The sequence below is a fragment of the Falco peregrinus genome, chromosome 4 (assembly GCF_023634155.1).
Source record: "Falco peregrinus isolate bFalPer1 chromosome 4, bFalPer1.pri, whole genome shotgun sequence".
In the NCBI taxonomy this organism is placed as follows: Eukaryota; Metazoa; Chordata; class Aves; order Falconiformes; family Falconidae; genus Falco; species Falco peregrinus.
Genome location: NC_073724.1, coordinates 72,856,681 through 72,928,769, shown reverse-complemented (window position 1 = coordinate 72,928,769; position 72,089 = coordinate 72,856,681).

The window sequence follows — 72,089 nt, the reverse complement described above, 5'->3', positions numbered from 1 at the left end:
ATTATAATTTTATCATAATCACAAGATCCTTGCTCAGAATTTTTCGTATGAACATTAAAAAAATAAAAACACTTTGGACACAGTACATACTGTAAAATAGATTCATACTGCACTACTTTATGTGAATAAATTCAGGATTAATTTTCTTGTCCTTTTATTAACGTAATACTTGTCATGTCCTTTTTCTTGGTATTGTTAATTGTGGTATTGTATCTGCTTTTTGGTGTTCCACTGCAGAATCAGTTAAAGTTTGTAATGTTCCATAATGGTACTTATCTGTCAGCAGGAAAATCATTCAAGTTATTTTTATTTAGTATTTATGTTTTGAATTTTCTCTCCTTTTGTGTATATGAAAGTGTGTATGTCTTTCATCTATCTTCAGGGAGAGATTTTTGAAAGTACCTTACAAAATATGCAGGCCTGCCTAATAACACAAAAGAACAATATCGTAGACAATAAGCTGGAGGTCAGATGCGTAATTTCACATGCTTTCTGTGTGCCAATGCTTTGGTTGCTTGGTGGTAGCTGGTTATCAAGAGTCCAATATTGTCTCTGTTGAAATCAGGGATAAAACTGGATTGATCCTTTCAATTGAATTAGCCTTTCTGATAACCAGATATGAACAAACGTATGTATTTTTCATTATATATGCACACGTTTATATAACACTTTCCTGTTTCTGAGGATATGCTAACAAAAGTCTATTCTTGCTGAACTCCAGAAGGGACAGGAGAATTGGCTCCTGTGCAAAGTGCATTAAGTTTTGTTTCGATTTTTACATATTCATGAATTAGACTAATTTTACCAGATATCTAAAAATGGGTATTTTAATTATTTCACTAGGTTTGCAGCTCTCACTTTCAAACCTGCTTCATCATTCTGAAAAATCTTCCAGTATACAATTCCTCTGAATAATTATTTTCATTATTTAAGATAATTACTTCAAAAGAAAGGAAGCATGCTGTTTCTCACTAACTCTTAGCAAGAGGCAAACTGTTTTATATTGCAGCAGTCACACTATCATTGCCTTCTTCCCCATTCTTTCTTTTGTTTATATCTGTGCCAAGTCTTTGCAGTGCTCTCTGGTGCCTTTTTCAAATATTTCTGTGGACATCTGATAATCCATTTTCTATAGATTTTTTTTCTTTTTTTATTTCCTTTTTCCCCTTCTTTGCTAACAAGATATTCACATTATAATGCTGCAATTAAAGTAGAAATGTCTGTGCTTCCATGGATTTGAATCTCACCAGTGTTTGTTGGAACTGTTCAACCATTATTGTTTTACTACCTAATGCTTCTTTCTTTTCTACAGAAACAGAATTGCTGCTGAATTGTCCTTTAATTTTATTCTTTTTTTTTTTTTTTTCCCCCCAGCTATTGAGCTCCTTTAAAAGCATCCAGTTGCTTAGGGCAATATCAAAGAAGACTGTGTGTATGCTCAGAAGCTTCCTTCACATAACAGAAGAGAATCAAAATACAAAGTTACTAACAACATATTAAAGAAATAATGCAACACAACCTACTGGGAAAAAGTATCTTCTGGAAGGTTTGTAACTATACATATGAAAACAAGGAGTTAAAGACTTAAAGTAACAAGATTTGGTGGGTTTTTTTTCATTGCTTTGTTTGTTTGTTTGTTTGTTTTTTTGGTGAACAAATCTTATTTCTAACATATCTCACGAATATAACAAGTATAAAAGTAGAACACTAGCAGAAACAATGTCAAGGTCATTATACTCTAAGGCAAGCACAACCGGAATCCACTCTACAAAAAAAGGAAAAAAAAACCCACCACAAAAAAAAGTAGCCTAGAATCAGCTATGTCTGTAAATCCGTTTATCTCTTGACTAAAAAATATACAAAAGTTATATAAATAAACAAATACCAATAAAATATGCCAATACCTTTGAAAATTTTCTTCTGGTTCCCATTATACAAAATTATGTTAAAAACTCTGAAAATAATTTGATTGTGCATGTATTTTTCGTAAGAAAATTATGCTCATTAATCTTCCAGAGATACTATTAGTAATCAGTGCAGATCTTTGGTTTTCTTATGATAACAGAGCAGTGACTTCATTATTTTATTGCTTGTGTATTAGGTATTTTTAGAAACTTTCTTGCTACTGCAGTTAATGAGTGTCATCTAAGAAATGGGGAGGGTGTCTTTTAGATTCTTTTTTCGTCTTGCCTATTCCATTGTATTTTCTTAGTGAGGATGTTATGAAAAGCTAGGTAAGGAGAAAAAAAGGAAATTAAATGTTAGGGAAAACACTGCTGAAATTACATGTTACTCATTCTGGTGCAAATAAGTGCAAAGGAGAGGCAAACATGGTGAGAAAGAAAAGTGGTGAAAATTCCCAGAATACTGATTTTAAATTAAAAAAAAAAAAAAACAAAAAACAAAACAACAAACAGCCAAACAACAAAACAAACCAAAACAAAAGGTTTCTGGGAAAAACTGAGGGGGAAAAATTAAGTGGCAGTTTTTGATTAAACTCCTGCACAAAGTTCAAATGGAAAACAGTAAAGCTTTAATAGATATGATCTCTTTAACCCCTAATCACAGTCACATGTCCAGTAGTTCTACTACATTTAACTGCTGGTTTGAGGTAAATTTATGATCTCTGATAATGTGTTATCCTTTTTACTGATGTTTATATTTATGAAGAAGAGAGCAAGAATATCAATAGAAATAAAAACCTATGATAAATAATTTTTTTAAAGTAGCCAATAGTAATATAAAGGCAAAAAGTGAACAAATTACAAGTAACAGAAAATAAAATGAACTGGTTGAGATCAGATGGGTAATAAGAGCAAGAGTGACATCATGCTATAGAAATGCTTATTAATAATTCAGCACTGTCCAAGTTGATAGATTTCAAAGTTAACATAAAGCCATAAACCAAAAATATATTTTGTATTAGATGTTTTGAGGTAGTGTAAGTTTTGCCCTCACTATACCAGCTAATGCTTTTTTTTTATTAAGGGTTGAAAAGGGCTGTTTTGTTCACACTGTCACTAGAACTAACATTAGCTGTGGAAAAGGTCGAAAGACAAATAACAGCTACAGGGTCTCGTTTTTAAAAATGGATAACAAAATAAGGTTTCCTCTGCTGCGACGGAGACGGGACGGGATGCAGTTTGATGCAAGCAAATGTCAATTTATTGTACAGAAGCACGAGTTTATATATACTTTCAGAAGCTGTGCGTTTTAAACAGATTGGTTCTTGAAGCTAAGCACTGCATACTAGGCAATCCCCGATTGGTGGTTAACTACCATCAATTAACAGCAAGGTGTTACCTCTCCTTGGTGCCATCCTTGGCGCCATCCATCCCCCACTCCCCTATGCTCTCTCAGCATGACTCATCATGTTAATGGTTGTGTCTATACACACTCCTTGTCCTCCCAGGGTTCGTGACCTACAAGCTCGAGCACATTCCCTTCAGCTAACTGATTGCCACGCATGGTCCTAATTTCCAGCCCGCTCCTGCATTCTTCTACTTTTTCAATATTTTTCTGGCAACAGACAATGATCTGTGTTTACTGGCAGGCAGAGGTTTATTGAGGAATGAATGACACAGAACTTCTTGATTATGACCGTCTTGTAAACAATACTGTTTCTTGTAAGCTTTCTTTCCTTTTTTTTTTTTTCCCCAGTTGTAAGAGGGTGAATTGCGGACTCTGAGCTCAGATATGTTATTAGGACAGAACTGAGCTAATCCAAAAAGGATTTTATATTAAGATTGGACATTTATAAATAAAACCTGGTTTAATCTTATAGGATAAGACCTTCAAAATAAAAACATATACAAATCTTGTACTGTACCTGCCTACTGCAGGTTTTTTTCTGACTTCCTAGATAGTATCTGATACAAAACATCTTCAGAAAGACAGTACATGAATTTAAATGGGCAAATCCCTGATCCAATACAATGATTTAAATACCTAGCACATTACTGGTTTTGTTCCTTTCTTGTTATCAGTAGTTACTACTAAGGGGTTGTTTGCCTTAATTATTCTCCTAAATATTGTCTTGTTCTTTAATCAAACTTTGAAGAATTCTACAGTATCGATTTCAAGTGGTCTTCACCTCCTTGTTTGCCATAGCAAAATGGAAGTGGCTTTGAGATGTTAGCATTCATAACAGAAAGGAATCTGCAATCACCTGGTTTGATGACCATTTGCAGCAGTATTAATGGTAAGGTTCTTGGTAGATAACTCATGTGCAAAACTGCTTGCTATTAATATGACCACTTTTATCCTCTGTTCTATGAGTTCTGATTTTAACAGAAAGATTCTGTCTTCAGATGATTTGCTAGTACTTCTTTCTTTGGTTGTTTGGTTTGGTTTTGTTTTGTTTTTGTTTTTGTTTTTAACTTTTTAAACTAAGTAGCTGAATTTCAACTGCTGGAGAAACAACTCATTGTGTACGGTGTCATACTGCTTGCTTAAAAACTGTTCCTTAGTTCTACTGTATTAGGACCAGGAAAAAAAGATGATTCTATGAAATGCAGACTTGTTACATGCTCATTACACATTTATCTGATTGTACCCTATATTCAAAGTCAGAACTTTATATTCTGAAATAGTTTTCTTCCTTCTTATCCTCCCTGTTTATCCACTTCTTTCCTTCCTTAGGTACTACCACATAGTAATGTTTCCTTTTTGGGTGTAGTAAGGACTAAAACTAATATATTTCATTTAGAAATGTCAGCAAATACTTTATAGCTGTGACAAATAACTGCAAAACATGTTCCTCCCAAACGCTACCCTGCCCTCACATTGAAAAGCAACAGGAAAGTTGCCATAACCAAATGTCTTGGGATTCCACCATTGCCAAGAACATAGCTAGTGTAATTCCATCAGGTTATCCTTGGACATAAAACTGACTGGTTTGGAGACTGCAAATCTTACGAGATGCAACCAACAGCATACTCCAGTGGATAGGAACTCCAAGAGCAACTGGCCTGCATGCTTCATTCAGGGTCTGGTAGACACTCTGGAATTCTGTCAAGAATAACATGTTATTTGGTTATCTTGAAATTGCTGGTCTGATGACTTTCTAGCCTCATACTAGGAGCAGAAAAGTTCTCCAACTTTGGCTGTAAGCAAAAGTGAAGTATTTGAAGATGTAAGGGAAAAAAAACAACATCTTATAGATTGTGTTTGTGAGTCATGAGAGGGCAAAGAGCATTGTGGTGTCTTCATGATGTAACTGCTGTACAGGACACTGTCAGAACATGGAAGGCCTGGGTCATTTTGCTCTCTGTGTATTAGGATCCCTGAATTTACAAATCTGTTACAAATCCTCTCAGTTGGGTATTTTATTATGGGATTTATAAAACCAGTTTGATGGTCTAGTTAGTAGATTACTTGACTGAATGATTGCATCTCGCTTGATACATTGCCTCAATTTTAAATTAACATGCTATTGTTTACTCCATAGTTAGCTGAAAATCACCAGCTTAATCTAGTTGATGTCATATGTTAGTTTTTAATTAGTCCATTAGGAACAATGCAGGCATCTGCCAAGTACATAAGTAAGAAATCCAGTTCTGTGTATATTTGTATTAGAACTAAGGCCAGCTATGTTTTTATGAATCAACCAAGTGCAGATAAATCAGAGAAAATAATAAACACCTTTCTATGACTCTGAAGCTAAGATCTTCCTCAATTTTAAAGCCTTTCACCCCACAGCTCATTGCAGTGAGCAGAGCCGCAGCTGGTAATAGGTCCTCCCAGTGCTTTTGGCAAGGGAAGGGCTGGGCCTGATGGGCTCATCCAGGAGATGAACTCCTCACAATACTGTCTGAGGCCAGCCAGAGGCAGGACCAGAAATGGGGATGTGCACACATATCACCACCTCATCACTGGGGCCAGGCTGGGGTTCTGCAAAGCCAGAATGGGGTCCTGGCCTTGGGCAGCAGGGGTGTTCAAGGCTCATCAGGGAGACTGAGGTTGAGTGGTGTCCTTAGCAACCCAACAATCAGGTGACATAACTTCCTTTTGGATCCTAACTTAGATGTTTAAGTTACATCTATAAATGTTCTTGCTTTTGCTGCCTTTCCATCTACCTTAATGATGATAACGAATAATAAATACTGCACATAATTGGCATTCAATGTGTTATCAGGTATTTCTTCTCCACATAAATGGCACTATTTGCAAAGTTATCTAAAAGCAGCCTAGCATTATTTTGTATCTGCTCTGACCAACAACTATTAACTGTTTTTCTCCTCTCTTAATAAGTTCTGTTGAGCATTATTAGGGTTTTATTTTGTCATTTAATGTCAAAGGCAGAAGTGCTTGTACATTCATGCACTTCTCAATGTTTTTAATGGTCCACCACAAGCATTTAAAGAAAACTGCTGCTGTTTTGGTTTTTTCTTCTTATTTTTGAGGGGCCTTGTACATCTCTAATAAAGCTTCGTTCAGCCTTATTATTATCTCTAGCAGATACAGAATCTTTGGTTCGGGACTTTATCACATAGAGTATTTACTATTGTAATCCTTTGTCAACGAGACTTTTTTTTATCAAGCCTTGTAAGACTTCAGGCTATATAGAAATGCTGCTGCTTGAAATTAGACTAGCACAGGATTAAATCAGAGAAAGATTACATCTCAGTAGCATGATTTTGTTTGATATCCATGAATACATATCAAGTTTTATACTAATGTAAAACCTTTTCTGCAAAAATGTAAAACTCTGGGTAAGCCCTATCTTTAAAAACTATAAAGTGGAAAAAAAATTAAACCCTGAAATAAATATTAATTCAATTTTCTGCTTCAAAACATAGCAAAAAAGTCCCAAATATTGTGTTTCAGTTATTAATAGTGAAATGCATGATTCTGATTTTTTTGGTTTTGCCTAGTGCCCTTTTCAATTCATTTTTGTGTCTTAATTTTTCTTTCACTTTTCTAAGTGTCGAGACAGTCTAATTCATGTTCATACAAAAATAATCAGCAAACGGTCAAATATATGCTGTGGAATTTCATTTGAAAAAGACTTGAAAACAATTTTTTTTCTTTTTTCTTTTGTCATGATTTGGAGGGGGGCGCAAGCAAATAAATAAGACATAAAACGTCCATAACTTTATTAATTTAAAATACTTGGAAAAAAATACCCAGGAAAAAATACAGCCTGTGCAGATACATTCTTCTCTTTTACAAAGCAAATCAATGTTAAAGTTCAATGTTCTTTTCATACTAAACCATATGGAAGACAAACCTACTCAAAAAACAAGGAAAGTTTGGCGTTGGTTTTTCCCTACTTTGTTCATCAGTAGTAACAGGCTTGTTGCCTAAACTCCCAAATTAACTATGTATTAAACAAGTATTGTGCATAAAGTTTAGGTGAAGCTGACCCACCCTCTCAAGTCGCCAAAACCGATGAATGGAAGGACTTCTAATCAAGGGAGGCAATCTTGGGAAACAAAGAACAGATCAGTTAAGAGCACCTTTATGTAAATCATGCAGAAAGTCTCCAAGTGAGAAAGTTTGACAAGCTGATAAGGTGTTGCAACCCACAGAAAATTAGTTGAAAGTAGGACAAAGGTAACCGTGGTAATGGAAGATCATGACCTCTAACTCCAATAGCCCCACCCCCCCAACCCCCGAGAAACCCCCACTTCGGGGGCATGTGGAGCTGGTCAAAACTTCAGTAGCGCTCTCTGAGGATGCGCGCTCATTTGCACTAGAAGCAAGAAATTGTAACCGATCCTGTGAGTGAATGAAATTGAACATGCAATGTGCTGTGAATGTGCAAGTACTCTACTGTATATAATGTGTACCCCCGAGTAACTTGGTGTGCATGTAAGGAGGAAAGGTCCCCCATGCACCCAGTGCTTCAAGAAAACGATGTTGGCTTTCTAAACTACCCTTTGGTTTGCAGTTTTCCTGGTTACAATTTTCGGTAGCAGGTTCACTATAATTACCCTTGATGTGATGGGAAAGGATACAAGAAATTATTTAGCAGGTTGTTTTTCAGTGAAAAGAAATATTACCACAAAGTTATTCCCTTAATTTTTATAAGTAGTATTTATCCTATAACATCCAGACTCCAGTGCTACATGAGTAGTATTACAACGTGTATTCCGTGCATCATCCTTCACCATCTGACAAGACTGCTTTCACAGCGCAGGCAAGCTTGGTTGAAAAATAATTTAGTTCACAAAACCAAGAGATGGAAAATTAATCATAAAACTAACGGTTTACTCTCTTCATGAGGGGGACATCTTAAGACTCAGCAGGCTTATCGGAACAGTTCTGTGTGTGATGTGCCCTCCCCTCCACAAGGCAGTATTTCTCAAACTTCTCAAATAAATTTCTTTCATTATGAAAGGCTAGGAAAACACCTAGTGAGGAACAAAATCTTTTTTTTCCATTCAGAAGACTTGTTAATGATGAAGTGTAGAAGACTTGTTAAGTGAATGTGAACAATCAAGAAGGCACAGAGGAGATGGGCACAACAGATATACTCATGCAGCTTAGGGAAGAAGTAGTGAGTGACTGTTACAAAGAAAGCTGAATTCATCTCAACATAAAGGACACCAGAAGGTAGTGTTTATTTTAGATAATGCCTGTATCAGCTGAGTAAATTGACTGCATGTGTAAGTGGCCTTCCCTAAGTTAACGAAAAACATGTGAATGTCTTCCTGAGCTAGCTATACTGGAATGGGGAAAAAGTATATGTGGCTCAGCCCAACACAGAGTATCAAAACAGCAAAACCAAAATGAACTTTGAAAAAAACCAAAGGGCTTGAGCTGGCTTCAACTGGCTTCAACCTACAGATTCCTTCCTCATAACTGGGCATGCACAGCATGGTGAACATATAAAAACTAGTAAAAAGGCAGCAATGAAAAGCTAGAAGCAGGGGCAGGTGACTTGGGAGAAATACAGAGACAGTCTCCATGCACACAAGGATGAGGTTAGGAAAGCTAAAACCCATGTGAAGTTGAATCTGACAAGGGATCTGAAAAGCAACAAGAAGGGCTTTGACAGGTAAATCGGTAGCAAAAGGAAGACTAGGAAAAATATGGACCTGTTGCTGCATTGGATGAGGGATCTGATGACAAATGAGATGGAAAATGCGAAGGTACTCAACCTCCTTTGTCGTCTTCTTCACTGGTAAGACACATCTCTGCTATAGGAAAGTCTGGAGTAATGAAAACAACCTCAGTGGAGAAGGATCCATTCAGGGTACATTTCATACATGTACAGCTAGGGTACATTTCAATAGGCTGGATGTTCACAAGTCCATGAGACCTGCTATTGTGCACCCACAGGTGCTGAGGGAGCTGGACAATGTAATTGACCATGCTCTGTAAGGGTATGTGGAAGGTGAGACTGCTTCACAGAGATTATCTAATCAAGGACATTTTCAATGCAAAAGGCATAATAAGTAAAGGGGGAAGCAAAACCACAGAGGCAGAAAGCTGAAAGACAAGTGATAATGTAGACAATATAAAAGGCCAAAAGCCTCCAGTCACTAATTGATGGGCCACTAAGAAACTGCAGACACAGCTTTGAAGAGGGCAAAGGTGACTTTATAACTGATAAGAAGGAAGGAAAAAAGAGGAACATGAGGATATTTGATGCGGGAAGTTGAGGGAGTATGCAAAACTTAAAGAAGAATATTTAGAGGAATTGGACTGGGGAGAAACAAAGTGGGGAATAGACAAAAGAGGTATAAAAGATGCCAGTCACACTGTGGCCAGTCAGCACATTTATCTGCTAGCTTTCCACCTGATCACTGCAGTCTTTCCTGTCTTCTTATTAAATCCTTTCTCAGCTCTCTGTCTAATCTCACTCTCTACACAGTATGTATGTGAGTGCTTCAAGGACTAAGTGCTAGCTACTTGGAGGCCCACTGTAAGTCTATGAGGACCACCTACAGGAGTCAGACAGGGAATGTAGGTGCCCCGAGGCCTGTGGTGCTAGCAACTGGAGCAAGTGGATTCTTAGCATCAGTAGCCGGAGATGCCATAGCTGTCCTGAACATGTCATAGAATCATAGAAACATAGAATCATAGAATGGTTTGGGTTGGAAAGGACCTTGAAGATCATCAGGTTCCAACTCCCCTGCCATGGGCAGGGACAGCTTCTATTAGATCAAGTTGCTCAAAGCCCCATCCAACCTGGCCTTGAACACTGCCAGGGTGGAGACACCCACACCTCCTCTGGATAACCTCTTCCAGTGTCTCACCACCCTCACAGTAAAGATTTTCTTCCTAATATCTACTTGAAATCTACCTTCTTTCAGTTTAAAACCATTGCCCCTCATCCTGTCGCTACATTCCTTGACAAAGAGTCCCTCTCCATCTTTCCTTATAGGGCCTCTTTAAGTACTGGAAGGACTCTATTCAAGACCTCCCCAGACAAGAGGTCCTCATACAGAAGGTGCTCCATCCCCCTGAGTCCTGTCCTACAGGTTTTGTGCCCAGAATACCATCTATTGGCGGGGGCAGTGTGAGTGGATCGGGTGCCAGCACGTAGGTGCCCCTGGACCATAATGTCAGCTCCTGGAGAGAATGGGGGTCTCAGGTTCAGCTACTGGGAAGGATCAGCATGTGTAAGGCGAGTGAGGGGCTCAGCGCTGGCATCTGGAGCATGACTGTGGATCACAGCCTGTGGACCTTGGTGATGATTAAGTGGGGGGGGGGGGGGGCAACTGTCTGTATCATCCCCACACCCGGTGTATGTGGGGTGTATGTATCTGCCAGCAAACTTCAAGCTGGACCAGTTGGCAAGTAGTGGGAGGGCCTGGGTCCACCATAGGGTATCAGATGGGCAAGGTTCTATGCTGGTGTGCCCAGGGGAACTTGCAAATGCAGAGTGCATGTGGACAAGTGTGTGAGTGCTGCGTATTTGCAGAAAGCATCAAGCTGGACCAGCTGTCAGGAGGGGACCTGTGCAATGGTTAAGACACCCCAGGATCAAGGCAGGGGTGCCAAGCAGGCAGAGGGTGTGCTGGTACTTGCCAGATCTGTGAATGTGCATGTGCTTGTAATCCTGGAGGGTGTCCTGTGTGTGCCTGCACTAGTGACCTTCAATCCTGACCAACTGAAGAGGAGGAAGGGGACTTGGATGTACATACTCATACTTTGCAGGAGTCCAATATTTACCCAGCCATGTTATCGTCCTTTGTGTGTGTGCACGTGTGCACATATGTGTGTCTCGGATACATGTTCAGCTTCACTACTGATTGAACCTGCAAGTGGGAAGGCCATGTTTGATGCCTGGGCCCCCAGGTGCACCAGTCAGGGTTCCAGCTTCCTTCCTCCAGAAGGAAGTCCTAGGCCTGGAGCTGCTAAAGATGGTGGCTGCTTCTGATATCCCTTAATACAATGGTTGTGCTGCCATGTAAAAGAAACTTGATGAGCTGAAGAACTTGTCCAAGAGGAATCTTATAAATTTCAATAAAGGGAAATGAAAAGTCTTGCATCTGGGGAGGAATTACTTCATGCATCAGTAAAGACTCGGGGCCAACAGGCTGGAAAGCAGCTTGGGCGAGGAGGATTTGGGGTCCTGGTGGACAATAGACTGACAATGAACCAGCAATGCACCTTTGTGGCAAAGGTGGCCAACAGCCTCCTGGGTTGCATTAGGAAGAACAAAACCGCCAGGTCACAGGAGGTGATCCTTTTTCTCTACTCAGCACTGGTAATGCCACATGTGGAGTGATGTTTCCAGGTCTGAGCTCTCTAGTACAAGTAAGGCCTGGACATACTGTAGTGAGTCCAGAGAAAAGCCACGTAGATGGTCAAGGGAATGGAGCACCTATGATACAAGGAGAGGCTGAGAGAGTTGGATGTTTTTAGCCAGAAGAAAAGACTCAGGGAGGAATCTTATTAGTGTGTATAAATACTTGAAAGGAGGGTGTAAAGAAGATGGAGTCCAGTAACAGGACGAATGGCAATGGCTACACATTGACCTACAGGAAATTCTGTTTCAACATCAGAAAAAATTGTTTTTTCTGTGACAGTGACCAAATTCTAGAACAGGTTGCCCAGTGAAGTTGTGGTGAAGTCTCCATTCCTGGAGATATTCAAACCTGACTGGACGAAGACATGAGTAACCTGCAGTAGTTGACCCTGCTCTGAGCAGGAGGTTGAATAGATGATCTTCAGAGGTCCCTGCTGATTCTAACTATTCTGTGACTCTGTTATTTTATGAAGATATCTAAACCAGTAATTTTCCTCTGTATTACAAACTATTTATTTTTTATTTTTCACATTAATTAGTGAGAATGGATTTCTTAAAAAACATAGCAGTGAAACTATGCCAAAAGGAAATATGTGAAAGAGGGTACAATATGCAACAGAAAACACTGGTTATGTCATGAGAAGAACCCTAAAAGCAATCTCAAAGTCAAAATAACTTAGCTGCTTTGAAGTATAATGCAAGTTGAGCATTGGTTAAGACTTTGCCTTTTCTAATTTGAAAAAATTTCCAAAGTATATTTGTATTGAACATTATAATTAGCTGATGGCTTTATGTTTGTTAAAATGTTTGAGTTATTGTGCTCTGTTCTACTATTAGTAAGTGTCAGTGCCAAATTGCCAGCTATTACACTAAATAATGTAATGTATGCAACTATACACACATATATAGGAGATTTATATGAAGACAATCAGAAACCAATCAGCAGGAAATAAGATTACTGACCCTGAGAGAAGAGTTATATGAAACTTATTTGAGGTATTTAAAATTATGTTATGTGGAATGGAAACCCCCAGAAATTTATTTTTATTTTCATTCATGTACAATCATAATGATATTTAGAAATGTGCATATAAAGTCAAAAACAAATCTGAAGGTTTTGTTAGACCTCATGGAGTATATATGTTTTGTTACAGACTCGGAATTTTTCCCAGAATGGAATTTTTTGATGGTCATTTAATTTATGAATATTTGTGTTAAAGAATACTAACATCTTCTTTTTTTTTTATTTTATTAAAAATTCAGCTGGAGTTCTCTGAAAGTTTGTCAGTATACAAGTCAATATATCTTGTCAAAAACTCAGATGCTTTTTAACTTCAGTATGTCATTTGGATCCTCCTGGATAAATACAGCTCCTATGATTTTCTGTGTTTGATCTCAGATATAAATGAAGCTTGATAAACTCCTTGACTAGAAATTAAAGTGAGCACTTGAACAGAAATTTGACTTTCTGGCAGCTAGCTGTGAATCTTCTTTGATACAGACTAAGAAGACAAGCTAGTTAATCAACTATGCTTAGTGAGGGTAATGAAAACTCAGAGACCTCACCCTGGTGATTAGGCTGCAGATCACTGAGTAAAAGTGGAGATGTTATTGTGTCCAACTTACTGAAGTAGATTTTTCTTTCAGTGATCAACGTTTTTTTCTTGTCTTCATTTTATGTTGAGCTAGCTTCTCTTCACCTCTGTAGGCTTAGCTGAATGTAGCAATTATCATTTGGAAGCAGAACCAGTAGCTGGATCTCACTGCTGTTCTGCTTTCTTTCAAGCCCATCATAGCTTATTCCTAGCCATCACAGTATAATGAAGGTGAATGATGATAACACAGGACACTGCATATGAGAATAGGAGAGAAGTGATTAGTCTTCCACTGCTTCAGCTCTGCTAGAAAAATGTTATTTTAAAAAGAACTTCACTTTGTTTTTCCTTCTGAAACTTTGAAATAGCTTTATTTTTCAACTTTATTTTCAATAAAAAAGTTTCTTGCACTACATTTACATAAGTTTTTTTCTGGGATTTGGGAGTTTTTGATCCCCCATTTCTGGATAATTCCCACAAAACTACAGGCACCTCTAGTATAAAGTCTCTATTTTTGACTAGATATTCCTTCCAAAATTAGACCATTTTAATTAAAACACTATAATGATAAATAAATTTCTTAAGAAGTTTAAGTTCCCTGATATGAAGAGTTAGAATTACAAGAGTTTATTTTAGTGAGAGAAAGAGATATTTCTGGTTCCTGACTGAAAGACAAATAAGATAATGTGCCTTGCAGCAAAAAAGACGAAGGGCATCCTGGGCTGCATCAGGCAAAGTACTGGCAGCAGGTCAAGGTGGGTGATCTTTGAATTTTATTAAGCACTAGTGAGACCACATCTGGAGTCCTGTATCCATTTCTGTGCTCCTCAGTACAACACAGACATGAACTTACTAGAGAGTTCAACGAGGGGTCACAAAGATGGTAAAGGGAGTGGAACATCTCTTCAGTGAGGAAAGGCTGAAACACCTGGTACTTTTCAGCCTGGAGAAGACTCAGGGGGAATCTCAACAATGTGTATAAATACCTAAAAAGAGTCAATGGGCACAAACTGAAACACAGGAGGTTCCATCTTGGCCTCAGGAAACATTTTTTTCTGTGAGGCTGAACTGAGCACTAGCATAGGTTTCCCAGAGAGGTTGTGAAGTTTCCCACCTTGGACATATCCAAAAGCATTCTGGACATGTTCCTCAACAGCTACATCTAGATGGCCCTGCTTCAGCTGTGTGGTTGGACCAAATGATCTCCAGAGGTCTCTTCCAACATCAACCATAGTGTGATTCCAAAAACTTTGGTTTTGAGCATATTACAAAACAAATAAAAATAAATCACATATATAAATATTTTATATAAGAATAAAGGTATAGCACAATTCCAATACAGATTATACTGTCGTATAAAAAAATCTAAAGACACAGCTCTTTTCCTGCTTTTTTAAAATCATAGAATCATAGAATCATTTAGGTTGGAAAAGACCTTTGAGATTATCAAGTCCAACTGTTAACCCAGGACTGACTGACATGTCCACCACTAAACCATGTCCCTAAGCACTGCACCTACACATTTTTTGATACCTCCAGGGATGGTGATTCCACCACTTCCCTGGGCAGCCTCTTCCAATGCTTGACCACCCTTCCCATGAAGAAATTTTTCTTAATATCCAATCTAAACCTCCCCTGGCATAACAAGGCTGTTTCCTGTTCTGTTGCTTGTTATCTGGGAGAAGAGACCTACTCTCAACTGCTTATAACCTCCTTTCAGATAGTTGTAAAAAGCAAAAAGATCCCCCCTGAGTCTCCTCTTCTCCAGACTAAACAACCCCAGTTCCTTCAGCTGCTCCTCATAAGACTTGTGCTCCAGGCCCTTCATCAGCTTCGTTGCCCTTCTTTGGACATGCTCCAGCACCTCAATGTTGGAGTGAGGGGCCCAAAAATTTTATTGATCAACATCTATTGGTAAAGCCAGAAGCAACTGCAATACTTCAAAAACTGTATGTGATGAAGTAACTCAGCCTTTTATGTCAACATCTAGGAAGCAGACCTTATTATACCTAAGCATTTTAAAGGAATTTGGATTTACTCTTGCATAAGTCTGAACACATCAACCACAATCTTGGAACAGTTCTCAGTTCTACCACCTTCTCAAGTTAACAGCTTCAAGCTGAGGATGTTATAGTGGGTTTCTGAGGGTGTTCGTGCAATCCAAGATAAGCAATCTGACATTTAAGTTCAGAGGATATATATGAAAAAAAAAATTAATGTAAAATAAACGATCTTCATTTACTCTATACTAAATATTCATGTTTTCACAATAAGACAGTATTGCTCTTTCATTGAAAGGAAAGCTACCCCCAAAAAATCCAGTACTTTTAAAGGGAAGAGGATATATTAACTGCATTAAAAGATTTGTTTACCTGGTTTTTTGCAACACAGTAAATTGTTCTTACTTATATGTAGCAAAGTGGGTGGCTGTCACCATAACTAGTATGTTACTGGTAATTAATCTCCATTGGTTTTACTGACTCCATAGTCCTACATTTATTAACAGGTTTAGTATTTTTTTCTTTAAGTTAATAGGTAATTGTTTCAGCCAATTCCAAATCTCTAAATAAATAAAAAATTCAAAGCTGGATTGTATGACTGTTGCTTCTGTTGTTTCCATTGTCTCTTTATTCAATGCTATAAAAACAATTTCATGCATGTTTGTGCTCCTGCTAGGTTACTGCTTCTCAGCAATTTTAACTGATTTGGAAGGAAGATTGTTTTTTCAATATAAATGCTGAATAAAATTTATACTTGTATTCTGAATATTAGTGCAAAACTTGAATATTATTAGCCAGATGTTTATGCTTCAAAGTAAAACTGAAGGGGGAAAAAAAAAGGAAATGAGGAGAAAGGATACTTTCTGAATCTGAAATATCTTCAAGATAAGTGAGCTGGAGTAGAATTTGCACACACACAACAATAGCATTTATAAAACACAGCTAAACTGTGTGTTTGAAATATATAAATAACTACAAAATAAATAATTTAAATTTTGAAGTGAAGTTCCATTCTGGAAAATCATAGATACTGCTTCATTCCAGGTCTACTGTTGATGAAGCAATTGACTTCTTTTTAAGTCTGAATCTGATTGCAGTTTTAGGTAGTATTTTCTCCTTCAACCACTCTGTACACTTCATCAGTCAGGATTGACTGACTCTGGCTTTCACAGCCCTCCACAACACTGCACACTCAGACTTTGGACCACTGAGCTAGCACCACTGACACACTACTGTGTCAAGCACTGTGGCATGAATACATAACTTTGGCATCAAACTGTAAAATCACTAGTCTGATAAGCTCAGACATGATTCACAGTAAATTTTAGGCTCTTTGGATTGAAAAATTAAAACTCTTAGAGAAGATCTAAACAGAATGGTACTCAGTGTGGACAATCTACTGTAAAAATTTGGCCTGGTGACCAAGAGTATCTTCTTGATACAGGTTTCTTTAGGAGTATGAGTGTAGCCTCTTCTGCTGTCTCTGTACTACACTCCTCTTCACAGCCAAAATATGTGCTACTTCTGACCAAGTAATCCTTTTTAAGCATGTGACCCCACTCTTTTCTTAACATTTTTCTCTCTCCTGATTTATTCAGTATTTCCACAGGTTTGATTTGTTGCTCATTCCATACTGTTTGTTTTTGAGAGATGTTTCTTAATCCACCAGTCTGGCTTTGATGACTCCAGAAAGTAGTGGTGTACAGTGGAGGCAGGCACTTAAAGGTCAGCGTTGCCTCACTTTACCTCTTGGAAGATTTAGTTTTGCATTCCTACTAATGTTCAGCATTATGAAATATTGAAATTTTGACCTTCCAGTGGACATCTGCAGCAAGGCTTGTTGATATTAAATAGTCAATGAAGAATTACTCAAAGGTCAACTTCTTCCCACATATCTACAGTTTTAAGAAGTACTTGTAGCTTTCAATACTGTTGCTCAGTATCAGCCTTCCTTCTTAAATCTTTTTTTTCCTGTTATTCTTATCATTTATTTTTATAACAGTAATCACTGTTTTTACTATAATTCCTGACTTTTATTTATTTGCAAAAATTCTGCAGTAATAGCATCTTCTCAAAAGATTTTCCTTGTGACTTTATTGCACCTTACATAGGTAAGATGTCTACTGAAGACTCATGTCTGATTGACATTGGGATAAACTACAGAAGAAAGAGGATAGGATAAATGCTTGGATTGTCCTATTTAATCTTGGTAAGAAAAGCCAAAGGCCTTTCTTCCCCAAAATAGTACTTCTTTGAGCCGTATTCACAGAAGGATTTTCTTTTTTTCCTTTTCCAGAAATAAGTATTTATAAATGATTGTATTACACACAAATCTGAAATCTTATGTAGCAAAACCTGTGATTCATTTAATTCTCAAGCTAAAGAGGAACAGAAAGGTTTCTGTAAGATGTGAGGTGAATGAATCATTAAGAAAAGAATGTGTCATTTGGCCCATTTAAAAGTAACTTATGTTGTTACATAGAATGTCTCATCTTTAGATCATAATGTCACAATATTTTTTTACAGTAATTTTAATGGACACTTCAAAATCTGTTTAAAAAATTGTTTTACTCACAGTCAGCTGAAATGTGAACAGCTTGACTAGAAACCTGAAAGTATTTTAGAATAACACATTAAATCAGAAAAAAAAAGTAGATTTAGCATATTGTGATGAGAAAACTTCCACTGCAATCAAAGTTGCATTAAAAAGTAGCTAAAACTGTAAGTCAAATAGCTATGATAAAAAGGAATTTTAAAAAACAAAGCTATAATACTTCTTTATATTCTATTGAAATCCATATCAAGATTTCCTTTGACTTGCATTTATGCTGCATCAGGGATATTCTTCTCTCTTTTTAAATACAGACTGTCTTTACCATTAGTTTTACTTGCCATTTGCTGGATCCCCCTAGAAATGACTGAATATATTTTCAGTATAACCCATCTATCACTGAACTCAAACAACATTTTCTTCTTTAAGATTCTGAACAGTGTCTCTCCTATATATTTCACATTACTGACACCTTTTGTTTTCAGGTTACCAGAACACTTTTATTAAACATAATCTTGCTATAGCCAAAGTATTTGCTGGATAGAAACAAGACTTTGCTTACACTTGAACTGTGCCACAAAGGAGCATTTCCCATCTTTTTAGTCCAGTTGCTCGTTTTGACTGTTTCCAAATTTTGTGATAGTCATAAAGCCATGTGCAGTTTCTTATTGTACATAAAGTGTTTCAGAAGAGAAACTAGACCAAGGAAAAAGAGGCAACGGGTGCACTACAAGAGATTTTTTGATCTGGATGATCATGAGACCAGGACTATGGGTCATAGCACAGAGTGTACTTATCTAGCAGTTTAGATATAACCTCACTAAAATTGCTTTAAGTGTTTAGATTAAAAAATAGGCAGTTAATTTTTTTGCACAAAGGTCTTTCATTTCAGAGTTTTTTCATCTCACCTTGTTGGTCAAATGTTTTTCTTGCCTGAAATGTACACATAAAGTCTCAAAGAAAGAAGTAATCGTCTCACAGTTTATTTTTTCGTCTATTAGGAAAGAAACTTACTGCAACATTCCAAATAAAAAATACATGAATAAATTATGGAGAATGATATTTCTGAAGAACTGACATGACTACTTAATTTCTTTGTAATGTAAGAAATACAGTTTCAAAGGCAAGATGTGTGTATTTGATTTGTCATCTGAATTGTTCCACCACAGTGTGTGCAGCTATGTAGTAGCTTTGTCTCCTTATTAATTTATTGGTATTGGCTTATGATAGTCTGCATTGAGAACATAAATAAGATATACAATGTAGAAATTATAAGCTAAAAAAGAGTTAAGACATATTAGGCCCCTTGAATTTATACCATAGATGCTAAATGCTCTATGAGTATAAAAGGGTTATTCTTCCTCTTGCCCTTCCTCTCCCCATCCCACTCTGCTTCAGTTATTATGATGCACTGCTTAGATTCATAGAAGATATTAAGAGATGCTAACTTGATCCTAAACTCTCCAGACACCTTCATATTCACTGAAGAGCTACTGACAGTTAAAAGGAACACCATGCAAAAGATTGGGAAGTAGAACAACTAAGTTAGGCTTCTGCTTGAATTCTTTCTTAGTGATTTCTTTCATCAGTGACAATAAAGAACATAAGAAAACTGGTGTCCCTAGTCTGTAGTACTTTTTCACCAGCACGTACTCCTTGCTAGTAGTGAGAAGCAGCTACTAAATATTTCCATCATTATGACTGAAAAAAATTATGACATGAAACAAGAGAATGCAAATTAGAAGACAACCTTTTTTAAAGAAAACTGAAACATATCCAAAATTTTCATTAACAATAAGGATTTACAATGGAAAACATTTTCATTTTTGATGCCATTAAAAACAAATAATAATATTGTTTTTATTTATCTATTTATTTATTAACCAGCTTTCTTCAGAAAACTAGTTTTCTTCCAAAATAATTTTGAAAAGATTAAAATGCATAGCATTATTATGCCTGTTAAAACTATGCATTGATCCTAATTATAACTGTTTTCAGTAAATTTAATTAGTGGAATTTTATCTGGTATCTATAATAGCTATGTTCATTTTAATCACATTAATACCTATGTTAGCTGGTGCATGTTCCAAAGCACAAGTTACTGGTATTAATTTTTTTTTATGTAGTAAGTTTCAGATTAAATCTGTGCTGATCTATGCCTCTTTTTTTTTTTTCATTTTTTGAAGTCCATTATTTTAATTCTCATTGACAATGGAAAAACAATCACAGCAAAAAGTTTCTCCATTATCAAATGCAATTAATAAATTGGGGGGGGGGGGGGGGTTATTACACTAATTAGTAGAGGTTTTATCCCAAACTTTAAATCTTTCTTCTATCTGAAATATTTTGGGTGTGATATCTCTGCACAGAGTTTTGCAACTTTATATGTTTGTGTAACATTCAACCAGCTAGCATCTCAGTCCCAAATGAGGCTTGTAAATGCAAAGGTAGTGTAAATATTTACAGTTATATTATCTCAGTCAGAATAATGGAATACACACACACACACACATCTGAGGAATATACACAGTTGGAAAAAAGGATTCATATCTATTGATATTAAAATTCATGTCCTGTTCTTCATTCATCTATTTACAGAAATGAAAGAGCAGTAGTGTAAAGTAAGCTTTTCTAGTAAGAAATATTTAAAACTTCTGATTTGGGGTCCACAGTTCTTTTATTTTACTATGTTAAGTAGTGACTTCTAAAGGTTAATATTTTTGGCAATGAGTATTGCCATCATGAGATTTTGACTTGCCTACATTCTGACTTTTTTAATCTTTCCTGGTCCTCACTGCTAATGTTTTAATTGGCTTTAACAAATATTTTATGTGAATTCTAATTATATTACTTCTATAAACAGTGTATGACTAATGATTTTTACCACATTCTTCCATTTATCGTCAAGCTGATATTGTACCACTAGTGCTCACTCTCAAATTGTGTGGATTACCCTGGGAATACTACACCTTTTTTATATAATTCTGTGACTGATTTATCTATTATTTTAACTTTAGGAAGAAGTAAAAGCATTTAATCATTGTGCTTCTTAAAAGCATTCAATTTACATTTGGATCTATTTTCTAATTCTCTTGGGGTTTGTAGGTGGTGTTCTTAGTCAAAGGCAATGAATTACCTGCCAGTGAATACTTCTTACTGTCAGAATTCCTTCTCAAGATAAAAAACATCACATGCTTCCAGTGTGATTTTTACACAATTCATAAGAGAAGCTGGCAGGCATCCTTGACAGACTGGCTCTGGATATCACCTTTAGATCAGTATCAAAAAAAAAAAAAAAAAAAAAAAAAAAGAAAAAAGAAAAAGGTGAACCTGGGCAATGATTTTCAATGGACTCGAGAGCCTTTAGGTCACTGTACTTATAGTTGACAGAAAGACTTACACATTGGCTTTTAATTCAAATTTAAAATGTGCCTGCAGCATTGAGACATTTTTAGAGTCAGTGTAAATGGGAAAAGGAAGACAAGGGCAGCTGTACAAAAACTTACTGTCAGAAGGTGTTCTGCAACCTTAAGAAGTTCAGTGCATAAAAGGGACTTGTCTGTTCAGTTGAATAAAGTAGTAAGAGCTTTGGATTTCTAACAGCTTTAGAACCGTACAGTTAAGAGCAGATAACTTTGCTATAAATGTGAACATCAAAACATGCCTTTCAGCCCATTAGTGTCAAAAGAAAATTTGAAAAGACTAATTTCAGCAATTTTTGTGCATTAAACAATTTAAAATAATACAGAAAAGACAGTGGGCTGTGATACAAACAGGGTTACTCTATATAGCTGTGGGTTTCTAAAGCACACTTCATCACTCTTTTGTAGGTTGCATTAGCTGCCCAGTTTGAGTTAAGTAATATTATAGACTTACAAAAATTAGATTACAGGACCCTTTGTATGGCTTAGGAAGCCAACCACTTACAAATGTTTACAAAGCTACAGTTAAGGTTTTGTCTGTGACCTTAATTTGGTCCTTCCATGTACATGTGGACTTTAATTAGATGCTCTCACATTATCTTTCCAGAAGCTGCCAGCATCACTGAGTATACGAAACAGGCCATGATTACTTGGCAAGCAGCAGCTCAATAATTTACTTTCTTTTCCCTGATAAACATATGCCTTATTTATGACACAATATTCAAAGCAGATTCAGAATACAGGAACAATTCCTCATGGAATTTTTCCACATTCCCCTTTACTATAATATACAACATTACATTAAACACTAGTGAGTGCATGTTAATGACATCCTTGTGAGATAAGTATGCATTGTTCTCTCAACTGTACATATGAGGAACAAAGACACAGAGACATTATCCTCTGTTTCAGAATTTGAGAGACATGATCCAATTTTTCATATTAAAAAAAATCCAAAACACTAAACTGTAGTTCAGCTTTTCAGAGTACAGAAAAGAAGTGATATCACTACCAGCTCTGATTGTATGTTTTGGCAATTGGACTTGGAAAGGATGACTACTCTCAGGAACCTGGAATAGAACTAATTTCATCTTAAGGTGGGGTTCTGACCCACAGTCTAGACCTACTATTAGATAATATTAAATTTAATATTATAGATAATATTAAATTTATCTAAGTTAAATTTAGGTAAATTAAGATATATGAGAGTTAAAGGTCTGAGTTCCTACTGTCATCTGTGGAGTTCTGGGGACTAACTGGTTCCTAAACACAGGTCTTAAGTGCCATTTGAAATATCTTAGCCTATATGAAACCTCAGCTCATGACAGATTCATGGAAGACCTATGCCCGTCTGCATTGGCAGGTCAGATCTGCAAAAGCATCTCAGTGATATCAAACACTTCTGCATAGACAAGGCTGAATCCTGCCCCCCGTCATTGTAATTATGCCAAGCTGGACAGCTGTAGATCATCCTAAAAATTAAATAGGGAATGTCTTCAGTAGGTTCCAGCTAACTGAAAATGTAGGTGTCAACTGCTGGATGAGTGAAGGTGAGGTATCCCATTTGGTCTACAGCTGCTGTTCCAGAAGACAAGTCCCCTGTAGGTCCTTTGTCATATCTGCCAGCCACATGTAAGACTGTCAAATACTCTTCAGATTTTCAGATTGCACAGATAACTGTATATAGATAGCTGAGTTGAGAACCACAGAGAATTACTGACTTTGTCTTGAGATGGACAACAAGCATATGTCATCTGAATTTATACCTGAAGTGGTTTTTGTGGACATTTAAAGATGGAGGAGATATTTTCTACAATATGCTTTGGAAGAATATGCTACATTGAAGTAACAGCTTTTCTTTTTTCCCTTTCTTTTTTTTCCTGAGGTGAAAAATATCGCTTTGTTTAGTTGATATTTCTCTCAGTCAAATTCCTTCCTGATTCCAGCTACCCAAATTGCTTCTATTCTACACACACGCTGATGCACTTTTTCAGTTTTTTATCCTTGTGCGCACTCCAGTAAAATCTACTTGAGACCATACTGACCTGTTCACAGCACATACTTTGGCTTCTTTGCCCATCTAATTCTTGTTTCACTCAACTGTTCTGCCTTTTTGTTTCAAGCTTTTTGCCTCGGGATGCTCCCTTCATCTCTTTAGCCCTGGTTCCTCATCAGACTCCTGTCCCTTATTCTCTCTTCCTTTCTATCTTCTTCTGGTTCTTCCTGAAGACTGAAACACAGTTTCTGTCTTTAGCATTTTCTGCCTTCATTATTGTGTTATCTCTTGTTCCCCACTATGAGAAACTATAGAAAAGTTAATGAAATAAAAAGCTAAATTTAGCTCAAAGCTATGGTACCTGAATCCACTCTGGGCCAGAAAGAGTAAATCAGTCATGAACAGGGAAGTCCTTTCCTTGCTCTTATTCCTAGATTCATGTAGTCTGGTATTTTCAAAGTATAGATGTGACATGGAGCTTCCCAGACAGAATGGTTAAAATTTGTTAGTTCTAAACATCTCATGTTATTCTCAAATGAAGTGTTAATTATTTGATACTGTCAGTCTTGCCAGTATATATTTTCACAATCTGAAGGATACTTTGATCAATACATTTCAAAATGTTAACATGCCTGCACAGAATGTTTTCTTTCATATAAAAATAATAACAAAACAAAACAAAAAAAAATCGTCTGAGAGAAAAAATGGTTCTTTTTGCTGTTGTTGTTCTGAATAGGTAGTGGCCTAATTACAGACCTATTTACACTTTTATTTTTGATCTTTTATCTGCGTCTATCCTCTTACATAAAACAAAGCAAGAAATTGATGACTGCGTATCCACAGTTTTTGAGACTATTGCCTTATAACCAAATTTGTCTTGGATAGAATGCTTTGGAGCTGTTCAAAACACATCCATGGAGTAAACTACCACCTGAACAATGTGATCTATCAGGAGCCCAACTTTTGATCTTGTTCTCTGGCCTTCAGTCATCTATCACTATATATGTATCTTCCAGAGTCACCTCTTAATTCTCTCTCTTATGCTGAAAAGGTATTCTGACACCAGTTCATAGCTAGATTACATTAAAAGATTCTTGTAGGGAAGAAGAAAAAACAAACAAACAAACAAAACCAAAACCAAAACAAAAACAAGCAAACAAAAAAAAAGGGAGTTGGGTTTCTGTATGCCAAAATTTGCAGGTTAATCCAGTTGCCAAAACACGGAAATCTATTGAGATAACAAATGATTTTGTGCATGACTTCAAGATGTTGGTCCAGAAATACAGATGTGACCCATAGCTTGCTGGAAAATATGCTGTTCCCCTGTATATGTCTTCTATATGCTATAATCCCTCAAATGACAGTAAATGCCTATAGTAGGTAGCAGAATTGAAGCCATGACTCTCAAAAGTTTTGGCTGCCTATCATGAATGCCTCAAAGTGACTAAATGGTGGTGAGTTTTTGTGAGCTAGATATCTAAATGACCATCATGGTTAGTGGAGATCTAGTCAATATTGTCAGTGAAGTCTATTGCACCAATAAACCTACATACTTACTATATTTAATAATAATAATTAACCCACAGCATATAAAGCACTTTGGATCATACATATTTATTGAAATTCAGTAAGCAAAAATATACAGAAAAAAATTATTGGTCTGAATTTTCCAACAGAATGATGTAAGAATGCACTAGTGCAGTTCATGCAACTAGTGAGTGGACAATGAAGGTATAGGTTCAGCATGTGTCCTAGTGATGTGTCATGCTGCACTATGAAAACTGTATTTATTATTATGTGAAATGGAGTTTAAAGCATAAGGATCCTTGTGAAGAATATGGATGTATTATTTTTCATTTAACTTCCACACAAGTAGTCCTTGAAAAGTGGTGCACTGAGGGCAAAGCAGCTCTCTTCAGTCATGCTTCTACAATACAAGTTCCTTGGCCTCTCCTGCTGGAAATGTTTGCTTTAACAGGAAATTAAAATCATTATAAGTAAGTAAATGGATGCAGATTATCTCCCTTAACTTACTATTGAAATTTTAACAAGAGACTTCCAGAAGCTAAATCCATCAATATTCAGGTTCAAGATAACATAGAGTCTGCAGGCAAAATGGATTACGTAGCAGGTTGTTCAAAATAGGAGCACATCATTTTCACTGAAAAATGATGTAAGAATATATTACTGCAAAGCAAGCTACACATTTTAAAATTATAAGCATCATCTCTTATTTGCACAATTACAGTTTAAATATTCATAAAACTAATTGAAGGAAACGGGTCAAGGGAGAAGGAATGGCTGTTGCCGGAAAGCATATGAAGACATATCACATCATATTGAGGGACATCAGGTGTATTTTTATATCAGAAAGGTTTTGAGTTTATTGCCTTATTAAGTTATTGTCATAAGATAATAAAGATACTTTTAGACTACAAAACAGCGAACTGTTTTTATCTATCAGACTTTTGAAGATATTTCTATTTACATCATTGTCCTCTATCACTAAGATAAACTATCTTCATTGAGTACATTAAATATGGGCCTGCTCTCCAGCCAAGTAAATCCAACAGATTTGTCTCTGACTTCTTCATAATTCTCATCCTTCTGCATGTCTCAGAGGGGAAGGGGAAATAATGCTGCTTACTCTCTTACATAAAATCAACAAGTTATTGTAGGTATTCTAGCTTTTTTCTGCTGAAATATATGGAGTGAGACACTTTTTAGCTGCTCTCTAGTAATGCAAAACACTTTTGTGCATCAAAACCATTGTTTAAAAAATGCATACCTAAAGTTTTTTATCTAAACTTTTGGTTCTTCATATCATCCTTCACCAAATTAATAGGATGAAAATAACTTCAATATGCACAAAAGAAAGCTTTTTCATTCTGTATTTAAATATATTCTATGATTGATTTTTTTTTTTGGGGGGGGGGGAAGTATGTGTCAATGTCATGCTTAATTTGAAGTCATTTTAATTACATTGCTTTGTAAGAAAATTAAAGACAATATGACCATCACCCAGCAACTTGAAAACAATATTACATGGGTGAGTATTTTTTATTCATAGCAAGGAAAAAAATGAAAGGAATATTCTATGAAATTCTTTATGGGCCAAATGTTGATTTGCAAAACACACTTATGTGCACTTGGCTGTGTAATCAGAAAAATTAAATGAAGCAATCAACCTATCAGCCAAATACACAAGAAGAGGCGAGCAGTCAAAATTAGGTTTCCAAATCTATTCAGGATATTTACATGTAAAAGAATCCTTTGCACCATCCAGCTCAATAGGACCCTTTTGATGAAAGATTCATCAAAATTAATACAGTTAATTTAGGATTCACGTTCTATTTCATGACCTCTTTTTAACGTATGTTATGTAATGCAGAATTCAATCAAAGGAATTCACATACTGATGACCACTATAATCTGTTTAACTGCAAACTGAACATAATTCAGCTAGATAATATGAACTGCTCATATTGTGTGTATGGTAAAATTTGTTGGTGCTTTGCATGACTAGAACCTTGCTACTTCCTGTTACAGCATCAAAGAACTGAACTGAAGGGAACATTGCCATATCTTCCCTCCAGACTGAAAAAGGGTAACTAGTCAGAAATAGAACTTTTAATATTAGCACAGAGTAGTCCACACATATCCATAAGGGGATGAAACATGTTTGTGAATATGCATGTGGCACTGAATTTAAGCTTTAAAGGTTATGTTTGAGAATAGTTGCAGAGTACTATATAACGTCAATCTCTGAGATGCAGAAGACCAATTATTTTGCTGAACAGAGACCTCAATGAACAGTAAAACATTTTATTGCTCTTTTTACATTACCCTGGGGCTTTTTTTTTTTTGTTTTGTTTCTTTAGAGTTTATTATCTCTTTTTGTACATCTTCCAGTCACCATTTTTTCTTCTTTCCTCTACCAAGATCACCAACCCAAATAGACATTAATTAACAGTTAAATGAAACCTTGATGTACATGTTCTTCCACTTTCTTACAGTAAATTAGATCTTCCATGGTAAGTTCAGAATTTGTACTACTTGTGTATATCAGAAATGCTCACAGACTTTTCAGAAAATGAACCCAAATTTTCAGCCATTAAACTGTATTTTTGAATTCTGTTTTGCATTACAGAGCTGTGCTTTTTGTACCTTGCTTAACTCTCTTTTCTTCTACCTGGATATCCAGGTCTTCAGTTTTAACAAAACTGACATCTAAAGTTTTACTTATTAGAGCCTTATTATTCATGTTACAGCATTTGTTTTGTATTAAAAATAATCCATACTCACAGATATGGTGCATTCCTGCAGGAACAACTACATAACATTATTTTCATGTTTGCATTTCAGAAGAGTTACATAAATAATCAATTATTCTATTCAAACACAGCATTTCACTACATGGCAAAAATGCACTGCAGATAGGGTTTTCTTTTTTTCCTACTCATGTTAAAATTATTATAAAACTAATGTTGAATTTTCAAGAGAGCAGGCGATTCATTAACATAGATCCTTTAAAAACATTTTCAGGTAAAATTTTGACCATTTGGCTTGCAGATGGAACTATTTTAGCAGTAAAATTTTCCAGCAACTTATTCTGAGCAGTTTTGATTTGATTCCCCTTGAAAATTAATGTTTTGTTCATAAAATGTTAAATCTCCCTGAATATCTAAAGAACGGTAGTCTTGATTAAGCTAAAATGTGTACATTTAGATTTATAAATCATGCAGAATTCTAAATCAGTTTGTTCAAATAATAGATGCAGTATTAGACAAAAAAATTATTAAGAAGGGGAAAGAGATATCTAAGTCTCAAAATATAATGGATGAATATAATGGGTGAAAATGCAGGAGTTATACAACGTAATAGCAATTATCATGTTCTACTGAAGAAAACCCCACTGTTAGAATAATCTTCTGTTTCCCCACCAGACATCATCTATAGCAAATATATGTGGAGAAAATGGTGAAAACAGGGGAGGTGCAATGATGATTCATCAGAAGACAATGAAATGTATGCAGAAATTTATGAAAAAGCAAAAGAACTTAAAAACAAACTGCTGATTTGACAATGCATTGGATTTATATGTATGTGTGTGTGTGTCAAACTATCATGCAGGTGCACAAAACCATGTTCTCAAATCTATTTTTTTGCCTGGTGTCTCTTAAATAAAAATGCAGATAACCCTTTTTCGGGGAGAGATCACCAAGGTGCTTCTGGTTATTTTCCCTGTTGTTGTATGGCTTTTACATTCCATTCCCCCCAGTAATTCATACTTCAGAGGAAAGATGTAAAATAGCCCAACACCAGATTTTTTTGTAGTCTATAAATTTAGTCATTTTCCAGCAATGTGGGACTGCTGATTGTAATCTATTTCAAAGAAAAGCTACTTAAACGACCTACTGACTGTATAAGTTTAGCATTTAAAGATTCCAGTAGTTTTCTGTTGAACCCCATGCATCCCCAGTGAAATGAGCAGAACCTGGCAAGACTAACTGATTGATCTCCAGTGGAAACAGAGATCAGTCAGCACCTCACCTCTGTGAATTGCAGTCCAGCTCAGGTGTAGTATAGAATCCATTCTACAAACTAGCAAGCTTCTTAGCATGCATAGGAACTTGTGTGCCATATGGAAGTCAAGTGATTTTACAAGATGACAGGATGACAGAACATAAGGCTTAAATTGCCATATTATTAATAATTGTTATATTACACATTACTTCACCCGTCTGATGGAAGTGAGCAGAGTGAGTGAGGCTTATGGAGAGGTCACATATATCTAGATATAATCCATGTACCAAACTTTCCAGTATCATTATACCAGATATATTGCACAGTATCCATTGTAGTAAGCATTAGGAATTCATCAACTACTTCAGAAAAAAAAGTAAAGAAACTTCACATATTACTTTATTTCAGAGAAGAAAACAGGAAAAAGTATACATACTAAGAAGAAAATGAGACAACATGAAAGACAAGATTAAATCTTAGCAACTAGAAAATAATTTCTTATATACTTAATACTTGTTTATATTAGTAACTCAAATTATACCTGAACCCTATAACTCGGATTTATATGCAGTTACTACTTGTAAATGACACTGTGCTGCCAACACAGACTGTCTATAATTTCACAAAAAGCTATGCTCAGCACTGTAATTTGCAATTTATGGAGATCATAAGGCATAGCATCATAGCACTATTTATCACACATTCACTGGGAATAGAACAAATAGTATATTTAAGAGAATTTTATTCTTTCCTCATAATCAAGACTCTTTTTAATGTGAAAATCTTCTCTTTCAGTAGGAATCTGTTTCAGTTCTTCAGAATCTTCCGATGCACTAGGAATCTTCAGTTCTTCATTTTTACATGTTTGGCTCCTCTGGCAGATCCTGGACTCCCTTAGGCAACAACATATTTTTCACAGTGGATGGGAGAAATGAAATGCCTCAGACTTTCCCCTGAACACAGAGAATACAGAGAAAAAAAAATAAAAAATGCCTACAGGTCTGTGTACTACTGTGGCTAACACAGAATGTTAAACACTGTATTATAAATCTCACTGTATTTAAATATATATACATATTACGTTATAGGAGTGTATGGTTTACCACCTTCTGGGTAACACCCTAGAGATGCTACATAAAGTTGCCAGGGAAACTGAACAGCATTTTTTCCACTTCTATTAAACGTATTGTGAGGACTTCAATAAAAACCAGAAACAGAAGGAGTGCACTATGCAGTGATGGTCAATATTGGGTCCAATCCTGTTCAACATCCTCATTAATGATCTGGAAGATGGACACGGTATACATTCAGGAAGTTGATTGATGACAGAAAATTAGGAGGGGTGGTTGATACACCAGAGAGTTATGTTACTATCCAGAGTCACCTCAGACTTGAAGATGAAGCCAGTGTCTGTTCAGTGGTGCCCAATGACAGGAAAAGAGGTAATCGTCAGAAACAGAAACACAAAAGGTTCCCTCTGAACATAAGGAAACATTTCTTCACTGTGAGGGACCAAGCACTGACACAGGCTGCCTATAAAGGCTGTGAAGCCTTCATCCTAGGAGATATTCAAAAGCCATCTGGACATGTTCCTGAATAACTGGATCTAGGTGACCCAGCTTGTGCAAGGGAGTTGGACCAGAAGACATCCAGAGGTCCCTTCCAACCTCAACCATTCTGTGACTCTGTGAAAAGTACAGTCTGCTAATTTCTTAAAATGAAACCTCTAGTTTCAGCTTGGTTAGTCCTGACTACCTGAACTAATTCTCTACATGGTTCATGAACACCTGAGAAAAGTCAACCAGAAATGCTAAGTGATGAACAGCTCTTAGCAGAGCTGTTAGGACTATATTTGAGTTTTTCGCATTTGTAAAATAAGTGTTGGAATCAGGGTGAAAATTAGAAACCTTTATCTCCTTAGAACCAGTCTTTTCTTTTTTTTTTATTTTTTTTTATTGTAAATACCTAGCAAAGAAAAAAAATGTATTTTTTCTACAGTAATCCAGTCATAAAGGTACTTGCTCAAGATGTAACCCTTTCTCAGAAGATATTTTTCAACCAAAACCCAGGCAGATACCTTGCTGCCAGGCTACAGACTATAATGAGAGATGTCAGCCACATATTTATGAAATATATTTATGAATGTCAAGTGTCACAAGTATGTCTTTGTTCTCAAGTCAGTAGCAAAATCTAATTATTGATCTTAGTTGATTGTTTGGAATGTTTACAGAAGACTATGTGTTAATTTGTGCAAATAGTAATGTATTTGTGTCTCCAGGAGGCAAGAATGTAGCTATTCCACATTACTGAAGGAATTACTGGAACTCCGGAGCTTTAGGAAAAGTTATCCTTAGTTTTGAGGAAAGTATTATTTTACATAGAAAAGTACCATTCTGAAGATGATAGCTCTATAAAACCAAGATTTTTATTGCACTGGAATGAGATTTGCAGTCACAGCAATTCTGATCTCGTGTGAAAGATATGTTTTTTTCTGATCAGTCTCCAGGAATTTCTGAGGAGTACCAAAACCATGATCACAGCAGACTATTGAATGTGTAATACACCAAATGCATGTGACAATAGTTATACCCCCAGAAAGATGTTTTCCAAACCTGGGTATTATACAGCAGTGATTTCAGAAAAGACTGGCTAAAAAGCCGGTATAATGATTTTGTCTACTGCACAAACATCTGTATGGTGTTTCAATTCCTTTGCAATTTTAAAATATATGGATGAATGATGTCACCTAGTCTCCAAGTACTAGTGACAAATAACAAACTTAATATTGTAGTTCATTAGTCCTGCAGTTCTCATAGAAGAATTTGAACTAGTATTACTTTTTATTGCTCTAATATAGATTTTATGTTATCCTATTTTTAGACACTTATTTAATGCATGCATTCTTAAGTAAAGAAAGTATTGCCAACTTCAGTTTAGAAGCTAAGTGAAAAATATGGTCTTATCTCTAAAGTGTAGAAGGTTATTCTCATTGTCTCACAAATTTCTTTTCTGCCTGTACTAATGCCTTCCCTAAAACAGTACTTTCAGTGAATTATCAGTACTGGCCTGTATAGTGTATATATATTTACATTTCTAGAAGAAGATAAAGTGCATGTTAAATGTATTTATTTACATTTCCTGAAGAAGATAAGTTTAATAGGTTATGGCACCTTGTAACCACACAGTCAGGAACAGTGATGATCAACCTATCCTTGCAGAAAAACATGTATTTCATCAAAAAGCCTGAGTATCTAGGATATCTTGTGAAGTAATTGTTGCTGAAATATTGCAGCAAACTGTAGAAGTTTCTGGTGGGGTGACAAAAATACATATCCTTGACTCAGCACTAATCAATATGTGTGGAAGAAAAGTAGATACCACTGATGAAGTTTTCAGAGATGAAGTCTTCAACTGACATAAATATCCAGGAGAACGGCCCACGGTAAAGACAAAGCCTTGAATACTCTGTTCAGTTTTTGGCCTCTCACTACCAGGAAGTCACTGAGGTGCTGAAGCATGTCCAGAAAGGGCAACAAAGATGGTGAAGGATCTAGACTACAAGTCCTATAAGAAGCAGCTGAGGGAACTGTGGTTGCTTAGCCTGGAGAAAAGGAGGCTCAGGGGAGACGTTATTGCTCTCTACAACTACCTGAAAGGAGGTTGTAGTGAGGTGGATGTCAGTATCCCAAGTAACAAGTGATTGGACAAGGGGTAACAGCCTCAAGTTGTGCCAGAGGACATTTAGATTGGATATTAGGAAAAAAATTATTCACCAAAAGAGTTGTTGAGCACTGGAACAGGCTGCCTCGGGAAGTGGTTGAATCAGCATCCCTGGAGGTATTGAAAAGAAGCATAGATGTGGCGCTCAGGGACATTGTTTAGTGGTGGACTTGGCAGTGCTAGGTTAATGGTTGGACTTGATGGTCTTTTCTAATATAAATAATGTAATGATTCTATGTTTCTATGATTCTAAGTTACTCTAACTTGTTTGGCTCAAAAGCAGCTATGACTTCTTTTATGTTGTCTGAATGGTGTCGCAAACACCTTACCAGTGTCAAGGCAGAGCAAGGGCCAGCAGCTCCCTGGTGCTGGGGCACTAGAAATTTCTGGGCCTCCTCTGGGCCTGGCAGGGTATAGCCCGGCAGCCAGGGCCCATCCCACTGACCCAGCCAGGAGCAGGGCTGCCAGGGGCACCAGGGCACACAACCTCAGGCACTGGGTACCCCCCTGGAGGTGGGGATGGGCCAAGGTTGGGCTGCGGTGTGCACCTGCAGGTGGCCTCACTCAACAGAGCCCATGGCCAAGTCGGGTAGGGCTCTGTGGAGCTGGAGCCTGCCCTGCTGCAGCATCACTGGGCCTGGAGCTAACAGCCCAGGGGAGCTGACATGGGGTCCTGGGCTGTGAGCAAGTTGGTGGGAAACCCAGGAGGCTGGGTAGGGACAGTTAGGCCTGGTAGCACCTCCAGGGCCCTGAAAATACCTTGGTAAAACAGACTTGCAAGTGTAACTCTGACTTACTGAAATCTCTGATCAGGCTTTCATTTCCCTGAGGAAACGGAACAAGTGACCTTTTTATATTTTAAAAAGCCAGAGCTTTTTAAAAGCTAATTTTAAGAATATTTATTTTTCAGAACTACAAAGGTTAAAATAATAATCTATTATACCTTCATATCCTGTTATGATGGGATTTTATGTTTCATTAAGAATATCTTTAAAGCAAGTACATTAATCAGTTCTCTTTAAATGGCATTTATAACGCTCAGTTTTAGGTTTGAGGAGGGAGACAATGTTGTTAGGAGGCAGAGAACATTTCCACTGGTGACAAATTCAATGCAAACTATAAAACAGCTTGATATGCACCCAAATTATTTCATACTAAGGGTGAGAAATAATGTATCTTTTGTTTCTTATGTTTTCTCTTTTACCATACATTGTGTTTTGTTGAAAGGTGCGGCTCAGGAGGAGTGAGAAAAGCCACCTACTTGCTCACTGCTGGCTGTCATATACTGGATCAATGCACAGTCCTTTGGCAAGAGGGGAGCAGTGGTCCTCTCCTGAAAGAGGAAGACAGAGTGGGAGGTATCCCATCTGTACACAAGTGCATATTTCCAAGGACAGGAAGGAGAAACACTGTAAAGATGCAGAGGTGATACACAGAGTTTCCAGAGGTCTTCAGCACACTGCTTAGAATTATTCACAGCTCAGCAAGCCACTAAACATTGCTGTACTGAAAGCAAGAGTGAAGTAAAGGAGCTGTCTCTGAGGTGAAACAGTGGGAAGTGAGGACTTCAAATACTGCTTTCATTTCAGTTTGATCTGACCCAGCTGATCTGAGCTTCTGTTCCGCAGAAGTCATCATGTAGTAGTTTATCCTCCCATAAAATGTAACATCAGCAGTTCAGAGTCCTTTCAGTATTTTTAATAACATCACTTTAAAAAAAAGGTATTGATATCCTCAGCTGAATTTAATGGTCAGGATGCCTGAATATTCAGCTACATATCCCCAAATGAATGCTACAGAATCTCTTGGAGATAAGACATTCTTTGGTCCCACACTCACCCAGCTGAGATTTTTTTAGTATGCTTCTTGACTCAATGAATGCTTTTGATACATATAAATTAAATGTTGCTTCAGTATTTTTCAGGATATATGATTTAAATGGAAGATAATAGGACCTACGGATGAATCTGCCTAAGGATATTACTAGATTAAAAATATTTAAAATTAGTATTAAAATTCTAATACGATTTTCTCCCTTTAATGGAAAATAAAATACTATTGAAAAAGCGAGAGAAAGAAAGAGAAAGAAAGACAGAGCGATTTAGCTAGTGTTATTATGACATGCTATCAAAACAGAATTTCTCTACAGGTTCATTTTCTTGAACAAATCCTTTTTTCAAATGTATCAGAATTATTAGGTAGTATTCCCCTTGTGATTCATTATATTATTGTACAATATTTCATAACTTTTAACAAGAAATAATCGGAAATTGTTTTACTCATTTCCTTTTAGGTAATGGAACAAAAATAGATTGCAGGTTGTATAGACCTCTCAGGAACAATACTAATAATTATAAAAAAGGTTAAATATATAGCAGAACAGGGACTTGAAATTAAGTGTTACAGATTATGTTTAAAATAACATTTGTTCCACATCTAATGTGAGCCAAGAGACTCACTAAAAAATTGCTTTCTAGATTATACTCTATTCCCAGTAAATTAAAATGAATTACTTATAATCTTCCTCTTGAGTGTTGAGACAAATTGCAATGAACAGACAATTTTGTTACAACTTTTTTTGGTCTTTTCCTTCTAATATTCCAATTTGTGATGACTAGTCAGAAGCACAAGTTTTCAAGTTACTGGGTTAATTTATTCATTCTAGCCATATGAATATTTATCTGAGTATGAATCTGAGTAAGTTCCAGAGAGACTTCTGCAATTCTTTTTTGTGTCTGACCATCAAGATAATCATAAATCAATTTTGGACTCAAAGTTCATCACCAGGAAATTCCAAGAAGATTGATGAAAAGTTCATGAATGATGGATATATACTGGTATTTGCCTACTGTTGCATTGTCTTGAATTTTTTCATAGTTCAATTTTGGCAGGCCTAGTGGTAAAAGAGATGATATTGTTCTCCAGTATGTGCCTTGGGTAGTTTTTGTATTTCATTAAATGTGACAAAATGCATTACTACCTGAGTTCCCAAAAATATTTGCTTCATACCCTTCCTTTATGGAAGTGTCTCTGTATCCAGTTTCTTTTTTATGTGTAATTCTGTCTTTGACCTGTTTTCATATATCTTTTTTTTTTTTTTTTTTTTTTTTTTCCCCCCACAGTGGCTGATTTGCATTAAGATTTTATGGGCTGGTTTTAAGTATTTGTTCCTAGCTGGTTATAAAGTTAGTATAAAGTGAGCCATAATGCTCTGTCCTATGAGTATTTTGTGAAGATGGCTGAGGAAAAGTTAGTGATTGATATTTTAACCTCTCTAAGACCAAAACATTCCTACTTTAAACATGCCATAAGTTTCCTTTAATATTTTTCAATGTGTTTTCAACATTTTTTAACTGACTTGCATTTTATATAACAAAGCATCATAACACTAATATAACTCTACAGCATGAATTGCGTTCTTGGGTTCCTGTACAAAGCAGCACCTTTGCTTTGGTCAAACAGACTGTAAGAAGGTATGACAGACTGCTTCTGCACTAGCTGTTGGAGAATCTGAATCATAATGCAGTAGAAGTGGGGATTTTAATGTCTTTCTTGTAGGAAAATTGGGGGTGAGAATTAATGAAAACTGGGACCCAATATTATTACAAAAAGATTTTTAGGGTAAAATACAGATATTGCCTTCAGGATGGTTGGTGTGCAGGGAACCTACATCACCAAGTTCCCTAAGCAACACATCCTGCCATTTCAGCAGTTACCTGCCTCCAAGGTACTACTGCACCTCACTGGGCATGTGATGCCAGTTAGTAACAACAATATGTATGAACAGAGTCAGCCAAGTTAAAAGTGTGAAGGAAATGGACTAGCCCTGGACTGAAATAAGTCCAAAGGAGAGGAAAATTCTTGTCTAAACTCCCAGATTACCCAATCTGATCTAGGTTCACTAAATTACATCAAGATGACCCACTCTCTAAAGTTATAAATAAAAGGGCTTCTAATCAAGGGAGTCAGCCTTGGAAAGGATGAGAAAAAAAGAACAGGTAGTGAAAAGAACACCATTAACTAAATTATGTAGAAAGAAGCCTCCAAGTGAGGAAAGTTCTGGCTATAAGAGGAGACAGGCTGATAAGGTGTTCAATCCACTGACATTAACAGAAAATTAGTTGAAAATAGGACAAAGATAATTGTGTGGGTGGGAGATCGCAACCTCTGACTCAAATAGCCACCCCCAAAAGAGGGCAAAACCCCACCTGAGGAGCATGCATAGTTAGTAGAAACCTTCAGTAGTTTTATCTGAGGATGCATACTAATCTGATTAGAAGTGAGAAACTTGTAACCAATGCTGTGTATGATGAACAAATATGCAATGTACTATGAAGTACAAAAAGTGGACAAATGAGGGGCAAAGTTAGGGAAGTCTCCATCATAATTTCTGGGATTAGACAACAGGCTGAATCTGCATTCTCCCTCATAGGGACACCTATTGGGTAAGACCTTATTTGCCTTAAATAACTAACTCACACTAGTTCTTATTAGTTATTATCATTTGGTTGTTTATCACTTCAAGCTTGTTTTTGCAGATAGTCACTATCACCAGCAATCACAAACCTCAATTTGTCGTCATTTTATATTAATAAAGAGTGTTATTCTGTAAACTGTTAATGTTAGTCCTTTGTGGGCGCTAGCAGTTGCAGCAGCAGGTAACATTCTGATTAAGTGGAGAGACCTGCTGAGGGGTCCGCCTTATGCTGTTGGCGTGTTTCCCTGAACAAGTCAGTCGAATCACCCTCCGATCCAACAGGACTGTTCATTAAGGGTCCCTGTAACAGGATGCTGAAAGGCTGGTTGGGCACAAGAGTCTCAGCTTTCTCTGGGGCACTGATAGATCAAACACTAGGGGTTGAGAAAATCTCACCCCCCTTTCATTTGACATTTCTTTTCCTTAGAAACCGTGTTAATACTAAAAGTCCAGAATGGAGCTTGGTTTATTGCCTTGAAAGATGGGTATTTAGAAGACATAGGCCCATTTCTTTAATGTTAGATACCTGGATAGAAGAGACACTATGAAACTCCATTTAAAGAACCTGCAGAATCTTTAATCATTGCAGTGCAAGCTTTATATTAAATCCCTTCTCAGTGCCTTGAGAGCTATGCATACCCAACACATATCCTTGTGATCACAGTGATGTGATTTACAGTGCATCCAGCCATTTCTATCAGGTAACGTGCTCCATTTTGTACTGCTCCCCTCCTTTCCCTCTTCTCCCTTAATCGCTCAGATTCAGATTGAAAAACAAATCAAAGAAACATAGAATCAAAGAATCATAGAATCATTTACATAAGAAAATACCTTTAAGATCATTGAGTCCCACCAATAACCTAGCACTGCCAAGTCCACCACTAAACAATGTCCCTGAGCGCCACATCTATGCTTCTTTTCAATACCTCCAGGGATGCTGATTCAACCACTTCCCGAGGCAGCCTGTTCCAGTGCTCAACAACTCTTTTGGTGAATAATTTTTTTCCTAATATCCAATCTAAATGTCCTCTGGCACAACTTGAGGCTGTTACCCCTTGTCCAATCACTTGTTACTTGGGATACTGACATCCACCTCACTACAACCTCCTTTCAGGTAGTTGTAGAGAGCAATAACGTCTCCCCTGAGCCTCCTTTTCTCCAGGCTAAGCAACCACAGTTCCCTCAGCTGCTTCTTATAGGACTTGTAGTCTAGATCCTTCACCATCTTTGTTGCCCTTTCTGGACATGCTTCAGCACCTCAGTGACTTCCTGGTAGTGAGAGGCCAAAAACTGAACAGAGTACTTGAGGTGCAGTCTCACTAGCGCTGAGTCCAGGGGCAAAATCACTTCCCTAGACCTGCTGGCCACACCATTTGCAATACAAGCCAGGATGCTATTGGCCTTCTTGGCCACCTGGGCAAAATGATGGCTTATGTTCAGCTGGCTGCCAAGCAACACCCTCAGGTCTTTTTCTGCCAGGCATCTTTCCAGCCGTTCTTCCCCAAGCTTGTAGCATTGCATGGGGGTGTTTTGAACCAAGTGCAGGACCTGACACTTACCCTTGTTGAAACTCATACACTTGTCCTTACTCTATCGATCCAGCCTTTCTCGATCCTTCTGTACAGCCTTTCTACCTTCCAGCAGATCAGTACTCCCCCCACCAACACAACTATAACACAACTTGGTGTCATCTGCAAACTTGCTGAGGATGCACTTGACCCCTTTATCCAGATCATTTATAAAGATATTAAACACAACAGGCTCCAGTGCTGAGCCCTGGGGAACACCACTTATGACTGGACACCAACAGGATTTAACTCCATTCACTACCACTCTTTGGACTCAGCTGTCCAGCCAATTTTTTTTTACCCAGGAAAGAGTACTCCCATCCAAGCCATAAGCAGCCAGTTTCACCAGGAGAATGCTGTGGGAAATGGTGTCAAAAGCTTTACTAAAGTCCAAGTAGACAATATCCACATCCTTTCCCTCACCCTCTAAGCAGGTCATCTTGTTGTAGAAGGAGATCAGGTTGGCCAGACAGGACCTGCCTTTCATAAAATCACCCTGATTGGGCCTGATCCCCCAGTTATCCTGTACATGCCATGTGATGGAGCTCAAGATGATCTGGTCCATAATCTTCCCTGGCACTGAGATCAAACTGACAGGCCTGTAGTTCCCTTGATCCTCTTTCTAGACCTTCCTGTAGATGGAGGTCACATTTGCTAAATTCCAGTCAGCTGGGACTTCCATTGTTAGCCAGAACTGTTGGTAAATAATGGAAAATGGCTCAGGAAGCACTTTTTCCAGCTCCTTCAGTACCCTTGGGTGGATTCCATCTGACCCCATAGATTCTGTGTGCCTAAGTGGTGTAGCAGTTCACTGAACATTTCCCCTTGGATTATGGTCGATTCATTCTTCTCCCTGACCCTGTCTTCCAGCTCAGGGGGCTGGGTACCTAGGTACCATTAAAGACTGAGGCAAAGAAGATATAAGTACCTCAGCTTTTTCCTCATCCTTTGTCCCTATCTTTCCCTCCACATCCAATAAAGCATGCAGATTCTCCTTAGCCGTCCTTTTGAGCTAATGTATTTATAGAAACATTTTTTATTGTCTTGTATGGCAGTAGCCAGATTAAGTTCTAGCTGGGCTTTGGTCCTCAAATGTTGTAAATGGAAACAGGCATTGAGTAGTGAAGAAGTGAAGAACAAGAGTGCGTATGATGGTCTGCTATATATTCCTCAGACAGCTAAAATTCAGCCTAGATCTTCCACCTTGTCTTTCTCAAAGAGGTGGTCTCTTTCCATTTGCAAAGAACTGTACAATTTCTATAAAATAACCTGCATATCTATGCCTGAGACAATATGGCCCACTATACTTCGGGTTTTTTTTTTAAACTTGTGAATATTTTCTTCTTAAACTAAACAAAAAGTTTTTGTGGAACAGAGAGAGGTCTTTTAAATTAAAATTATATATATATTAAAATTATATATAATTGTAAAACAAAAATTATAAATATAATATCATACTGTAATATATTATCTAATGATATATATTATATTTATAATATAATTATGTATTATATTATATATATAATAAAGAGGTCTTTACAATCAAAATACTGTTTCGCTTACTACAGTATTTATAAGTAACTATTATAACAATTATTACTAAAATTCTGATACCACATCAATATGTAGAACTTATATCAGATTAGATCTTTTTTTTATTCATTGCAAGTTTTATGATTCAGAAAATGCCTCTTCTCATTGAAGACATAAATAGGCAATAAAATTCCCATAATACTGTGAAACCATTGCTTTAAACACTGAAAATGGTGTGGAAACATTTGTCTTAGGGGCTTTGGTTCAGCTATGTGGCTACTTTTGAAGTACTTGAATCGTCATAGGAAATGAACAATTACAAGATACTTTAGAATACACTTGTGTTGTGGCCCCTAAAGACCATCTAGATGGAAAGCGTAGATTAAGAAAATTATTTAGGTTCCTAATAGAGCCAGGAAATGAGTGTCAACAGGGTTCAGCAAGCCTTTTAGTTTGAGGATTGGAGAATCGAACTTTCAGAGCTCCCCCTTGATACAGTTTGGATTCAGTGTTAATGCCTACTGTTGCAGTACTAAAAATATCAGGGACATAACTCTGGCTTTGGCTCATCTGGAGTCAAGAAACTACACTAAATGTTGTCTATATCCTGTGAAGCAGTATGTTGGCTTAGGGTACAATTAATCTGTCTCAAGATCATTTAGAACTGATGTCTTGATTTTAAATCACCGGTAAGGAAACAGCATGACTCTACAACCTTGTAGTTAGATCTGTCATTGGGAGATGAAGTTAAAGTCCTTGATCAAAGGAATGTTTTTGTGTTTAATGAGGAACACTGCAATAATCTCAGAAGCAGGGAATTAATCCTAACCTTTTAACTGAGCTCTTCAACATGAGGCTTCTGAGTCAAATACATACGTATTATGTCCTCATTCTCTTCTAATCCACCCCTTCTTTCCCACATGTCTATCTTGCCATTGACCCTCAACTTGTTTCCACAGAAAAAAGTTGCCAAAATAAAATGAGAAAAAAATTATATCCTACCTTGTTGAGTATTTTAATGATTGAGTTACTATGTAAACATCATGATGTAATACCACCCTCATGATGTCATGCAGGTGTTGAAAGAGTTCGTTTGCATCTAAGGGTGAGACTGCCAAACTAAGAATTGCAAGTGGGAAGAAGCACCAGAGGTACCAATAACAAAGAAGGGTAAGGTTAAAGATGTATTTAGTGTCTCTGTGAGCCAGCTCTGTGTAACATCTGACTCATCATGGCATTATCTCAATTATCTTACATTGACAGCCAAGTTGTGCATTTTAAATATTAACAAGGAAAGACCTATCACTTTAAATTTCTTGTTGCAAAGCTAAGTTTTTTGGATGCTCATTTTTATATTTGTATATATATTTTAATATGTATACAGAGAATATAAATATCTTATTCAGAGGAATCCTTTTAATAGGACAGGGCAAATGGGGATTTATTTTACTATTTTCTTTTTTCATCTTTCCTGCAGGTTAAAAATGAGAATACAAATTTCATTGTGTGGGTTTTGATATTTAAATCTATGTTTGAGGTCTTTTACTCCTTGGCTACTTATATAGCCAATAAAGATGTGGTCAATATGGTTAGTGGAGTCAATGGCATGATTCCTCTTATTCTAAAGTAGATATCTAAACCCAGCTAAATGAACCATAACCTGAAAGTGCCCTTCTTTTTTTTTTTTTTTTTTTTTCCTTATCTATAAAGGAAGTCAGCCTACTGTAACTGTCATCTCCAGACATCTATTTTGTAGTCATCTAAAGGCTGATCAGTGCAATCATACTCACAATATCTGAGTAGCTAAATTTACATGAGTTTAATCCTGTTTCTGCTTTTTCCGTTCGATATTATTGAGTATTCTTTTCTAAATTTTCACTTTATTAGGTAATAGCTACAGAATGAGATAGGCGGAAGATTAATGGACCAGCAATTGGAGTAACCCAAGCTGTAGGAGATAGGTGAATATGGGTAGATTTGTCATGTTGCCTGCTTAATAATAAGCAAATTACTTTCAGATAGATAAATCTTGAGCTTTAAAAATGAGATTCTAGAAGTTGGAGTTCAAACCTTGTTAAAAAAAGAAGCGGGGTGGGGGGTGGGGTGGGGAAGAGACACTCCAGAGAAAACAGATCTGTAAAGCTGTCAACACAAGCCAAAAAGGGAAAGCACTGCAGGTATATAAACTTGCCCGTAGAAACCTTGGAGATTTCTTTCATCTGGGGTTCTGTCTAGTAAGGATCTGAGTTCCACATGGTGAACACCCACGCAGTCAATGTGATACCTCTTTCTTTACTTGCATGAAAGATTCTTCTATGGAAAAAAAAAAAAGTCAGTTAAATCTACTTTCAAAGTAGAACTACTATTACTGCATATTTCTTATTATAAACTTAATAGAACTTTCTAAATGAAGTGCTGCTTAATTCTTGATGTATGGTTCTTTAAAAAGTAAGGGGTAAAAAGCTGTTTTAAGCATAACACAATAAAACTGAGACTGTTCAATTAAGCTTTTACTTTATCTAAATATTAAAATATTTTTTTGTTCTCTGGAATGTATTCTTAATACTATGAAGAGTAATAATTATCTGTAGGCAGCTGCTATATTTGTGAGTCTCTCTTGGGTCCTGAAATATTTCAGTCAGACATTAGGTCTCAGGAAATGTCTTCTTCCCATCATACATTACATCATTATGAATTATTAATCATTATTATTAAAACATTGATCTTGTATCTATGCAGCGTGTGCTAAAAGACTGGATATAGGTCATCTCAAGAAAATATTAGTATACAGACATTATTTTTGGCTACCTTCATCTGTAATATATATCAATCAAGCATTCTGATTAGCCATGCCATATGTTCCAAAACAAGAAATAAAAGAGTGGAAATAAGAATGTCCTGTCTAGTGCAACATTACAGATGAAATGATTTTGAAATCATTCTATTAGTGATGACTGTAGCCTCAGGCAAATTTAAAAAGAAAAAGAAGAAAAAAATTAATAAATAATACAAAAAAACCCCAACAGGTGTCCTTGAAGTTAAGTTCTGCTCACACTTTGAAGAGATTTCTCTGTTCTGCTTGGTATAATGTCTTTCTTCTGTAGCAAGTAAAATAGTTGCTGATGAGCTACAGATCTCCCACTTGTTAGCAATGCTTATTAAATTAAGGGTTTAGATCACGAATAATAATTTTACATGAAAATGCCTACAGCCAAACTGCCAAAACTTTTTCTATGATCTTGCAATCACAGTTGATTAGCCATAATCGGCCTATAACTTTGGCAACAAAGGAGATCATCTGCTGAATCACACAGATGCTAAACAATTTGCATAAAGATGAGAAAATGTTTTTTTAACTTATGAAGTATTGAATAACTTTTTAAAGACTGTTTAGTTTTTTCTAATATTAGAAAATTACTGTTTTCTTTCCTCAGGTTTTACTATTGAATAGAATGTATTTTTCTCTAACTGAATTATGTAGTCTTACTTGTAGAGAAATAAAGTAGGAAGTAAGGCTACAAAATATGCAAACTGTGTGGTGATTTTTTTTCAGAGTAATGCATTCTATCTATGTGTAAGATCAAATGAAGATGATTTTCCTCCCCAGGCTTAACTGAACTACTCATCAAGATTCCATTTTGCCTATTACAGACAAGCACAAGAAATTAAAATAAATCTACTATATACTTGAAAGTTGTTTTCACAAAGGTTTGAAGACAGAACTTTGGATGTAAGAGTAAAGACTAAAGAGATACTCTTTTGGATATATTTGGATATAAAGAGTAAAGCAAAGAGAATGGCTGTCATGTTTTCCATCACTTGCCTGGAGGACATGTAAGAAATGGCATTTGCTACTGAAACTAGATACTGGCATCACATGGAAAACAACAGAAGGACAGAAGAAAAGTGGAAGTTATCCTTATTCCTAATTGGTAAGGCACTCATGTGAGAAGTAGAAGATCTGGATTCTGCTTTTTGCAATTTTTGAAGTCTAATACTCATGTAATGCAAAAATGTACTTAAATATATGTACATTTCCTTCGTTCTTATAGGAAGAAAACTCTTAAGATAGCCTTTGTATTAATATAATGCCTCTACTTCGGCGGTTTTTTTTTTTGGCTTTTTTTTTGGGCTAGTCTTTCAAAATAGCTTTGAATAGCCAAAAGATTTTTTTTCTTTAAGATATACAGATCACCAAAAAACAGAGAGAAATGGCCCATGCCATCTTTCCCTTTGTCAGCAGCATCTTCAGTTATTCTTTGCTTCTGTTTTATTGATGGTATTGTATGAATAAGTGAACCTGTAAAATTACTTTGGGCCTGGAGTTCGCAAATAGCAAAATTTAATTTGTCTTTGACCTTGAATTTGTAATGATGTGTTCTCAGTGCTGTGTGTGATTTACAACACAGCACTTACACAAGTCCTACAGATCACATAACATTTCTGGAAATTATTTTTTTTTTTTTAATTTTAAAAGAAAAACATGTAAGTGGCTAAAATTCACTCCAATACCTCTTCCACTTCTAAATATTTCTTCCACATAACACGCCAAAAACATGCATACAATCAGGTAGTAAAAAAGAAAAACAGAAGTGGTTTAGAAAAGATCTAAATTGTTTACTTAGCTTGAAAATTAAATTTTGAAAAATTTAAAGTCCTTATGACTGCTAATATAGCAATATATTCAGTAAACTTCTTCAACTAGTTCATTTTCAACAACAAATCTTTTGAGGTGTTTAGGGAGAACTCTAAAACCTTGGGATTCAAAATCTAAGACCTTTGTCAGGGCTGTATGAATACTAAAATTGTTTTATAGAGAGCCTAAAATGTTTGCAGATACACCAATTTATTCTTTCATATCAGGTAAAATGCAAAGATTAATGTTGACTTTATGGTTTCTAATGAGAATATATAAAGTTTATATTGTGAAAATTAACAGTAAGATGAATGCAACATGACTCATTGCTGTACTTAATGAGTGATAACATACCTGGACTTTAGGAAAAAAGACTGACTTCTGAAGAAAACTAGCAAACAGGATTCCATGGGAGGCAGTTCTGAAGGAGCTCAGGAAAGCTGACAAGTCTTTAGAGACAGCATCCTCCAAGAACAAGAACGGTCCATACCAATACTCAGGAAATTCAAGTAGATATATCAGGGCAACAGCTTGCACATGACTAAGCATCAGTGCAAAAAAAAACAGTCTATGTATGGAAGGTGAAAGTAGAGACAAGCTATAAAGCAGGTGTTTAGAAATGTTGCTTGAGCTCATAGAAAAGCCAAAGCTCAGCTGGAGTTCACTTGCTCAGTTGGTGTGCTTACCTGCAAGTGTAGTGAAAGTCAAAAAAGAGCATCAGTGGCTACATTAGTAGTGAAAGGCTGGGTGGCTGGACAAGGAAAATGTGCTATCATTACTGAATGGAGCCGGTGATGGTAACAATGGGGACAGATGAAGTCAAGGTACTCTATGCTTCCTTTGCCTCAATATGAGCTCTCATCAGACCTGCCTATGGCACCAAACCAGAGATCAGGGCTGCCATCCAAAAGGACCTGGGCAATCTGGAGGTATGGGAAATTCCTGAAACTCAACAAGGAGAAATGCAAAATCTTGCCCCCAGGAAGACTCTGGCAGTGATACAGTCTGGAGACTGATAGGTTGGGGAGCAATTCTCGGGAAAAAGCCCTGGTGACCCTGGAGTAGAGAACGAAGTATACCCATGAAGTAGAGACATCCAACATTGTCCAAGGCTGTGTTAATAGGAGCACAGGCGGTTAGTCAGGGCAAGGGATATCTATTCTCTTCTCAGCACCCATTAGACCACAGCTGAATACTACATCCCAGTTTGGGTCCTGCTGTACAAGAGAAAAGACATAAATAAACTGGGGTCAATTCAGTCTGTGGTAGTTGGGGCTGAAGCACTTGCCCTGTAAGCAGAGCCTGAAGGCATGGGGCTTGTTCAGGATGGAGAAGAGAAGGCAGCAGAATGATTTAATAGCAGCTCCATGGTGACTGCAGGAGATAGGTCATCAAGGGGATAGAGCCAGGCTTTTCACAGTGGTACATGGCAACCTCACAAGGAACAACGGACATAACCTGAAAGAACTAATATTCAAACTGCGTATTACAAAAATGTTTTCCCCATGAGTTGAGTTGAGCAGTGGAGCAGGTTGGCTAAATGGGCTAAAGACTTCTTGAGGTACCTCCCCACCTGAATTGTTCTATAAACCCATGATTCTAAAGAAAACAGAAAATTTTACCTGAACAATTATCACAAACTGAATAATCAGAAAATATATGCAAGTGGATAGGATACTTTGCTCTCATGAACTAAAAGGTATTTGTCAAAAAACACTGCACTACAAATAGGTAGAATATATAAGTATATGCATAGCACTGTAGAAGGTGCATTCCTCTATGGATATAAAAGTCCTTGATGTCTTAACTGCACAAATAGACATTTATTTCATCAGCAGATAATGGCTGTACTGTTTATCAACAAAGTCATAAGGAGTCACAGCTCTTCTTGCTGGAAGTTATAGGCTTCTAAAGCTTAGCAATGCAGTATTAAATTATCTGGTAGCAAAAAGATGTCAGTATGATCAAACTAAGGATACTTTAAACATCACTGTGGTTTTCATTAAACCTCATTGTATCAGTAGTCATCAAGTTTTCCAAAAAGATAACTGAGTAAGTTTGGACTTTAGGTAATTAGACAATACAATTTGATTGAATTCCATTTGTTATTCATAGACACTGCATGTTGGCAATTTTAGCTCTTTGAGGAAACTTTAGAGAAGTCTTTTTGGGTACTGTCTCCCAGGGAGCTGTGAGGCTGGGCTGCCCTCAAAGTCTGGGGAGCCAAGGGTGAGAAGTAGCAACTTACTAAGGTATGCAGTTCTATGATACCCCACTAGGAGGGCAGGGCTGGGCAATGGCTGTGGTCAGCTCAGTTCCTGGTGATCACTAGGCAAGTCTTCACTGACCACTCAGGCCAAGTCAGGAAGTCAACTCAGCAACGCAAGTTGAGGGTTAACAAGTAACAGCACAGCACAGCATACCTATGATACAGCCTCAGACAAGGGCTGAACCTAAATGTGGCTCTCAGGCCAATAGGAACAATGTATATAGGTGGAGACCCAGGGAAGGCCTCCAACAGCTCTTCCACAATATATCAGTTTCTACCTCTCACTGACCTTTCTTGCAACTTGGGTATATTTATAGAAGTCTGATACAAGGGGACACAACTGTACCCTACCAGAGCTGGCCTTCAATACAGGTAGCCAAATGCCAGGAAGGAGCAAAGACATATTATAGAGAAAGATGATTATAGGCTTCTCTGGTCATTTAGACCCTCTTGGTGCACTCCAGACTGAAATTATTTGAAGAAGCTGTAGGTGTGCCTTGTATGTACACAAGAAGGAAGAAAATAAGGAATCTTTTACAGATGCTCAGAAGAATTAAAACATTGTCAGTCTAATAATAATTCTTCATCTTCCATGGAGTAGTATATAAGAATTAAGAAGTCAAACAGGACTACTGAAATGAAAATTTTTGGATTTGGGGGGCCTTTGAGTCCTGAGCCTGGGAATGAATCACAACAATGGGAAAGTGACTGAAAGCCCTATTCCAGCTATGAGATTTTTGAGCTTTGAAGTACGAAGCTTGTGGGAATCTAGGTAACTTGGAAGTTTTGCTAAAATACCTTTTCTTACACTTTGTTTCTTCTGCAGTTATGGAGCAATATTCTGTTTTTAAAAGTTTTTTTATTTCACTGAATTTTCACTCTGTTCACAAGTTCTAAAGGAAAGTATTAGAACAGAGAGGGACTGGACTTCCATGGAGTCACAGCTGCTTCTCAAGGAATTATAATTTAGGTTATATTTAGGTTATATATAATTATAAAAAATATAATTCTGCTCTTGGGCTCTAAAGGCAATATACCTGCTACATGAGGTTACCACACACCAAGAAAGAATTAAAGACCTCAAAGCTGTTTCCTATCACTGTACTTGCTTTAATAGTTAAATAATCAAGTAGGATATTGAAATGAGCCTAAAGAAGAGGAACAATTTTTGAAAATTAATGTTTTCTGTATGTTATCCCTTCTCAGATCCTGGGGGAAAAAAGTCCTTTCTTAAAATTAGCAGTTACATCTTAAAAATAATTATTTTGTTTTCATTTGCCATTCTTAAGTTTTTGACACAGAGCTGTGTCACATAATTATGACTGGGCAAATAGTTTACATAATCTCCTGTCTTTTCTGTGAATTAGGCAAGTATAACTCTTATAATTCTTTTTCAGTGAAATACACTCACATTTATGTCCTCTAACGTTCTCAGTACACAATGCAGAGTATGCTTCTGTGTCAATGTGAACCTTCACTCAAGTCAAGTGGGAATTGCCAACATGAACTTGAAAGTAGCCTTTATGATCCTCACAGCTTGGATTAGGACCTCCATTATTTTTCTGGAACAGAGTCCGACACTTTTTAACTGGCTTATCTGGATAGGGGTGTAAATCAAACAGAAAAGTGATATGAACACCATAACCCCAAAAATGGTTGGGTTTTCTAATCTATTAGTTTCAACAGCCAATGCCACTTTTAAGATAATTTTCCAGTATATCCAATACAAAATATGGTCCAGAAAAAAGGCTTGCAGTTTAATTCTGCCAAGGCTGTACCTGAATTACTGTCAAATCTGTGTTTGCTGTTGATTATGTATTTGCTTATTCCCAGAAAGATAAAATGAACCAGCCTTTAAGTGTAGACTTACAGGTCTCTACCAAGCATATTATACAAAATGAGATGGGAAAAATGATGACTTCTAAGATGACATGCAAAAACGAAGAAAAAAACTGGAGTTTATGTCACTGATTTAATATGGACAGATTAGAAAATATTAATATACATTTTGAAGAATGCTCAAAAAGAATAGGCAATTTATACATCATATTAAGTGGAAAAGTTTATTGATCAGGACAAGGGGGAACAAAACACAAAATAGTTGAATTGGATAGCATAAGCTCAAATAGCTTCTATTTAAGTAAGTTTAGAACGAGAACGTGTATCTAGCCTTCTCAAATAACTGACATTGATTTATATGTGTTTAATGCAATGCACTGTGTTCAGTCACAAAAGGAAACAAGCAAATTAACACCCATACTTTCAGATCCAGTGAAATATAATGGAAGAAGATAAAGAGTATGCTTTGGCCTGCAACCATTGCCATCTCTTTTACCTTCTGTTTGCTAATATTATTAGCTGTTTTCCAGATCACAAATTTGTCTTTGTCATCTGGGCCAGTAAACCTCTCGCCCAAGTAGAAAGCAAGTATAACATAAATTAAACCCATTAATCTTCAGGGTGATTTTTTTCTCTCTTACTAAAATAAAATTAGGCTTTCTGATTGACATGAAGTCTATTGGAACAATGCCCGTTGGGTGCATTATAAAAATTTTATCAAAGAAAAAAATTTTCCCAAAATCCAAACTGGACTCTGATTTCTTCTGAAGTCTGAAGTGATTTTCAGAAATTACGAGTATCCATATATTCTTGTAGAAAGTAAATATGTATAGCAGTGATTCTGAAATTAAGTAACTTAAAATATGACAAATAAATAAATATGTCAAAAGGTAAATATGCCAAATAAAGTGCAATATGCCAGGAATCAAAATACAGAAACACTTTTTTTTTTTTCTTTTTTAAAAGTATTTTGCATTATAACTCTTTTGAAACACTTTTTTTCAAATAGTTAAGTACTTTTTTTGGTCTCATAAGTCCTTTTTTTCTATTTGATAGTATATTTGCATAGTTCTGAAAATGTGTTAATGAGATCTCTATTTTTTGCCAGCATAGCTTTAAAATAATCTGCATAATTAGTAGATCTGTGCAAAGGGGTTGATATATAAAGGACTGATACTATTAAATTCAAATGCAAATATGCATATGCAGGAAATACTTAGTCCCTTTGCATATGAGAACAAATGCCTTGTTCATTGAGTCAGAACTATTACCAAAATCTGCCAGCAATGGCACTTAGACATATTTCCAAAGCGCTGTAAAAAATTTGTCACCTGAGAGAGGGAAAAAATAATCTTCTAAAATCCATAGAAAGGGATTAAAAATGGTCTTATTGCCAAAGCTACTGAAGTTATGCACAATGCACACCCAATTTTGGGTTAGGTTTTTTTTTTTTTGGTCTTTTTTACTTTGTTGGTCTTGTAATATATATTTATTAGAATATAAACAGCAAAGAGGACAAATATGGATATACTATGTGATAATGTGCAGACATACAGACATTTATTTGATTTTAATGGCCTTTGGAAATCATCTGAAGAATGTGTACTGATCTTCATGATATGTTCCACCGTGTAATATTGCTAACATCCATATTTCACGAGTACAATTTATGTTGGGAAAAATGATGCCTGCCTTTACATTTCCAGTCTTCCAAAGAGAACGATTGTGCTTCTGTCAGCCTTTCATGTCAATTTTCTTCTCTGCATATTTTATGAAGGTTTATTTTTTCCAGTGGGTTTCCTTTTTCCATTTTGAAATTGTTTTAGAAATGTTGAATGGTACATGATTCATTGAAAATAGAACTATGTAGGTAATTTCAAGATTCACAAATAATTACATCAATTTCAGACATGTCCTATATCTGTCTGCAAATAGCCCTGAAACTTCATCAAGAATTAGGCAGTTCAGAAAAGGTCTAAAATTAATAAGATACATTTTCTAATACGAAATATCAAATAAGTGAAATCCCTGAGTTCTACATTTACATACTCAGCATATAATTATGGATTTTTATCCATATGTGTCCATTTCAAATAATCTCCACTTACCCAGCACTATTGAAAGGATCTCAGTTTATCTGCTACACAATTAGTGATATATATTGGAAAAAACAGAAGGTGAAAAATAATCCATAGTTAATAATTGTAGGCTGTTAGAAATCCTAAATATTCATAAAGTCCACAGTGAGATAAGTAATTTAGGAATGCATTGGTCAATCTAAATTTTCATTAATTCATTAATCTAGGGACTTCAGATACTGACAAAATGGAATTCATCTTCATAACGACTTTTCTTAATTAGAATTTCTTCACCATGACAGATGTCTAAGCTATAAAAGGTAGTATACCTGGAGCCAACAGGGATTGTTTCTTAGTGGTGGTGAGGGTTCATGTTTGCAGGAGTGAGAGGGCTGGTGCATTGTGAATTCTGTCTGCATCTGGGCATCTATTCTCTTGAGAACACACAGAGTAATGGGAAGAGGAAGGAGAAGAGGAAGAGCTGAAAGGGCAGGGTAGGACAGAGCAGGGAAGGGAAGGTGAAAAGTAGGGAAAGGGAAAAAGGAAAAAAGAAAAAAAGGGAGGGGAGAGGAAAAAGGAAGAAAAAGAAAAGGAAAATAGAAAATGGGGAAAAAAGGGGAAAGAGAAAAAAGGTGACAGGAAAAAAGAAGGGCAAAGGGAAAAAAGAAGGAATAAAAAAAAGGGGGGGGGGGCAGGGAAAAAAAAGGAATAGCTCTGAGGTTTTTGTAATGTATCTGGAATATGGCCAAAGCCACTCAGATTGTAGAGACAGCTTTAAACAATTCTTTTCTGTCCATTTCTTTCACCCCTTTTACCCAGCAAATTATGACATGAGAATAAACCTGAGTCAACATTTGCAATTATTTCATTAATAAATAGATGAGTTATGCAGTAAGCTACATAAAGAACTAAAGACACTTGTTTGCTTTATTTGCCTGTTGTTTTGCAACTCCTTCTTTGCCATATAGCATATATTTGTCATATATAAGGAATACCTTATTTGAAATTGTCAGATGATTCTCTGAGTGCTTTCTGTGTTCTTTCATATTCTGATCGAGCTGTAAATGTACACCCATACTGCTACAAAACAAAAGCAAACAAACAAAACAAACAAACAAACAAACAAACAAACAAAAAAAGAAATAAAAACCCCATATGCATGGGGCTAGGCTGAGTAGTGGATCCCATTCTTTCATTCTTTTTTCATTAATTTTCAGCATGCTACCTGGCTCCCAGACCTCTGAGATTGTGCCTAGGCACAGCTCAACGGGTCAAAAGCATCCGGGCTCACTGCCATTGGACAATATGTTTGAGTCTGTACATTTGGTCCATTTCACCAGGTTCAGTCTTGTAACACGATTTCAGGAGTTTTATTTTCAAAACCTCTTGCATATCCTCTAGGTCACCCAAATCATGCCCCACATAGCTCAGTCTCGCTCCTTATAAACATCATTTGATGGACTGCAACACAGCCCTCACAAATTTTCAATACTTCGAACTGGAAATGGTAAATACTGTGCAGTCTTGGGTACCAGATGGGTCTTAGGTGCAGTCTGTAGCCCCCTGCTGTCCAGTCTTAAAGTACACAGTGTTTACTCGTCCTCAGGACCAGACTGCAGTGTCTATTATGTCTCTGTAATAGGCATAGGATAAGCAGCTGTCATGGAGCTCAGCAAAACTTCACTGATACTTTTTCTTTAGCCAAAAATTACTTTGATAGCATGTTCACCATCTTCTTACTACCAAGCAAGCTGCAAAGTGTGGGTGGGAAGGAGAAAAGGACAAACTCAAATGCAAGAGACCAAGAAGCAGAGAGATGCTGACAGTGTTAAAATAGGAGCAAAAGACACAGAAGGGCAGAAAAAGCAGAATAGTAAAGTGAACGACAGAGATGCTGTGCTTGAGCTGCTCTTTGAACAGATGAAATGTTATGAACTGCTAAATATGCTTTTGGACTGGAGGCATATCAAGAGGGATCATCCAGAGTTAATGGACATTTGGATATTCTGGTATTAAGTTCCTTGTATCTCAGATGTGTATAATAGTATTATCCTTCCTCAAAGTGTTGTTGTGTATGCAAAATAATGTTTGTGAGCTACTCAGATATCACAGTGATGTGTATACCACAAAAATGTCCTAGAGGAAGTTAATAATTCTGAATTCAGTGTACAGTTGAAATGGTGTCCTATACACAAGGTATGGATGACATACTGGATGATGAAGCTAAAAAATAATTGGCTAGCTAGCTAGCTATTCTCTGCACATACTCTCGGTTATATTTGTATTTTTTATATGTGAGATGTATATGTTGACCTGACCAAATCTGGGAGAGGACATGACTGACATCAGCTGATCTCATTACTACACAAATACCCTCCCCTGTGGAGCAGAACGCATGAATATTTTTTTAGTTCACTTGATAGCCCAGGTACTCAGAAACTGCAGACAAGCCATTCCTACTCTCTGCAACACTAAGACAAAGGGATACATAGGGTTTACGTATCCCTAATAACCATGTAGATCACACTTTTGCAATAATGAAAAGAAAGAATTACTCCCTTGTATATGTTATTCAAGGAAGGAACCTATGTACTTCAGGTTCAGTGTCAGTGAATAAAGTTTGTGCTAAACAGCTTCCTTACTATCAGTGTGCCTATTTGCATGGCTAATTCCTTCTCTTTGGGTATATAAGTAAAAAAATAAGCAGCTCAGTGCAAAAAAAAACAGTATACAGGAATAAAAAGAAATACAAATTAATTTGTAAGCCCATGAAAGCAGAGTCTGTACTTTTTATGTTTGTTCAGCATCAAATACAATAGAGACACAATCCTTGTTCTCATGAGAGAAACTTTAAAATTATTACTATAATATTGTTGGTGTTTGATTATATTCTCAGCTTTTTTTTGCAATTCCTGTTCAAATTATAAGAATGAACAGAACTCGAAGAGAATTTTTTTTTATTATTATTATTATTATTATTTCATCAGTTTTCCCGTCACAGTCTTTCAAATTCTTCTTACCTCCATGGGACAATGAATTTCACCACTTCGTAATTACTTTAAGATTTGTGAGTTGTGAGGTTTCGGAGTTTTTCACTGCCTTCATATTCTATTTACCATTTAGAGGAATAGTGAGGCACTAGTTAACCATTTATCCCAGCCATTTGTCAAAATAATCTTTAAAGTTATGGTGCCTCACATTGCAGACAGACAATGAGTTGTAATGAAAGCAGCTGATTATGGTTTCTTAGTATCCATCATGACCTAGCACTGTGTTGAACAGTCAGTGAAAATGATGCGTTGGGGGTTTTTCAGCTAGGAAAGCGGGGGAGGGTGTAACAGACTGCTTCTGCATGAAAGAAGCACTTTGTCCAGCATGCTAAAAATGAGCCACTTGTTGGTGTGCAGAGCTGGCATCAGCCCAGAGTCTTCAGACTTCACATTTTCTTAGCTTTTCTTTGTTTCAGACATTGAACGGTATTTCTAACTGGTGTAAAGATATTGGACATTCTTATTGTGTCAAAAAGAACAATAAGGAAAATAATATTAAGGGAGACCAGTGTTTTGTAACTCATTTATATGAGCAGGAGGAGTCTCTTCATCCCAGTTGATTAGAGGTGCTAAACCAGAATCAAGACATTTTTGTCCTGATTTTAGGAGATAGTCTTATACTAAAATTAAACTTTGCAGTTAATGCACCTTCATAGCTCCTTATCATGATTGTCTTTTTTTCCCTTCTTTTTTTAGAATGACAAATGCATACACTATTTAAATAAACTTTTGCTATTGTACTTGTTTTAATTCTGAGTGGTTTGGTTTTGTGTTGTGGGTTTTTTCTCTCCCTTTCCTTTGTTGTTGGAAGAGAGTTTTGGAAGCACTTCAAATCCAATAATTTTATGAAGTTGTTGGGGTTTTTTAATGCATTACTGGGAAAAGGATTTTTATAAAGTTATTCATTAATATAGGTGGAGGGGAAACAGATTTTTAATCCAAAAGAAATGGTGAAGATAAAAAAAACCCCACACCTCCAACCTACTGTCTCAAAAAGCTGAAAAGTTTGTGAAAAGTCAAAATTGTCTCTTTTTGATTAAAGTGCTCTCTTTCTGTACCTACTACATCCTTTTTTTATAGATATATATTTCACTGGGAAAACTAATCAAAGGTGACCTTTCCTTATTAAAAAGTTTTAATTTTTATCACAGTAGTGGCTTCTTCTTATCATTGTTATAACACATTTTCCAACAGTCTCAACAGTACTCCTTTCATTTCCAGAAAATTTAATCCAAGTAATTCTAAACATGAATGTGCACATTCTTGAAAAAACACCAAACAGGTATGTGCTCAATGAAGAAGGTTTTAGCATTTTTACATTACCAAATAAAATAAAGCAACAAACAAACCAACCCCCCCCCAAACAAACAAGCAAAAAAAGGATGTTTTGAGCTTTCAAAAGAAGAATGAAGAAGAAATAACAAAAGCCTTTGTTAGACCCCATAAGATATCTCTGGAAATACATTATAAGGCAAAATACCTGTAAAAACCCAAAGGTTTTCCACAATTGCTTCAGACATTGGAAACAAACACAGTACATTGATGGCTATATTTCTAAGAATTAATGCTAGTCTAATTCCTCTGTCTTTTGAAGCTGTGGAGGTTTCATGATTACATCAGTGTATAGTTGTCAGTGCAATCTCTGTGTAACTAAGACCCCCTAGACGTGCCTTCAATATTGTTTAATTCTTAAACATATTAGACATCAGTTTTATACAACATGAAGTATATTGTACATTTTGGAGTCTTAAATTCCTTAGCTGTACTGAAGAGAGCACAAATGATTTTTTTAACCTTTCTAGTATGCCTTAAAATACAGATTATCATATCAGAAAACACCAAATGATATCTGGAATCCAGTATAAAGAACTCCACCAGATATTTATAATCTTACTTGCTGAAGTGTCAACTGAAAAAAGTCTCTTAAATAAAATCCTTAATTTTAAAAGATGTTACAATGCAACAGACATCATATGGTCACACACTTAAATAAATTGTGTCTAGGTGAGTTCAAACACTGAAAAGTGTGTATTTCCTTTTCTATAGGTATGTTTCCTTTTATGACAAGCTCACCCATCTAGCTGACCAACAGTACAACAGTCAACTTTTTTGCACTGTAGCTTTTTATTCCAACTTAACCATAAAGGTGAAATGAAAAAAAAAAAAAAAATGAAAGTAGAATCTGACCAAGACCAGCATACTATTTCAAGAGGATTAATATAACTAGCAACTCAACCTTTAAAGTCATTGTTTTATTTTGTCTCAGAATTATAGAAGCCAGAGCTTTATTCATAACTGCTGTTGATAGCACCAGGAACATAAAATCTCCAGCATATGGTCTTTGTCTGGTCATCTGAACAGCCACAGTATATTTGAGCTGAAAAATCCATGGCATTGTCCGTATTTTTTTTTACACTGAACAAAAAATTGATTGATGTAGTGCATTCATATCTGATTACATTATATCTCAAGTCCCAAACTGTTTTTTAGGTTTTGATCTGTGTAACAAATAGCCAGAAAATGATGATTTGGCCCAGTTATTAATTACAAGATAGGTATACCTGTAAACAATAGGGAGCAATTGGTATCTACACATAATAACTATATAAAACTTTTTTTTTTTCCTTTGGAACCAATGCATTTCATTAGAAGACTTGTGAGCAGCAGCACAAGCATAAAGGACATAGCAAGACTTCAGAGTCCTTCTGCTGGGTAGAGCAAACTGAAGAAGGGTGAACTAAATCTACACATGCAGGTAGCACAATAAAAGACCCTGAATTTTTACTTCACAAAATTGCAAACCGAATGTGGTGAGTGACATGACAGTAGACAATAACCACGATAATAATAATAAAAATCTAGATATTTTTTAAGTGTTATAAAAAAAAAAAACAACCCACAAATATTTTATTGAACATTACATTGCAAAAAAACCCCACCACACCCCACACCCCAACAAAAAAAACCACACCAAAACCAATAAAAAATTGCTGATGTCTCAGAGGTTTTCTTGTTTTGGTATTGTTGTTTCCTGGGTTTTCTGCTTGTTTGCTTTTGTATTTCACACATTTTACTGAAGTTCCAGGGATTAATATGATTCTAAGAATCTATAGGTTGGTTTCTTTCACTAGTAATATTTCTTCTAGTAGTTAAAGCATTGAACTAGGTTAATATTATTTAAAGAAGCAGTGTTGCAGTTTAAAACATTAACATTCAGGTTAAAAGCTCACACACCAAATAAGACCTTGTCTCTTTCACAGTAAACCCCCCTGCGCTGACCTTGGTAAGCAGAGGACAGGTCTATGTAATAGGATGCACTGACTAGACTTTGGTTTTTTTTTCATCAGTGATACAGGATAAACAATGAATAGACAAGAACATATCCTAAGAGGATCACAATGTGGTGCCTGGGAGTTAGTACGTACCGCAAAATATCAGATCATTTGTTGAAAAAAGGTACAGCCCATGTCAGTTCTTTTAAAAAAACATCTGATGATGGATGGCACTGTGAAAAAAGCCCTAAAAACTAAAAACCTAAAATAACTGAAACACACAAAAGCCTGAAGAACTAATTAATAACAAAGATAATGGCAGAGATAATGTGTATATATTTGTTTATTTAGAAGAAAAACATTCTTTTTCTAAAATTTTAATAATTATATTTTTGTTGTTGTTTGTATTTTAACTTTTACAAGATCTGTAAGATCAGGACTTCTTAAACAAAAACAACAACAAAAAAACAACCAATGAATCAACTAACCAAAAAAGAAAAAAAAAACCAGAGCAAAACCCCCAAAAACTAACCCATAAAGTTGTTATTTGAAAGTTAATTGTTTTCAGAAGTAATTATTGCATGGGTCAGAACTGTATGTAGTTCAGCTAATTGCTGAAAACTGTCAGGGACCTAGGGGATGTGAACTTCTTTACCTTAAGTTAATGAGAAAAGCATTCACTTTTAAAGGAGGAGGTGGCAACAGAGACTGCCAAACCATCAAAATGCAAACTAATGAAACATCCTGATGGTTATGAATAAAACAGAAGTCTGCAGAGGACTGAAATTACAGTGTGCACAATCTCCTTGCTTATGCTTTAATGGTTACAGTCATCCTTCAGCAAACAGCAGCAGAAGCTAAAACAAAAAAAAAATAATGAAGAATTGATTTGTGATTGAAAGTCCTATTTTTCTGACAGGAAAAAGAATCAGTTGGTTAAAGGAAAAAATGGAGAAAGAAGAAATTTGTTTTGGCTTCAGATAGATGAATCAGGAGCTAATTTGATATTCCAAAGCAAAAGAAAAAATAAGTCTTTATGAGTTTAATTACAAAATTGCCTTTTCTCAGCACTCTTGTATTTGCCTGTACCCAGAAGGAATGGGTGTCTGTAGAAATAGAAGTGCCATCATGACATTTCTGTGGAGAAACATTTTTGAGATAGTGAAAAGACTTCTGCGGGTACCCAGTGACAAAAACTGGGTAGTTTCACCATATTCATATGTGAATGGGTAGTTTCACCATATTCATAAAGGGAAATTAGGACATCTATTTCTAAATTAGAATGAAAAAGTTATAGTTTCACAGTAGTTTGTTAAAAAAAAGTATGTTTTTCATTTAATGACACTTGAACTAGGCTGATTAGTGATGGAAATGGTAGACATACTTGAATCATTCAGAAGTAGTTTGACATCTGTTTAAAACTGATAAGGAAAAGAGATACAAGATGAGCAATGGTAAGGTGAGCCAAGTTTAGCTATCCTTTGAAATCTGGCTTTCAAAGTGCAGTCTGCTTAATGGATGACATGTTCATTGACATGTTTATAAACTTCCATATTTAAAGGTCACAACTGATATATGGCATCCTACTGAATGTCCTAGCAGCTTAAAAATTAACCAGATTGACTTTTCTTTCCAGTTAAGACAGACCCTTCACTGCCTCATCAATGAAACCCCAATAAAAACCTTGCCAAATTAGTTTTATTAGAGTGACATACCATACTGACATAATCTGGTCAGACTGTCACATTCAATTGAACCTGTATAATCTGAACCTTTAAGGAATTATATTGAAGTATTTTTCACATCTGTAACACAGTGGAATAGAAAAGGCACATTTTGAGAGGAGAGAAGGTAGGACATAACTAATATGAACAGAAATAGTATGTCCTGTTTGAAGGACAGTCTAGTCTACTCCTCCTGAATCCCATTCAGATAACCGTTGTGCTATATATACAGGATTTTTATGAGTTCTACATTATGATCCCCAAGATTTCTTCACCCACAGTCATTCTGTTCTCTCCCCCTCAGCAATGCAGCTTTGCTCAAAAGAGCAGCTCTAAGGAATCAAAACCTAGTGGTCAGATTTACAGGAGTCTCCAGTATGCAGGAGCTATCTTTGAAAAACCTCAGCCACTCCAGTTAAATGTCTAACCAGAAGATACTGAGTGCTCTTTGGGAAATCTGTCTCATTGGTTCTAGAGACTAGCTTCTCCAGCTGAAAACAGTTATTGTTGCAAATTGAGTACAATTAATCTACAATTGCCTTCTTTCTGCTTAAAGGCAGCAGCTAAAGTGTTGATAGCACGGCATTAGACTTAATATGCCACTTTCATGCTGTGAACAAAGAGGTAGATGACATCAGAATTCTCCAAATTCTGTAAATTGTAATAGATACTAATACTTTCCAGCTAGTTAGACTACAAGGATTGAACATCTATAATATTTTTTTTTCCAGATAAAAGACTGGATTTTTGCCAAATACATATAAAACTATATTTTAAAATGTGTACCTATATATATACACACACACACATTTAAAAAATTCTTTAAATTAAATAACTAGAAGGTTAACAGATAAATCACTATGAAATAATTCAGTCTGGCCAATGAAAAGAAAACATACATATTCAGGTATTTATTTCAAAGTTCTAATTTACATAGGTAATACAAGTAATCCTGCCTAGTCCATATTACTGAAATTCAAAGACAGAAAACAATGTTAGAGGAAAAAAACATGGTTTACTGAAATCTGCACCATATGATGTGTAGGTGTGTCTATAGAGCTGACTAAGAGATACAGAATAGAAGAAAAAAATCATCAGTTTACCTTCTTAAAATAATAATTAAAAATATTCATCATAGTCTAATTCTTTTGTAATGAGTAATTTATTGACTTAAGGTATTAAACTTGTTTACTATTATACTTTTATTAGCAAAACCTTGTATCTTGCTGTGACTTCTGAAATCACAGAGACCACATACTTGTTTTCTGCTTAATTTTAGATGAATCACAGTACTATTTTTCAAGGTAGTTTCCTACTTTAATTTCTGTCAGTAAAGAGTTTTGACAAATCTTTGCATCTCTAAGTAGATATATTAGTGTATATGGCAAAATGTGCAAGGACTTCAGTTTCCTATAACAGATTTGCTCATATACATCACCCACTTTTCTATGCACTAATAACCTGCCTAGAGTCAATGAAAATACTCTGTCCTTGAATTAAACCATAAGAGAAGAAATTAACTATAGTGCACAGCACAAAAAAGGTGTCTTCCCTGATAAAAGAGCCTGTGTGAGATCTGGTTAACAAAAAAATTGAAAGGTGTACACATTCTCCTGTTTAATTTGTACAGCGTACTTCCATCCCTCTTAATGTAGTCCAAAGTTCAGACTCAGAAGAAGGCCATTGCCATCATTTTACTGTAAAAACTGAATTGAATACTTAGGTTCATATAGTAAGGTACAAGGTCTGCCTCAGGACAAACGACACCTACTGTTCTAATGCTATGATTCTCAGAGCCTGAGGAAAATAAATCCTTTTTTTTTTCCTTTTTTTTTTTTTTTTTCTTCTCCGTTACATGTGAAGCTTTTGAATCCAAGGAAAGAGCAGACAACTCTTATTTTGGAGTTTGATGGCAAAAATAGATTTCAACACCTAACAGAAGGAATTACTTACACATATATTAATAAACTGCACTAGTCACTGACTGCAATGAGCTTTCCTTGGAGTCTTTGTAAGCATTGCAAATGCTGGGTAACATATTTTATTGCTTTATTTGTGTTTGATCTCTGATACAAATAAACCGCAGCAACTATATTTCTCTTTTTTAAAAATAATCTCTAAATTTCTTAGGATTTTTCTTCTCCATAGTAATGGCCTTGGATTTTATAAAAATAACAAATCCTTCCCTTGCTTTGTAGTAATGCTCCAACATCCCTAATGCTTTTCAGATCCTTTCTTTTCACCCTCCTTTAACAGATATTCTTCTTTTTAACATCACCTTTGTTCTTCCACACATTTCTTTCTTTTGTAATGGAAGCATGCTACTGAAGAGACCTTAAAGTTACTTCTTGTCATCTGTGAGACTAGAAAGTAAACTTTAGTCCAAATTAAGAAGGGCATAAGGTCCTGGAGTGCAACTCAAGCATGATCCACATGTCTAAGTCCAAAAAAAAAAAAAAAAAAACCAGCCTCAGAAAAACCTGTTTTAAGTCACTACAGTAGAATTCATCCTATCTAGTTTTATGTGCCTAGACTTTAAATGTCTTTACTTGGTCAGATGGATCCTACTGCCATTGCTTCTGCCTCTTTATTCCCATGTGGTATAAAAGAATACTGAATTGACCCAATTTTCCTGCAGTCCTCTCCTCACATTAGGACTGCCAATTTCCAATGGTAAATGCATATCCTAAGTCAAATTTACATGAGGCAACCAAGTGGGCTTTTAATTATGAATTTGCTTTTTTGGACAAGTGTTTCTTGTAAAACTGTTATTGACTATTCATATTTTAAAAGCAGACAATGAAGATAATCTAGGTACTCTACATAAAGCTGTAAATATGCAACACATACATAAAAGGTCAAATGAAATATTTAAGTTCATCTAAATCTCTTGTTTCAGGTTTTCCTCTGTGTCCTTTAATATCTTCCTTCACTTCAAATAGTACAATTCTCTGGCTGTTTCTTCCCCTTATTTATATTTTTTGCTTCACTGGTCTACTTGATGTTTTAGTTCACATTTTTCTCTACCTAAGTAAATTAGTTTCTGACTGAATTTCCTCTTTTTGACTGTCCCATTTATTTTTTGCTATTTCTTCAGTCTGAACAGTTTGATATTTCACTATATCAAAACTTCATTACTCTGAATGCCACTATTTAGGTCACCTAAAGAGAATAAATACACAAATTTCACTACTTTATAGACTGCTAAACTATATTTATTAACACCTCATATTATTCTCTGTCCAGAGCAATAATGTTCTTGTAAAAGGGTAAATGGAAGGAACTAAGCATATTATTTTAAGTAATGTTAAACATAACCAGTCCCTTGCATATAAGTAGTGATTTTTTAATTTGTGCTATGTCCTTTTGCTTATTTATTCTGTGATCCCGTTTGCTTTTTCAACTACAACTACAAACTGGATTAATTGTTTCAATAACTTTTACAATAACTCCTTAAATTTTGGGGGGAATGGTATGATGCATTACTGTTTTATGTAATATATACAATATTTTTTATTTCTTCTTGTTGCCTGACCTAATTGGTCTGTAGTCTGCAGCATTTGTTGGTGCAGTTTTTCCAAAATTCCCAAATTCTGATTATTGTTATTGTCCTCAGTCTTATTCTTCCTCTCATTATACTCATTGTTATACATAAATATATGTTTGGTGTAAGTCTATAACCTTTTGCTTTGTACCTTTCAGAATTTGATAATCAATCTAGATAAATGAGTGAATCTGAAAATGTATTTGTTTGAAAAAAGAAGACAACTTCTGAATAAAAACTCAATCTCTGACAAAAATAATTTTGTTAAATAAACTTGGAAGGAGAAAGAAGCAGAAAAGAAAGTTGTAAGATAGACGTTTCTTGGTAAAGAAAAATGTACTTAACTTGCTCATTTAAAAGAAACACACACACATGCACATTTGCATACAGGCTAGCATGCATGCAGTGGAAAAAACTTAATAATATAAGAAATAATCTTCCCAAGTAGCAAATACGCTTTTGTAAAATAATTCACATGTTCCTTGACCAGAGTATATCTCCTTGCTTCCTTTTATTTTATCATTTCAGTAACCCATATTATCTGAGGTTCCAATGGATTGTTATTTCTGAGAGAAGGAGGAAGCAATGAAGACAGGCAGGGAGGAAGGGAAGAAAGAAAAGTGATAGTTGATGGATTTAATTCAATATTGTCTCAAACACCAAGGAATGATTTTAAGAATCAGAGATTCTGATATTACATAGACCATTGCATGCATGTATGGTTGGCTGTGTGATCTATCACTCTGGTTTTCCAGTCTTTCTTTCTCATCACTGCAAGAGCTCCTTCACAAGTTTGAAGTAAATAAACTTCTTCTACGCAGCTCTGCACAGCCAATCAATCATTTCTTAAGGACTTTTCTTCAAGTGTGTTTTTCCTACTCATTACCTTGACAGTCATGATTTCATAGAATTATTGAATCATCAAATTGTAGAATCCTAGAATACCAGATTAGAAGGGACCTCAAGGATCATCTGATCCAACCTTTACTGGCAAAAGCATCTCCTAAAGAAGATGGCCCAACACCCTGTCCAGCTGAATCTTGCAAGTGTCTAATGTTGAGGAATCCATCACTTTCATGGGGAGATTATTTCAGTGACTGATTGTTATCATTGTGAAAAAGTTTTCCCTTGTCTCTGATTGGAATGTCCCCAGGAGTACTTGTACCCATTACTCCTTGTCTTTTCAATGTGAATCCTTATAAAAAGGGAATCTCCATCTTCTTTGTAGCCAACCTTTAAATACTGGACTATGGTGATAAGGTCTCCCCTAAGCCTTCTTTTCTCAAGGCTGAACAAAAACAGTTATCTCAGCCTTTCCTCATATGGCAGGATTCTCAGTCCTTTGATCATCTTTGTGGCCCTTCTCTGGACGCTTTCTGGCCTGTCCACATCTTTTTTGCATAGCAAGGATCAAAACCAAATCCAGTATTCCAGGTGCAGCCTGACAAGCACTGAGTGCTGCTGATGACACCCTTGTTGATGCAACCCAGCATCCTGTTGGCTTGCTTTGCCACACCTGCACACCGGTCACTCATACTGAGTTTGCTGCCCACCAGGACCCCCAGGTTCCTTTCCACAGAGCTGCTCCCCAGCCAGGTAGGTCCCAGCCTGTACTGCACTCCTTGATTATGTTTCCCCAGATGCAAGACCTAACACTTGTCCTTACTGAACTTCATAAAGTTCAGGTTAGCCCACTCTTCCAGCCTATCCAGGTCTTCCTGTAGGGTAGCTCTCCCTTCCAAGGTGTCCATTTCTCCTCCTGGTTTGGTGTTATCAGCAAACTTTATCACTTGATCCATTCATCCAGATCACTTATGATGCTATTAAACAGCATTGGGCTCTATATCAATCCCTTGTGGACCCCACTTGTGACAGGTTACCAGTTAGAAAAGGAGCTATTTACCACCAACACCTGGGTGCTGCCTGTCAGCAAGTTTCCCACCCACCACACAGACCACTTGTCTAGATAGTAACACAGATCCAGACTGCTCCATAATTCAACATAACAATAATGGAGAAGAGTTTAAAAATGGTAATTAGCATTTTGTGTTAGATCCAGACAATTTCCTCCAAGGAATAAGTCATGAGGTCAGTCTGTTAAAAGTGCTTGAAGGTCTCATTGCATATAAAATACATGGTCAAGTAAGTGGATTGCACAGTATTTTGCAGGGTGAAAAAACTCTAATGCTTTGTCACCTGAAGGATGTTGCTCAATTTTGTTTTTATTTCTCAAGGAGAAATCCTAATTTGAAGACAGAAAATAATTTAGTACTGAAACAGTAGCCTTCTCTTCACTTCTCATAAATCTGTCACTTCAGGCTTTCTTTGTGGGATTATTCCAGCAAGTATCCTTTCATATTAAAATTCTAACCTTCTTGCTAGCTTTGCATAGCTGTAAAAACATTTGCCAATTTACTTCCTCTAACAGCCTGCAGCTCTCTAGCACTATCCAGAAATTATCTGATTCCTTTTCAATGTCCTCAGCTTCTCTCTAATACAGCTACGCTATGTCAGCCAACATATTTTTAGCATCTTTTCCTTCATCCTCAATATCATTCTCCAAAGATATTGTCATTCAGTCCTCCTGCTTTGTTTTACTACTCATTTTGATTAAAATTCTAACCTGTTTTTTAAACACCAGACGTTTTTCTAGATCACCCATGTTTCTGTCATTCCAATGATGTCATATACTGCTTAAAAAGTATTTAAAAATACTCAGTATCAATTTGCCGATTTTAGTTTGCAGACTGTTTTTTTCCCCAGTTTGTTTTTGGGGGTTTTTTTGGTTGGTTTTTTTTTTTGCCAAAGATATTTAACTGTTTCCTATATCATCTAACTTTACCCTATTTCCCTTCATCTTTGGTAAAAATAGCCTGTAAAACCATTACATATCCATGGGACATCCATGAAGAGTTATGCAACATTAAGGACCAGATGAGTCAAACACTGTTCTTGCAGTTAATCTGATCAGTTACAAACCTTTTTTCATCAAAGAACGCATATTAAACATTTTGTAAGAAAGAGATTGTGAAAAGACACATTTTCTGCACGTGTGTAACAAAGCTTCTAGATGAAAGTATAGACAGTCATCCTAATTTGGAAACCACAGATTGTGATACAGTACAGTGACATTTCTTCCCAAGAAAAGAAACCAAAGTTAAATCAGGAAAAGTGTGGGGAAAAAAAAAAAAAAAAAAGAAAAAAGAAGTGAAGAGTAGAGGAGTATAAGTTCACCATGATGTATCTCCAGAATTGGAGATTTTGACAGATTTTGTAGATATGCATGCAAAGCAACAGCAAAATGCATAAGCATATATTACCTGATGCACAGATTGGCCATCTGTGTTAGCTTCTGCTGACATGATTTACAGTTTTATATATCATATAAAAGACATCTCAAATATGTAAATAACCGTTTGTTTCAAATCCCACTCCATAATCATGGCATAATGATTGCCAATGTATTTATTGCATATGGTTTATCCATTTCACAAAGGGGAGAGTGTTCCTGTATGTATATATATGAATATGTGACAGAGAAAACAGGAAAAAAAGGAAATTTTCTTTTTAATTAGTAAGAAAAACCTTCTATTCACCCTTTTTTATACTAACTTTTATCTAACACCTTGGATTTCTGTAAGCTATCAAAATAGACCACAGTGGCCTGAGGACCTGATTTAAGGTTAACTGTAAAAGCATTTTTAATTCATTATCATCGTCCCTATGAACACTACAGCACTTGAGACCTGACAGTATCACAGAGAAATAGAAAAGGCTCTGCAGCTCCTAGACTTCCATTTAATGATTTTGAGAGGATTTCTGCTCAGTGGCAATCTAATGTTCCATCCTTTTAGCTGTACAAATGGAAGAGAATGTAAAATAATTAGCTTCTATGTTTTCTACAGTATCAAAAAATACATAGTTTAGCCTATATAACAGCACATTATATTAATTGAAATGGTTTAGCTATGTATATTCAGGACATTGCTACCGAGTCTCTCTGTAATGCGATATTGTAGCCCATAGTTAATCAATCACTTGAACAGGGCAATTAGTGCATGTAATCAGATTCTGTTTTCTAACACTTTGCTAAAAGGTGGTGCATTCCAAGGCTGAATAAGATATCTTTATACATGTGCTTTATTTCCATTGCAAATGAAATAACATTTCTTTTATGTTGTAAACAGCAGCTTTTAAACTAAAAAACTTTTTCTTGATTATGGAAAAAAATCTATTGATACACTCAGTCAATAATCAACATTTCTCTTGTTTCTGTAGAAAACTACATTTCTGGTGAAGTGACACTGTGTTAACCTGAACCATAAATCAATCCTAAATTTCACTATGTATTTTCAAATTAACTCTTTTCCATTGAAATGTACCCCTATATATTTTATCTCATAATCTTGCAAATGAAGTGAACAGATTTAAATGCTACATTGAAACAGTCCCGTGCACCCTAAAGTATTAAATAAAATTTTCTTAAGCCTGATTGTTACATCTATGAGGCATGAACTAAAAATACTGATTGCTGAAGAGTGCTTAATTCATTGTTCCTTTGCATTTTTGCATCCGATATTGGAATACAGGAGTGTGCCTCTATTTTAAGAATTTAATTTCATTTAATTTTGTCCTTTCAGTCCTTTCTTGAATGATGGATCTTCTACAGGGTAGGTACTATCAAATCTGTAGCCATGGCTGAATACACTTTAGTAATATATTTCCTGAGTTCTTTGTGCTGATGTATTGAGCTACAACATAGCTGAAATTCAAGATGTAGAAGCTGTCTTCTTATCAGCATAAAGCATATCTGTTTTGCAGAATTAAATTTTCCTAAAAGATAAATATGTTTTTGTAAATCACAGACTGAAATTTTGTTTAACTGTATAGAGTTTAGAAGTTAGAAATATATGACAAAAGCAGTACCTGGAGTACCTTTGTTGAATTTCAACTATTCAGAATAAACAAGCACTGTAATATAATTTCAACTTGTAAGGTCTCTAATAAAAGTACTGGCTTAATCTTTCAATTTCTAACTTACAGGAGCAAACAGGTGTTTTTCTCTAAATGCAGTTTATTCTATGTTCTTTAGTTTTATTATAATAATTTACATTATAATGTATTATATATCAAAGTCTGAATACAAGAATGAGCTGATGCCAAGGAAGTATCTGTGAATGTTTATCGTCTGCTTTCCCACCCTCCTCCTTTAATAAAGCTGAATGACTGAACTTAAAACATACCTTAACTAAATTTTTGTTATCTCCTTTACCTTCAGAATAACACCGTAATTATCTGCAAATATTAATGGATAAGTCTACTTATGTATCTCAGATTAAACAGGTGTTAGTTATTTAGAAAATGCACACTTATTACAAGGGTACTGTATTTTTTATGAATTCATTTCCATATGAAAAAATGTGAGAGTGACTTGGAGACTTGCAAGTGCTGCCTCCCTTTTGTAGGCATTGTAAAGAGATGATAAATTATCCCAGAGGTACTCAGGCAAATAAAGTCTTCTACCTGTCCAGCCACTTTCTAAGTCAGTGCTCATCCCAGTAGCAGATGTATGGGAGCAACTCAGCTGCAGTTTGGGGACCAATTAAGAAGTAAAGGAATTCCAGCAATACGCTAGAATTAAAGACAGGAATGGATTAATGGCAGCTGAATATCTTGTCAGACAACTCTTAAAAGCTTATTTGCATCTTAATGATGGTTAATTAAGGAATGGAAGATTGATAAACATGTTGAGAGAACTAGAAACCTGAAATTACTTTTTGAATATTATTTTTGCCTTTATACATTTCATGTAAAACTGAGCATCATGTGGTACTCCATTGTTCTGAAGGTCATTGTGACACAAAAGATTGAATTACAAGTGCTTGAAATTAGAATCTTAAATTTCTAATTAGACATCTAAATATGTAGCCCTATTTTGAAATAGTTCAAAACCCTGCAGTTCCAATTTAAAACTCATTCCTGCATTGCCTATTTATAGAAAGACTGGAGTTCTTTTGCACCACTGAATCAGAAGAAATTTATTTCAGGAGGGCCAGGGATTGGCCTTGACTTTGAATGCATAGTAGCCAGAGATAAATTTTACTTTGTGCCACTAACGAACCCAATGTTTGGTTGCATACTGTGTGGAAGAACCTGTTCCCTTGAAGGTGCAGTAAAGTTACCATTTTTTACCTAGTGGGAGAACAGTTCAGCAGGAGCTAAAGGGTACACAGACATGACTGAACTGAGGATCTGGCAAGCCATGGTGTGTTCAGATATCTGATTTAAAATGCTTTCATTCTAAATTGCTTTCCAAGTTCACGAAGAGTGCACACATATTTGTCATTGTGACAAAGCCCTTGTTGTTCAATATGCATTTTAAACTGTGTTTAGTGAACATAAAATCTTAGTATGAATTGCCTCAGCACAAGCTGCTCTTATTTTTCATAACTACTAAGAAACCAAAGACACTTATGTTCATACGTCTGACATTCGTTGTCAGGAAATAAAGATCCTTTGGATAGCAGTGTGTCACAGTTAGTGAAATTAGTGTACCATCCCTCTAGTTTTCTGCATAGACACACACATACACAGATTTATATAGTACCAAAATATATTAATTTGTTCTCTAAAAGCAAGTTCCAATGATTTTGGATGTATAATTGAATGTTCCAGGAAAGCACAGAAAATAAAATTTTAAAAATATTAAAAAATAAATAAAGTTATTACCTTTGAGATTCCTGTTAAATATCAAAGGAAATATAAATATTAATGGAGAGTTCGGTTTTCTTTTCAAAAAGCATAGCTATACTTGTTTACAAAACAATAGAAAGCAGAAATCTTCATGCTTACGTGAGGAGGCCAGCCTCACTGTGCTTCAGCTACTTATGAAAAATGTGTGCATAGATTTCTTGTGAAACTAGTAAAAATGTCATGAGATATCTCATACTCTAAGTACACTTTTACAAAGAAAATCTAAAAAGTTTCAGAATCCCTGATCAGTTACTCCAAGAGGACAGCAAAATAAAACTTTGAGATCAACATGTACTTTGTAAAGCTGATGTGTCCTCTCCTTCCCAACATTTGCTTTGGTTGCTTTTTGAGCCAGGAAAATGACTAATATTTATTTCAGAGATGGATCAGTCTTTAAATTTCAACTTATTAAAATTGATTTGGGTTCCATTTATGTAATTGAGAACAGAATTTTTGCCAGCAAAATGAAACTTCTGACCATTTGAATAAGGAAGTTGTGTACAGTCATCTGTATTTTATTTGTGCTGTGGTAGATCTGTCTGAGACTGAATGATTCTCCTTCTTCTCCCCTGAATCAATTCCATTATGATTCAGATCCAAAAGAAAATGTAGTCCCCCAAGTCCTGTGTAATTCACATTTATAGGTGTTGAAATATGTATCTAAAATCTGAAAGTAGATAATCATATACATATATTTCAAGTTCTCAGGTGCACAAAGACTTGGTTGTCAACATAATGAGAAAAAGCTCCAGTCTTGACAGTAGTGAGCAGCTCTAAATACAGAATGGCTGCCTCCAGCAGCTGGAGTTACTGGAGTTAACATGAAGGAGGTCCTCAAATGTTCTGGCTTAGCTAACCATGTGTGCACTCTGTGCAAATCCAGCTTACAGACAGCTCCCATTTGGCTTGCTGTTATTCCCTGGAGAAGGCAGGAACTGGTTGTTCAAGCAGAAAAATGAAGCTCTGGCAACAAAATGCTGCTCAAGCTCTGTTTACCACAGAGCAAAAGAGAGATTGTGCCAGTTAATGGTGTCCTGCTACCCCATGACTATCTGTTCCTTGCATTGGGCAAGATCAGCTGCCATGCACCTCAGCCAGACTTAACCAAGAGAGAGAGCAGCCAAGTGCTTTGGACTGGTACGAGGCAGAAATAGGAGTGAGTTTTGTGGCTTCCATTGGAAGACTGGGAACCTCAGCTCTGGATGTAGTTCAAATGCTGCTGATAATGTTGTTGATACGCTTTTATTAAATCTCAGTACCCTCAACCCACTCATTTCCCAACCCAGATATTACTTCAGGTAGAGATGTATAGTACAATCAAGCCTTTGACAATCAATAAATAATTACTAAAAATGATCTGTAGATTTTGTGGATTTCATCAAAAAGGTTTGCAAATTTTTTAATTGTTTTCGCACAATCTTTAGATCAAAATCATTTGTCCGAGGATGGAAAAGAATGGAAGGAAGGAAGGAAGGGTGTGGTAAACCCCCGAAGCTGGATTTTAATACAATTACCAGAAACCCATAGCAGATAATCCTGTTCTTCTAAACTTAAGCTCTTATGACTTCAGCTTTAAAAAGCTGAAGCTAGATGAGGAAAATCCCATTCCAGATAAGAACATAATATAGATGCCAAGTTACAGTTTGATCTATTTTCAAACATATCAGAGAGACAAAGTGCAGTTAGATCACTGAGAAACAGTGAGAAATTTATTCTTTCTGTGTTACTAAAATTTTTATTGTTTTATAGATTAACACAGGCTTTATCTCTTCCTTCTTTTAAAACTCCCTCCACCTCCTGCCCAAAACCTACCAGCTTGTCAAGTCTCCAAGACAATCTTAAAACCCGCATGAATGTGAAGAGTGTCACTGTTTAGCCATGGCTGCTGCAGGGTTGGCAAGTTTGGGATGGTTATCCACTAAACATAAGGAATAATGAGGAGCAGAAGAGAGATGAAAATTCATGGCATCCTTCCTCTTCTCACATTCTCCCTGGGTATCCATTAAATAGACAAGAAAAATAAGTTCTTATATGTGGCTTAGAAAAGCAATCCTGGTTGGAGGCAGCATAGTAGTCAGCAGGAGAATGGGATGAGAACAGCCAGTAGGGAAGGACGAAAGAGATATAAAGAAAAAGTAAATAAAATTTACAAAGACCTGAGATAGAAAGAATATCAGTTTCAATTTAATCAAAGGACATAGATTTGTGATTTATGGACCTCTGCACTCAAACAGCAAATAGGAGCATGCTCTTTCTTGAAGAAAAGCAGGAAAGTGAGTTTGAAAACTACTGCTGAAAATATGAACATCTACTGTATCTTACTAACGAGGAAAGGAAAGGAAAGGAAAGGCAAGAAAATAAAGTGAAACCAAAGGATAAAGTGTAATGTCATCATAATATGTGGAAAATCAGATGAGAATTTTTCCAAAAGTAGTACTCCTTAAATAAAAACTATGTAGTCTCCAGAAGAAAAGCAAGCTTTTTCTCTGAAAAACATGTTAAGAAAAACTGAAAATCATTGCTGAAGCATCTTTCAAGACTGCTGGTGTATTTATAATGACAGTTTTCTTCAATGATGGAAATCTCTCCCTCAAAAATAACCCAAAGAACCAAGGAATTATGTAAATAACAAGCTATACAGTGCATATATTTTTAGAGAAAAAACATAGTTTATATTTGCTAATGATTAAAAAATACTTAGTGATGTGTGTATAATTGGTTTAAAAGGGAATATTCGCATGCAGCATAGCTCAAATGAGCCATGCAAACAAAGATATTTTGAGGACACAAATACTGAAGAAGAATCAAGAGAGGAAGATAATTATGTTG